Consider the following 72,089-nt stretch of genomic DNA (forward strand, 5'->3'; position numbering starts at 1 on the left):
CTGGGTGATACTGATAATCATCTTTCTCCCCAGTAGTCTGCAGATTACCATCCAGCACCATTAATACTAGTCAGTAGGGGTGAAGTTTCTAGTTGAGCTTGATCTCTTTGTGTCCTATGGCATAAGAAATGTTGTCTTCAGCAATAGGGCCTTGCTATCAGGTTGTGGAGAGACCCTGTGAGGTTTGGGGGTTTTTCAGTGGGATTACATTGGTCAATGAATCAACAAGATGTAACCCATTTCTAGTACTGAGGTTTTACTGGGTGGCATATGATGTCTAGTTAGGGCATTGTCTCCCCGTTATCTAATGACTCCATTTTGATGCATTTCATATAAGTATATATTTATATATACTTCTACAGTAGTAGTTTTCCAATGGCTTTTTAGTTGTCCTCCTCTATAGTCTCCCCTATACTCTTCTTCTTCTTCTTCTTTTAATCTCCTCCATACTTAATCCTCCTAGTCTCTCCTATGTCTCTCAATAATGACACATTCTATATTCCCTTCCTTGGGAGCTCCTCTCCTGCCTGCTGGTCCCTTACTAAGTACCTAGCCTTCATGGTTATTCAAATTGTGGCACACTGAAAGCTTAAAAGCTAACATCCACAGATAATAGAAAACATAAAATGTTTGTCTTTTTGGATCGTGGTTATCTCATTCAGGATGATTTTTAAAAACCGCCATTCATTTACCTGCAAATTTCATAGTTTCATTTTTTTTTAACAGCTGAATAACGTTCCATTGTGTAAATGAACCACATTTTCATTATCTGTTCATCACTTGGTAGACATCTAGGCTATTTTCAGTTTCTGGCTATTATGAAGAGAGCAGCAATTGACACGGTTGAGCAAGTGTCTTTGCAGTAAGATGTAGAGTCCTTTAGGTATACACCTAAGAGTGGTAGAGCTGGGACTTGAGGTGGATCCATGTCCAGCTTCTCGAAGAACCACTACCCTGATTTCCATAATGTATGACTTTGCACTCCCACCCTCAGTGGGAGAGTGTTCCCCTTACTTTGCATTTTTGTCGGTCTGTGCTGTCTTTTGTTTCATTGACGTTGGCCATTCTGACTGGAGTAAGATGAAATCTCAAAGTAGTCTTTTTTTTTTTTTTTTTTTTTAAGACAGGGTTTCTCTGTGCAACAGCCCTGGCTAGAACTCCCTCTGTAGACCAGGCTGGCCTTGAAATCACAGAGATCCTCTTGCCTCTGTCTCCCAAGTGCTGGGATCAAAGGCTTGTGCCACCACCGCCTGGCTCAAAGTAGTCTTAATTTGCACTATTCTGATGGCTAAAGATGTCCAACATTTCTTTAAGTGCTTCTCAGCAATTAGTGTTCCGTCTTTTCAGAGCTCTCTGCCTAGTTCTATATACTTTATTTTTAATTAATTTAATTTATTTTAATTTAATTAATTAAATTTATTTTTTATTCATTTTACACACTAACCACAGTTTTTCCTCACTCCTCTCCTCCTACTCCCCCCACTTTCTTCAACTCATCCCCATTCATTCCTCAGAACCATCCCACCCACTCCTCAGAAAGGGTAAGAAAGCCAGGCGGTGGTGGCCCATGCCTTTGATCCCAGCACTTGGGAGGCAGGGGCAGGTGGATCTCTGTGAGTTCGAGGCCAGCCTGGTCTACAGTGCGAGATCCAGGATAGGCACCAAAACTACACACAGAAACCCTGTCGGGGGGAGGGGGGGAGAAAGGGTAAGAAAACACAGATCGGGGTTGGGGATTTAGTTCATTTAGTTCAGTGGTAGAGCGCTTGCCTAGCAAGCACAAGGCCCTGGGTTTGGTCCTCAACTCTGGCAAAAAAAAAAAAAAAAAAGAAAGAAAGGGTAAGAAAGCACACATCAATACTAGACTGACAGCTGTGGAGCCTGCATGGGACTGAACTAGGCCCTCAGCATGTAGGAGACAGTTGAGAAGCTTGGTCTGTTTGAGGGGCCCCTGGCAGTGGGACCAGGGTCTAGCCTTGGTGCATGAGCTGGTTTTTGAAGCCCATTCTGTATGATGGAATGCCTTGTTCAGCCTTGATGCGGAGGATGGGGGCTTGGGTGGGAGGGCGCTTGGTCCTCTACACTGTTTTTTTAAAATTGGATTGTTCATTTTATTGATGTTCAGGGTTTTATCCTGATTTTCTTTTTTTAATTAATAAAAATTATTTATTTTATGTGTTTTTCACATCATGTATCTTGATCCCATGCATTCCCTGTCCCTTCACATCCGCCCTCCACCCCTGCACACCTCCTCCCAATAAAACAAAATTCAAGAGAAAAAAAATAAAGAAAATAAAATGAGAAAAATTTAAAAAAAAGGGAAGGAATTAAAAATCTCGTCATGGAAGCTGCAGTTTGACCCAGTAAGTCTCGCTGTAGACTCCTTGGTCCACACACCTGTACCTGCAAGTGCTCATTGCTAAGAGTCATTGGTCTGGTTTGAGGCCCCGGTTGGATGTGCAATTGGGAAAGAGCTTTTCCCACTCTGTAGGCTGCTTCTTTGACTGAATGACAGTGTCCTTTCCTGTACAGGAGCTCTTCAGCTTCATGAGGTTCCCTTTAATTGTTGGTCTCAGTGCCTGTGCTTTTGGGGTCCTGTTCAGAAAGTCCTTTTCTGTGCCAATGAGCTCAAGACTATTCCTTACTTTCTCCTTTGTCAGATTCAGTGTGTCTGTTCTTATGTGCTGAGGTCTTTGGTCCTTTTGGAGTTCAGTTTTGTGCAGGACAATAGATATGGATGTATTTCATTCTTCTACCTGAAGCCATCCAGTTTGACCAGCACCATTTGTTGAAGACGTTTTTTATCTAGCATGTATTTTTTGGCTTCTTTTAAAAAATTAGTGGGTTGGGGATTTAGCTCAGTGATAGAGTGCTTGCCTAGCAAGCGCAAGGCCCTGGGTTCGATCCTCAGCTCCACATTAAAAAAAAAAAAAAAGGTGTCCATAGGTGTGTGGATTTATGTCTAGGTCTTTAATTCAATCTTATTGATCAATATATCTGTTTTATGCTAACACCATGCTGTTTCTATTACTATAGCTCTGTAATACAACTTGAAATTTGGGATGGTGATGCCTCTAACAGTTGTTGTTTTTTTTTAAATTCTAGATTGTTTTAGCTATCCTGGGTTTTTGCCACACATGTATCTTTTTTCTTTTTAATTTGAAAATAGATTCTCCTCCCATACAAACATTCAAACCACAGTTTCCCCTCCCTCTACACCTCCTAGCTTCCCCCATCTCCCTTCTCCCTCAGATCCGCTCCTCCTCCTCCATCTTTCTTCCGAAAAGAGCAGGCCTCCAAGAGACAACAACCAAACATGCTGAAACAAGATACAACAAGACAAGGCAAAAGCCCCAGATCAAGGCTGGTCAAGGCTGGTCAACCCAGTAGGAGGAAAAGAGTCCCAAGAGCAGGTGAAAGAGTCAGAGACACATCTGCTCCCACTTTTAGGAACCCCACAAAACCACCAAGCTAACAGCCATAACATATACACAGAGGACCTGGTGCAGACCCATGCAGGCCCAGTGCTTACCACTTCAGTCTCTGGGAGCTCATGTGAGACCTGCTTAGTTGATTCAGTGGGCCATGTTCTCCTGGTGTCCTCCATCCCCTCTGACTTTTACAATCTTTTCTCCCTCTCTTCCATGGGGTTCCCCAAACTCCAAGGGAGAGGAACCCAATGGAGAGCTCTGATTTAGATTCTCTCTTCTCATATGTCTGGCTGTGGGTCTCCGTACCTGCTCTCATCTGCTGCAGTGTTGGGCATGGGCTCCCTCTCTTGGAGTATGGGCCTCAACTTAGACCAGACATTGGCTGGCCACTCCTACAAGTTCTGTGTCACCATTGTCCCAGCACATCTTGCAGGCAGGACAGACTGTAGGTCAAAGGTTTTGTGGTTCAGTTGGTGTCCAGGTTTCTCTTTTGGTAGCCTGCAGTGTGCCTTCCCACACCAAAGAGACTAGAATGTAGGGAAGAAGGCTCCATACAGGCACCAGCTTGAACCTAACGAATTCTCCACACGTGCCTGCCCCCAGGAGATTTCTATCAGGGTCTGGAACAGATGCTACAAGCAGCTAAGATGCTAATCTGGGGGATATCAAATGAGTGTAAGCACACTGAGTTCTTTAGTCCATTCTTGTTATTCTTTTAAGTCAATTCTATCTACACATCTTCTTTTCTGTTCTCACACTGTCTCTGTCCCTTCTCTCCTTATTCTACCTAGTTCTTTCCATCTTTGTTCTCATCTTTGTCCCCTCATTGTTATATCTTAGTTTTCCCCTTCCTTTCTCCCCCCAAGCCTGTGTGTGTGTGTGTGTGTGTGTGTGTGTGTGTGTGTGTGTGTGTGTGTATGTATATCTCCATTCATTAACAACTTGTAGTAAAAACTACAAAGTAAACTCTCAGGGACAAGTATTCTGATAGGAGTCACACTTGGCAAAGAAGACTTGGTCAGCTTAATTGGTGACTGACAACAGCTGTAGGTTGTGAAAAGTTCTGGCTATCTCTTAAAGGGATAGCTACAAGGGTTACAAGAGAATTAACCAATGAGAGATTTAAGGAAAAGACAAAGATTATGTGTACTATTTTATGTGATTAGTAATATCCAGACATGGTTAGTCAATTAACAGCCTTTTTCTGTAGATCACCTGAATCTCAGGACCTATTCACAATTAGTCTACTGAGCCTAAAATCTTGCATTAAAAATTATGTAGAAATAAATACAGAGTGTTAGGAGGTACCAGTGGAGGAAGCTTAGGGCAACATAGGTGCTATTGATCTTTGGAAGGACTAAGAGATACCAAGGCCAGACACCTGCACAATCACTTCTGGTTCACTATAATTCTTCTGAAGGGTTTTGATCCAACAAGGCCAGGCACCTGCAATTCTGCTCTGCAAAAGTTCTATGAGGACACTTTATCTGGCCAATTATACCTTGTCAGTGACTAAGGATGGAGAACAACACCTCTAAGTGTCTACAGTCCACATGGGACAATAGACCTAGTATGAAGCATATTTTAGTATATTTCTATTCATAAAAATTGTACAGTTAAATAAGCAACCATCTTCTAGACGATCCACAATTATATGTGCTTATAAGATTGAGATGTAATCGTGAGATTACATGTACATATAACATGGAAATGCACGGTAAATAGGGAAATACCATATCTGTTATTGCACAAGAAGTTTACAGCAAGAGACAGCCAGTTTATTCAAAAGGCAGTAATTCCATAATGCCTTGTGTGATGGTTTCCTCCAACAGAACCCTCGGTTCTGATAGGTTGACCTTCTGAACACTAGTTGTCACCTGCTGTATACTCTCTTGGTCTTTTGCTACCAGCAGCTCTCAGTATGATCCCTCTATGTTCATTGGGTTGTGTGGATGTTGTCCTCGGCTTCTGATGATTCTCCTGCATCCGCCTCCCATCTCATTGTGGGAGTGCTGGTACCACAGATGAGTGGCACAGCCTCCAACTTTTTATGTGGGTTCTGGAGCTTGAACTCAGGTCATCAGGCTTGTGAAGCAAGTGCTTTTACCTGTGGAGTCATTTCCTCAGCCCCGTGGGTTCTATCTGGGTGATAAGGTGGCCTCTCTGCCATATTCCATCATGCAGTCCCATTACTGGCAATACTAATTTGGACACCTGGCTAAGGGACCACGCCATGGGAAGATTGCTCACTGTAGACCTGTGACAGCAGCAATCTCAAATGTTCTTCCTACTGTGGCTTCCAACTGTGTAGCCTGTCCTCTGCACACAGTGGTCAGGAGAGAGTTCCAAATGTCATCTCATGCATTTGCTTAAAATCCCCAAAGGAATTTTTTCCAGTCTTGAAGAAAAATGCCCTTATGTCATCTGCAGGAAAATGGATGGAACTGGGGATAATCAGATTAAGCGAATTAAGTCTGTCTCAGAAAGACCAACATTATATGTTTCTCCCATTTGTGGTTTCTGGATTTTATAGTCACATAAAAGCATGCATTCCTATATAAAATGAAAGCAGAAAGGAAATTGTCCAGGGGAGGAAAGAAAAAAGGGAGGGGCTAGGAAAGAGAGTCGGAAGTTCAAGGGACTATCAGCTCAATGTACAGTATCTACCTGTGCAGAAACTGAAAGACAAAATAAATAAGTAAAAGAATGCGTTTATAGGTAAAAACAAAAAAAGAAAAAACAACCCCTTCTGCTGCCCCCACATCCTGCCCAGAACATCTTCTGGCTTCTGTGGCAAGATCTTCCCAGTCCTGAGGGACTTGGACGGCCCCTGCCTACTTTTGATTGGTGCAGCCAGCACTGACAGGACAGTTGTTTACTGATTGCTGGCCCCACCACAAAGGCTCAAAAGGCCCACGCAGGCCATGGCCTGGGTGGCTTTGCTGGTGGATGCCTGGTATATGGTAAGCACTCAGACAATGTTCACAAATGAACAAAGCCAACTAAATGCCATATTGAGCATTGCTTTAGAGTCTGAGATGAAACATTAGAGAACAAATGGTTTCTCTTCAGCAAGGAAGGGAGGGTGGGCACTGATCTTCTGAGAAGACCTGTCAGCCTACGGTGACCATGGAGCCATCTCAACCGCATGGCACAGATTCTTGCTTAAAATTTTTGGGTGGCAGCATTAGTGTCCTGGGACACTGAAGACCTATGGTAAGACTTTAGATTAGATACTTATTTTCTAAGCCTGTCTTGTCTTCTTTGTCAAATAAAGGGTGTGGGCTAGATAATCTTCCTTTGATTTCAATGTTGTCTGAGACCAAGGCCTACGAGCTCGTGAGCGTGTGTGTGTGTGTGTGTGTGTGTGTGTGTGTGTGTGTGTGTGTGTGTGCGTGTATGCAATGCATGAGTCAGATATCCGGGGTGAAACCTGAAAGGTCAGAGAAGCAAGAAAGCAGCCACAGCTGCTTCCTTCCTCTTCTGCTCCTCCAGTCCAAAAGGGCTGAGATCCTGTCTCCACCCTGCCGTATCAGTTCCTGTTCCTCTCTGTACAGACCGCCAGACCTCTATGGTTAACTAGTGGCTAGCTCCACCCTCTGACTCTAAGCAAGCTTTGTTTGTCAGAACACAAGCAAAATACCACCAACAGGAGGACATGGGGTGTCCTGTCTTCTCTATCTTACTCATTTGAGACAGGGTCTCTTACTGGAACTGGAGCTAGGCTATTGGCTAGAAAGCTCCAGAAATCCTCTTAGCTACCTCCACCCCACAGATCTAGGGTTAACAGGAGGCCATTCCTGGCTCTTTACATGGCTGTTAGGATCTGGACTCATGTCTTCTTTGCTTGTGCAGCAAGCTCTCTTAGCCACAGAACCACCTCTCCGTTTCTTCAAGGTCAACTCCTGGTGGGTAGGTGACATATCTATTAATCTTCTGAGTTGTCCTAAAGTCATATGTAAAATGGAGCTAATGATATCCAGCTCATGCAATCACAGTGAGCAGCAATGGGGATAGTGTCCTAACTCAGCCAATTGCACAACGCTCTTTTCCAGTACAAGAGGTTCACCGTGTTCAGTTCTTCCCAAACAAAGAAACTGAAAATGCTCGTGTCTTCAGAGCTTTCTGAAGCTTGCCCAGCAAGAAAAACCTCATATTTTTTATCTAGACTGCTTTCCCAAAAGTCCTGATGTTTTGAGTTCAAGAGTCATAAAAATCCAGATGGTAGAAGACCTGGCATTCAGTTGGAGGCCCCAGGGCCTGGCAGGACCCTGCAGAAATGAGGATGGATAATGCCATTTTTAATTGATGCTTCTGGTACTTTCCACATCTGCAGGCTTTCCTGACCCTGACACAGTTGCCCACTGGAGCAGAGGCAAGGCCTGGGCGTGCCACTCATTACCCTGACAAGCACATTGCATATGCTCTCCTGCTGCTTGCCAGCTGTGGAGTAGGGGTACATGAGGGGCCCACAGAAGGGACTTGATAAGGGTATAATGGGTTGGGGATTTAGCTCAGTGGTAGAGAGCTTGCCTAGCAAGCGCAAGGCCCTGGGTTCGATCCTCAGCTCAAAAAAAAAAAAAAAAAAACTGGAAAAAAGAGAAAGGATAAGGGTATATAGCATGGAGCTGGGTGGGTGGGGCAGGTGTAGGAGTTCTTGGAATGGGGGAATGAAGTGGAACCTTACTTTCCTTTTTTATTGGGATATAATTCACATATTAGAAAATCTCTCCTTTCAAAGTACATAATTCAATGGTTGTATGTATGAATATATATGTATATATTTATGTATAGTATAGGTACATGTGTGTGTGTGAGTGATTGTGTATGTGTATGGGTATGTATATTCGTGTGTGTGTGTGTGTGTGTGTGTGTGTGTGTGTGTGTGTGTGTGTGTAGGCCATGTGACAACCTGGGCATCTTTTCCTCCATTGGCCTAGAATGTACCATGTAGTGTAGGCTGGTTAGCCAGCAAGTCCCAGTGATCTACCTGTTTCTGTCTCCAGACCCCAGTGCTGGGATTGTAAGTGTAAGCCACTGGACCTAGGTTAACTTTATCCTTTTTTACTTTTATGGATTCTTTGTGGATTTCACATCATGCATTCTGATCCCACTTATCTCCCTGTCCCCTGGCATCTGACCGCTACCCTTGCAACCTTCACCCGACATCAAAACCAAATTTTAAAAGAAAAACTTACAACCAAGCAAAACAAAGGAACAAAACAAAACAAAAACAAAACCTGAACAGAAGAAGAAGGAGGAGGAAGAGAAGAAGAAGAATCTCGTGGAAAGCCTGTTGAGTCACAGTTTGCCCTTTAGTCCGTTCATATTTACTTGCAAATGTTCATTGCCATGAATCATTGGTCTAGTTCAAGGTCTCTGGTTTCGGCTACACCATTGATACTGGGCTCTTCCTGTGGCTCCTCCTGGATATCCTGTTGTTGTCCTGTGCCATGGAGATCCTGCTGTTTTGGATCTGTAGGTTCATCCCCTTCACATGCTCCAACAATTTGTAGATTCAGTGGATGTTGGGATGGGTCAACTCAAAGCCCTGGTTCTGAGCCTGGGTGGTAGCTGGGTCCCCCTCACTCACATCACCAGAGCCAGCTCTACTGTGTTGCCCAGGCAAAGTGCAGGACCCTCTCTCCTGATTGTTGAAGGGGGATATAAGGGGGCGGGCAGGGTCAGCTCTCCCACTTTCACACCCTCAGGGCTAGCTCACCTTCAACTTCGACAACAGGGTCAGCTCTAGTGTGCTGCCCAGGCAGGGTGCAGGGCCTGCTCTCCTGTGTGCTGTAGCTAGTGTGGGGCAGGGCTAATTATCTCACTCTTGTGACTCCAGGGCCAGCTCTCTCCCCTGCCATAGGCAGCAAGGGGCAGAGAGGAGGAGGGCATCTTCCCCTCACTCCTGCCACTGCATGACAGACAAGGGGGCCAGGGTCATCTCTGTTGATCTCATGCCCTCAGGGCTGGCTTACTTGTATCCCTGTCCACAGAGTCAGATCTTGTGTGCTTCTTAGGTGAGGTGCATGCCTGTGATGAGGGGTGGGGCCATCTTTTCCAGAGGGGCAGGACCAACCATCCCAGGACCAATGAAGGGTGAGGCTAGCTCAGCATAGCATGGTTCTAATGACTTCTGTGCTAACATGGCCCTGGTGGCCACATGGGCCACTCAGATCAGCATGACTCTAGTGGCAGCATGGCCCCCAGATACCAACATGGTCTCAGGTGGCTGACCAGACTCCAGGCATTTGTGGAGCCCTCAGTGGCAACTGGAGTCATGGACATCAACTTAGACTGTGGCCGCTGTAGGGTCCTCTGCAGCAGCCCTGGCCAGGAAGACCATGACCCTGGATAGCAGCAAAGGCTGCTCAGATCAGGATGTCCCTGGTGGCAGCATGGCTCTTGGATACCCTCATGGCCACAGGTTTTGGCCCAGACCCAGATCCTGGGCATCTATGTGGCCTTTGGTGGCAAGATAGGCTACCGACATCAATACAGACTCTGGCTGTGGTAGGACCACAGACCCAGACATGGTCTTAGGTAGGAGCCCTGGTCCAGATGTCACTATGGTCCTAGATGGCAGAGCAGGCCACCTGGATCAGCATGGCCCTTACAGTAACATGGCCTTCAGATACCAACATGGCACCCTAGGACCCCCCCCCCCCCCCCCCCCAGCATTGGCACAGTCTTCAGTGATCTCAGGAGCTGCAGACATCAACATGGACTGGGTTAACTTTTTACATTTACTTATTAATGAATTAGTAATTTGTGCATGTGTGTATATGTGTGGTGGTATGCATGTGCCCACAGTGTTATGTGGAAGTCAGAGGACAACTCAAGGAAATTGGTTTTCTTCTTTCACTATACAGGTTCCAGGGGTCAAACTTAATTTATTAGGCTTGGCTGCAAGTACTTTTACCTGCTAAACCATCTCCCTGGACCCATGACTGGCTTTTTACATGGGTTCTGGGGATTAGACTTAAGTCTTTTTTTTTTTTTTTTTTTTTTTTTTTTTTTTTTTTGCAAGACAAGAGCTTTATAGTCTGGGCTCTCTCTCCATCTTCCTTCTTTTGCTTTGGGCCTAGTTTCATGTCAAGGCAGTATACATTTTGTAAGGGTTTCCTTGCATTTGGCATCTGCTAAGGTAAGTTATCATTATGGCATTCCTGGTGATGAGGGTCCTGGGTGTTTGAGACTTTAATTTTAAAGTCAGGATGGGGCTGGTGAGGTAGTTAAGTAGGGAAAGGTGCTTGCCATGCAGACCCGATGACCTGAGTCTCACCTCTCCAATCTCAGTACAGGTGGAAGGAGAGAAATAGAGAGCTGACTCCATTAAGTTGTCCTCTGACCACACACAGACTGTGGCATGCACATCCACACAAGATCTCTCTTAGGGTGTGCATCACACACAAACACACACACACACACACACACACACACACACACACACACACACACACACACACACACATTTTAAAAAATGAAAGGTAGGCTACTTGATATGGAAACAAACTGAAACGCTTGACTACTTGATATTCTCACCTAGTCTTTGCCCTGGAATTTAGGCTAAGCCTACACTACTTAGCTCAGAAGGGAAGGATTCTGTGTCTATCCTTGGCATGGCTGGGGTCCGTCTTTGCAGTGGATTTCAGGATTTGCCTCCACTCTCCCAGTTCTGGAATTAGTTTTTCCCAGGTATCACTGGGAATAGGGGTAAGAGGCCTGTGGATTCATTGTATCCTCGTGGAGGGATCCTGTGAAGGTAACATTGTCATGTGTGACCTCCTGGACATGAGAAGTGAAGTTTGTGATAAGAATCAAAGAGGCCAATCAACAAATTTAGGTCTAGAAGCCAGGGGAAGAGAAATGAATGGTAGGATAGAGTAGAGAAGGCAGAGATGAATGGAGGGTAGGGAAGCCATCCTGGAAAGGCCTGATTCTAGACCCGAGTTAGCAAACACATCCATCTGCCCTGGAAATCTTGTGTGCCTCTTGGTGCTCCTCACAGGCCTGGGGCCATGCTCTCATTCATACTGTTCATGAATTTTGTGACTTTTTTGATTTACTCCTGGTGGTAATTCTGGGTTTAGTTTTGTCTTCAGTGCCCGAGATCTTCAATGACTATTTTCCTAGTGAGGAGCAGAGAGGGTCCAGGCTTGTTCCTTGAGCAAATAGGATTCATTCTTCCATCTTGCACTTAGAGCTCAGTATGAACGCATTATGATGGTAATCACAATCCTTGGGTGTATAGTATGCAGCCCTGCATACCTAGTCTCAGCTTGTACCCCACATCTGGGCCATGTTCTTATCCATACCTATTCCTGAGCCTGAGAGATTCCAGAGAATGAGGCCGACTAGATGAGCCTACTTCATCTCCATCACCAGAGAGCACTCTCAAGCAGTTGTATTCACAAGCTAGTGACATCTTCTTTATCCATGAAAAATAGCTTATTGTCTCTATTGTTAAGTCAGAAAATAAAATAATTAGAGGATCTTTCAGTGAGACAGCCTTTCCCACGATGAAAAGTGATACCAATAGGGTCAGATGTTAGACTTCAGTTCTCCCTGCAAGAAGGTGATTTCTGCATCATGAAAAACAAATGCCCATCTCTCTTCAATCTGTTCAGTACTGGAGATGAGGATAAAGGGAGAGGCTTTTTGCTGTCAGGATGAGGGATTTGATGAACTTTCTGTTGCTGGGTCTTTCTAAGGTTGTTTCCACCATAGCTGGCTAGAAAAGCCACTGCAGCTGGTGATCTAGGCAGGACAGAAGCTTGCTTGGTGGTGTGGGCCCATGGGAGAGGCGGTAGGCCTGGGTGGGTAGGGTGGGTGGTTTTGAGAAGGTGTGGGCAGAGGAGGTCTATTAGCATTGATTTGCTACCATTATGCACTAGGAGCACGTCAATCACTTCAAACACTGGTTTTCCTGGAAAGCCTGCAGGACATTTTTATAGATGAGGAGAAAGAGATCCAAACAGTTAAATACCTTGCCTAAAAAGACAGACCTGATGTTCGGACACATGGCTAGCTTGGGAATCCTATAGCTGGTACCCTTGTTTACATTCTGGCTGTGGGTTGTTTTGTGGCTAGAGACTGTCCAACAGGGAAGAACAAAGTTGGACTTGATATGGAAAGAGGACAGACATGTGAATTGCAACTGAGGGTGTAGAATCAACCATACTGGTGGGAATAGGGAAGAGTCATGGGGGTAAGTTCTGGCTCAGGATTAAATTCAGATTAAATTCTTTGGAGTCTCAGCCTACTACTGCTGTGATATTGTAAAGCAATGCTCTTTAGTGGACAAAGGCTGGACTTGGTGCCCAAGGACCAGCATGGGAGGCTTAGGACTGAGCTTTCTTTCCAGTGGAGAATGGGAAACTGAGGCAACAGCTTGTATGAATACACAACATAGAGAAAGCCTTACCAGAGGTGCAATTCATGCCTTTATGAGAGGCCAGGTCAAATTTTGGTTTTCCAAGTTTGTGGTCTATGACTTCATGACTGTCCAGACAATATCTAGCTGTAGTGATAACACAAGATAAGCTGAATATTGAAGTCAAGGCTTATTTTCTTTTTGCATCTTTGAAGTTCACAAATCTGACCTTTTATATGCTCTGCAGAGCCTGATCTTTGGTCATGATGATGCTCACCCTCTTTTCTGTGAGGTTCACAGTCACATGAGAATGTGAACTTGGATGCAAATAAGTGATTACAGGCCAATTAGTTAGTCTTCTTGTGGCTGTGGTCAGATATCTGATAAGAAGCAAGTTAAAGGAGAAAGGATTTCATTTGTTTCATGGTTTGAATGTCCAGTTGACCATGGCAAGGAAGGCATAGCTATTCGATTGTCTTTGGATGTGGCAGCAGGGCATGAAGCAGGGACTTGCTCACATCTCTGCAGATCAGGAAGCAGAGGCTAGAGGGCATCCAGGGCCACCTTATAAATCTTGTTCAGTAACTTACTTCCTCCAACAAGGTTCTGCTTCCTAAACATTCTACACCTTCCATAAACAGTGCCACCTATGATGATATTTTATTTGTACTGAAATGTGATTTTATTTGTATGTTAATAAATAAAGTTGCCTGGGGGTCAGAGCTAATAGCAAGCTATAGTAGAAGCCAGGTGGTGGTGGTGCACACCTTTAATCCTGATCACATGACAGGCAGATCACTGTATGTTCAAGGATACAGCCAGCATGGAGACACATGCCTTTAATCTCAATACCAACCATAGAGACCTAGAGGTCTGTATAGACAGGCAGTGATGAGGAGGTCATGTGGTTAGGTTTACAACCAATAAAAAGGCAGAACAGAAAGTCAATAAAAAGACAGACATACAGAAAGTGGGCCTCTTTCTGAGGGGAAGGACAGCAGCGGCAGAGAAGGGTAAGAAGGTGATTTTAGTCTCAGCTCTTAGCTACTGCTCTGACTTCTTGGGCTTTTAACTCTGCATTTGGCTCTGTGTTTCTTATTTAATAAGACTGTTACATCTACAGCCACCAGCTGAGGACTAAGTGTTCAAATATAGGCGTCTAAAGGGGACATTTCACATTCCCACTCTAATAGAGACTGAGCTGGCTGTGACACACACTAATTGTGTGACTTTAGGTAGCTCATTCTCTGGTTTTAAAATTGTTTTTTAGCCAGGCGTTGGTGGCACATGCCTTTAATCCCAGCACTTGGGAGGCAGAGGCAGGTGCCAGCCTGGTCTACAAAGCGAGTTCCAGGAAACGCTCAAAGCTACACAGAGAAACTCTGTCTCGAAAAAAAAAAACACTGTTTTTAGATTTATTGTATTTTGTGTGTCTGGATGTTTTGTCTGCATGTATATCTCTGTACTATGTGCATGTCTGGTGCCTGCAGAGACCAGAAGAGGGTGTCATATCCCTTGGAACTGGAGTTACAAATGGCTGTAAGCCAACATGTGAGTGCTGAGGACCAAACCTGTGTCCTATACGAGAGCAAAAACTGCTCTTAATCACCAGGCCATTTCTCCAGCCTCATTCTTTCATCTTAAAAAATAGTCCATACTGTAGATTCTACAGTCTTAATAGTTATACTGATTCTAATACGTAGATGGAAAAGCAAAGGAAATAAAGTAGTTAAAAACAGTATTGGAGAAATAAAAACGTGAAAACGTACTTGAAGAGGCCCTCAACTTGATTTTTGGACTTACCATAGAGCAACAGCAATCAAGGCAGTATTGTATTGAAGAAAGGGCAGATAAATGGTATAGAACAGAGTCAGAAGCAAAGCCTCACATGTGTGGTTGACTGGTCTCAACACAGGCGTGAAGGAGGCTCAGTGGAGCAAGGGTAGTCTTTTCAACAAATGATGTGGAACTTGTTGGATACCCGTACGAAAGAAAATGAACCGTGAGCCACACCTAGCCCTCTAAACAAAAACCAGGATCTAACATAAGGTTTAAAAGAATACAACTTCTAGAAAAAAACATAGCACAAAAATCTTTGTGACCTTGAGTTAGGCAAAGATTTCTTAAATAGGTCACGGAAAGCATCATCCATGAAAGAATAGCGAGGACATTAGAATAAAACTCTTTAGCTCTTCAAAGGACATTTTAATGGAAGTGAGAAGACAAGTGTTGGGGAGAACACATTGGCTAAACACATACCTAATAAAGGAGTCCTATCCTGTCATTAACTGTGCAAGTAGAGATCAGGAATAAAGGACTCTCACAGCTCAATAATAAGGGAGAAAATGACTCAATTTTAGAAAATAGACAAAAGATTTGAACAGACATTTCACAAAGAAAATATTAGGATAGAAAGTAGCACACGAAAGAATGCACATCACCTGTAGTTATTAGAGACAGGCAGATTAACGCCAGTCAGATGCTATAGCACGGCTGGCCACGCCCTTCCCCGTTCTGACGTATCGCCACCAGCTACGGTGAGGAGCGGCCCAGACACCACTACTGGGAATATGGAGAGTGACCTGGATACTACGGAAACTAGTTGGGTGGTTTGTCACAAAGATGAAAACATTTATTTTACAACCCACGAATCCTACACGTCGATATTTACCCAAGAGAAATGAAAACACACACCTACACCAAGACCTGTGGGGAAGTGCTTACAGTGGCTTTATTAGTAATCAACTCAAACTGGAAACACCCCAGATGTCTCTCCACTGGCAAACGCACAAACATATTGCGGTGAATTTATACATTTTAAAAGTCTGTTGTTCTGCGAACAGGAAGAAAGCTTTGATACGGTAGTCTGGGTGAATATAAGTGTGATACTAATGAAACAGCAGAGTCAAAGGCGTGATGTGTTCTTTTGCTTACATGTCTACAGAAAAGGTGAATCTATAGGAATGGAAAAACATCCATGGCTACAAGGTGTGTGTTCATTTTCTTGCACATATAGCCCCCTGAAAGGGCTTCCCTGACCTTCGTAATACCCACCCCTGACCACGTTCTGTATCTTGACTATCCAACTGTGTGCTTTTGCTGAAGTCTGTAAAACTGTACATTGACATCACAGTTCATAGAGGTCAAAAGCAGTCAGTCTCTGCCATTCCATGTGGTCTCCCCCATGTCTGTCACACCAGGCTGATGTAAATGGCAAGGCTCAAGTGCACTAAGGCAGATGAAAGCCCTTTGTAGTCTGCAAAGTAAGGAGGGCAACACACTGGTGGAGCTGTTCCTGGAAGGGACATCTCTGTTCAGCACAGTGAGAGAGCAGTACTGCTTTGGGCTCCAATTTCCCCTGAATGGAGCCGGCTCACGTGGACACACCTTCCAGTCCTTTCTCCTAAATGAGGTCCCTCTCTTGGCAGTGACTGGCCACATGAGTATATTCTGGGCAACAGCATTCTCTCCAGTCTCGAGGCTTCACATCTCAGTGTCCCTTTGTCAGCCGGCCACCTCACCTGCCAGCGGCATCCCATAGACATTTACTCTGAGCTGACAAGTCAAATGCCAATAATTCTCTGTCAGGCTGAAGCTGCTCTCACAGCAAACCACTGAATGGTCATTTCAAAGGGGGGCAAAGAATAGAGGCCATTCAAAAGCTCCTCTCGACAAGAGAGATTTAAGAACAGGGAAGGGTGTTATTGGCTGGGCCGTTACCAGGAGAACGTGCCACAGCAGCAGGCATCACATGGCTGTTGATAACTCCCTGATGTCCTCCCACTCTCCCATCTAGTGGGTGTCATTGTTCTTTTGCAGAGAGAGCCCCTGTCAAGAACTCTTTCTTTTTGTGAGGGTAGGTGGCTGTACAGAGTACACTTTTGTCTTCAGAAAAATGTGGCCCCTTTAAAGCCACTCTCTTCAACACTAATACCCAAAGAGGAAGAAAAAAAAAAGGAAAGAAAGAAAAATCCCCTTTTCTTACTCTTCTGTAGGCCCTTTGCTTTGAGCTCAGACTGGCTTATACCACACTCTCCAACTCCACCAAACTAGGCTGGTTTCTGGAGCGTTTCTGGCAGACACTTGATCTAAAGCAAATGGACATGCCATCTTTAAGAAGTCCTTCCTTTGCCAGGCGGTGGTGATGCACGCCTTTAATCCTAGCACTTGGGAGGCAGAGGCAGGCAGATCTCTGTGAGTTCGAGGCCAGCCTGGGCTACCAAGTGAGTCCCAGGAAAGGTGCAAAGCTACACAGAGAAACCCTGTCTCGAAAAACAACAACAACAAAAAAACCAAACCACCCCCCAAAAAAAACCAAAACAAAACAAAAACCCCAAAAAACAAACAAAAAAACAAAAAACAAAAAAACAAAAAACAAAAAACCTTCCAGAAAGGAAAGCCCTGGCTTGAGAGACTATTTTACTCAGCTTTAGGGAAATGGAGAAAGAGGCCTTTGGACACTACTTTTCTTTTCTACATTAATTAGCTTCCATTAATTTTCTACAGGGGACCCAGGGTGTGTGTGCATGTTCTATGTCTCTCATTCTACAAACTTGGAACTTTCTTGTGGTTTGGTTGTCTATATTCTCAGCATGCGGCACAAACATGTCACATAGCAGGAAAGGGAAGGAACCATGTGGCCTGAGGGGAGATGATTTATCTGAACAAACTTAGGTGTCCATAAGTGCTAGTTTACTGGATAGTTATTGCAAGAATAATGCTGCAGAACACCCCCTCCCCCATTAAAAATCTTCAGTTGCTATTATTATTGTTCATAGCATCTGGGGGTTGTCCGATCCTAATTGAGCTGGGATAGGCATGGTTAGGTGCTTTTTTTTTTTTTTTTTTTTTTCTCTCATTGTACATCTGTGAGTTAACTCAGATAGATCTGTTTTAGGAGCTAGTAGTTGAGGTGACTTTGCTCCACCAGTCTCCCACTATTTGCTGGTGGAGAATTTAGCCCAGACATGCTCTTCATTTGGCTATATCAGAGAAACACCCTTGGTCTCTTGAGGCCTGTCCTAGGAGCTGGTCCACTGTCATGTTCACATCATTCCACCTGTTAAAGCAAGCTACAAGACCAAACCCAAACTCCAGGGTGGAAAAATGTGGTGGCTTTGGCATCACACATATGGCACACAGCATGATGGAGATGTGAAGGTTGCTAATGCCATATACAGCATACTTAATCTCGACAATGCCCCTCGCTATTTGATGGAGATGATTTTAGTCTTCATTTCAATGATTCTAAGGTTGAAAGAAGTCAGAATCAGGTTTTGAAGCCTTCTCTCTTCCCCCACATATAATGCCCTCCTTCACTCTGCTCTGTGGTTTCTCCTAGTGCTCAACAAGTATAGGTTGTATAAATGCTAATGAATGAAAAGCAACACATCTAGTTGAAAGAAAAAAATCAGCTGAAGCTTAACAATTTACAAAGCTTAGACAGCTCTGGTTTGTCTAAGGCATTTGGTGGGTAGGTAGATGCTCTGGCTCTGTATCATGCCCACCTCACACTGAGTTGTGTTAGATCCCTGGTTATATCCAGCTCCTACTAGAGGCACACATACAACCCTCACCCAACACTGCAGGTCACGAAATCCACCTTCACTAGCCAAAATGACCCTCTGATTCTTGAAGACCCTAGTATAACAACTTAAAGACTACCTTGGATGGATTTCTTCATCAAAATTGACTATGTTAACACTAAGAAGCATGTCCCCATAGAGAAGCTCAAAACTTTGCAAATTACTTTACTGACCCAGGATGGTCATATAAATGGTCAGACTGTGTCTGGCTCAGTGTGTGTGAAGACAGATGGTGAGGTGTGAACTGGGAGGGTGGGGTGTTTCCTGGCACCCCCAGGATGTGCTCAATGTGTTGGATCTGTGGAAGAGACTTCAAAAAGAAGCTGAAAGCAAGGTCGGGGGTTCAGGAAGTGACATTCTCCCGGAATTAGTAAGCCGCTCTGTGAGGTGGACTGCAGGAGTCTGCTCTGGTAGACATAGGCTTTGAGTCCCTTCTGTCCGCACAGTTGTTTTGCTGCCTACACAGAGCCACAGAAGGCTCTGCTCAGCGTGGGATCCCACAGAGAAGTGGACTGAGACAAACAGTCCACATGGCAGTGCTTGGAGCTCAAATCTCAGACAGAAGCATCTTGATGTCAGGGACACAGAGACTTTGCATGGGTCCCCATTGTCTGGGGACTTCTAGAGTAGTCTGCTTCAGTCATTGCCATCACCTGAAAGAGTAACCTCTGACATAATGGTTATGTAGATCCCTGGGAGACCAGCATGTCCCAGGCCCATTCCTCCTGTCTCCCGTGAATTCCTGTGAACCTCTGAACCCCATGGAGCTGCTCAGTGTTGTGAAGTGTCCACCGGAGAAGACCGCTCGAACACAGGTTCAAACTAATAGAAAGTCTTTATTAGCCAGCTGGTGACCAGACTGGGTGTTCAGGACCCAAGTCCAGTCCTGAGCCTTTCTCAAGGTTAGGCTTTTAAGCATAAAAATCACATACTGGGCTGAAACAGAGTTAACTTCAGTTAGTAAGAATAGTTACCCAGAAGCAGAAGAAAATGCAAGGTTAGTACGTTAGGGACTTCCCCAGAACTATGGACTTTGAGGGGTTAGGGCTTTGCTTTGTTCTGACAGGTGTTGCTGCCTTCATGATGGGTTCCAAGGCCTGAATGGTATTCCCATCATGGTGTCAGTTGTGCCAAAGGTCTGGGGGTGCCTACTAAGGTTTGAGGGTTTGCTACATCAATCTTTCTCACTGGGGTCAGTGGCTGTGACTTCTTTCACAGGTGAGTTGAGATGCTTGCTTTTTGAGGAGAGATGAAATGTAGTTTGAGGACATTTTCCAAGCAACTTCTAAAATGCAGGTGGGGCCATTGAAACACCACTCATCTTTATACGTGTGATACGCACTGTAGCAATCACTCAGAGGATGAGGAGGAAGTACTCAATGACACTAAAGTCTTTGTCAGAGGTCATTGGTGACAAACATGAGTTCATTCCTTTTCTAGTGTACTGCTTCTTAGGAGCTGGCTAACGGAACTGAGGGAAGGAAAAGAGGAGGGAAGATGGGAAGAAATACCAATTTAGGAACACGGGCCAGGTATTCAATAGTCATCTTGAGTTACTCTTGGCATTGGACAGTCATCCCAGGTTACTCTTGCTGTATACCTTTGGAGCTTGGGGTGGGTTCTTTGAGTGAAGAAAGCCTTAGGTCATACAAATGGAGTTATCTAGCCATTTGGTAAATAGCTAAAATAGAGATCCAAATCCAAGCCTTTTTAAATGCCTACTGCGCTTCTGCAGAGAATACCTTTCCTCCTGGCCACCCCACCCAACAATACTGTTTCTCCTCCTAGTCCTTGAGCCAGCATGGCATGGCTGTGCTTCCTTGGAGGTCAAAGGTCTTGGTTTTCCCTCCATTCTCGATATGCTTGCAGCACTCAAATCCCCAGATCTACTGTGGAGTTAGGTTGGATTTTGAGTAGAGAGTCTACATGAGTATCTTTCCAGCCCAGGACACTGTTCCCTCAATGGCTTCCAGCCTCTGTTAGCAAAAATCAAAGTGACGTTCCCCAGCCCAGTTGCTGTAGCACAGTGACACAGCTCTGAACCCACAGAACACTCGACCTTGCAATGCTTCTCACCTGGGCAACATGGATCCCAACGTGCAGGTAGATGAACAACCAAACGAAAGGCCACATAAACCATTTGGTGACTATGATACTCATGCCATGCTTAGGTAAAGAAGGGTACAAGCCTGGGGTCAGGATTCTGGAAGCAAAGTTTCAAAGCTGGCCATTCATCCAACTCTTCCTCTCGGCAAGGCACAGCAAGAGGAAAAGATAATCTCACGAGAACTGCCTTTGCAAGCCTTCAACCTGGCTGCCCCCCTCCACATATCTCATATGAGAAATCTGTCCCTATTGTTCCCTTGCTCCAGTTTTTCCCAAACAAAAGTATCCAGATAACTGATTCCCGTCAACTGCTTGTGAGTGGCAGCGTGATTTCTACTGTTTCTGGTCCTCCCCCTTGGGGTACCACTGAAGCTAGCACCCCATGTTCCACTGTGTCAGTGTGGATGCAAACTCTCCTTCTTCTTCCTTCCACGCAGGGACATTAGTTCTCACTTCTTCTCACACATGGCCACTCTAACTTTTAGCCTCAGGATGAGATGTGCTGGGGCAAGGCTCCTGCTGTTGTATAAATAGCTGGGAGCCACTGAAGGCTTTCAAGGATGGGACTGACTAATAGTGAAAAGGAGAATTGAGGGAAACCATTTAAAACCCGTTTGACGTGTCCAGGAGACATGGAGGGAATGGGAACGAGGGAGTTGTGTTACAGAGTTCTTCTGGCTATCTGAAGGTGCTAGAAGGGAAACACTGTCCCTTCATCAAGGCTACCTTTTGATTTTAGCTCTTGTATTAAGCTACTGACTGCCTTGATAATCATCCACAGATGAGAGGTTTATCATTCTGGGCTGTGACATGGGCACTGTTTAGCCTTGCATAAAGTCTCACACAAGTTCCAGGAGAGGGAATTGAATTATCAATGGAAAATGAAAAAGAATTATCAATGAAAAGCAGTATCCCAGTGTTAGATCAAGAATGTGAGACAAGGAGGGGTGATGGAGAGTCTGCAAAGGAGTAAGTGGGAGGGAGGAGGGGCTATGGGCTTCCATGTACAAAGAATCCATCTGATCTCTGTCTGTTTTAGTTGGGAAGTAAGTTACTTTGTAGGAAAGAAAATGTCCTGCATGATAAAGAAGGTGAGAACTGAAGGCCTAAGTGAGCATCAAAAATCCCATTCCTCTACATTACAAAAAGGCAGAAGTTTGCTGACAGTGAGAGGGGGGAGGGCAGGGCAGAGAGAGGGAGAGGGTGAGAGAGAGAGAGAGAGAGAGAGAGAGAGAGAGAGAGAGAGAGAGAGAGAGAAGGGGGAGAGCAAGAAAGAAGGAGAACAGTCAGCATGAGGGTGGACTTCAGGGCTTTAAGGATGGGGACAATGTCACTTAGTTGGAGATGCTTGGCATTTCTGTGGCATGAAGGAATTTGCATTTCCATTTCTCACTACTTTCAGGAAATATTCCAGTGGAAAGATGCTGAAAAATAAACAGACAAACAAATGAACAAACAAACCCATATACTCAACCCAAGAGCCATAAATGCGGGGTCCTGTGCTCTGGGGACAGGTGTACTGCATGCCAGGCAGTGTCAGTGGTTATCTGTCATTTCCATGAACTTCAATCTGGGAGGGATCCTGATATTATAAACTTTACAGGAACATGCAGAAGTCTTGGTCGGGGGAAGATCCTTGGTTCCCACAGGCAGGCAGTGGTGTTCTTGTCAGTCATAGCTGGTCTGAGTGTGAGAAGACACCAGCAATTGGCTGTGTTATGTGTGTGTCTCAGTTTCGCTTTCCTTTTGGTCTTTGGCTTATCTGAATATGGTACTCTAATGTGGAGTGGCCAGTACTAAAATGGATCTCTGATCAGCTCAGGTCTGGCTTGGGAATCTCTGGATTCTCTGTCTGATCATGGGAGGCAGGTGTGTGTCAGGAGGTTGGGGCAGCAGGAAATGCTCAGCCAGTACTGTCTTCCTGCTGTAGTCAAGATGCTTCCTTCCTTCCTTCCTTCCTTCCTTCCTTCCTTCCTTCCTTCCTTCCTTCCTCCCTCCCTCCCTCCCTCCCTCCCTCCCTCCCTCTCTCTCCCTTTCTTCCTCCCTCCCTTCCTCTCTTTCTCTCTCCCTTCCTCCCTCCCTCTCTCTCCCTCCCTCCCTCCCTCCCTCTCTCTCTCTCTTTCCTTCCTTTCTTTCTTCCTTCTCTTTCTTTTTCTAAAAAAAAAAGTATCTTTTAACTTTTATTCTTCCCTCATACATTATATCTGGATCACAGTTTCTCTTCCATCTCCTCCTCCCAGTCCCTCGCCCCACCTCTCCTCTCCTCCAGATCAACTCCTCCCCTGTTTCCCTTAAAAAATGAAAAAAAGAGCCAGGCGGTGGTGGCGCACGCCTGTAATCCCAGCACTTGGGAGGCAGAGGCAGGTGGATCTCTGTGAGTTCAAGGCCAGCCTGGTCTACAAAGCAAGTTCCAGGACAGCCTCCAAAGCTACAGAGAAACCCTGTCTCGAAAAACCAAAAGAAAGGAAGAAAGAAAAAGAGAAAGGGAGGAAGAGAGAAAGAAAGGAAGGAAGAAAGCAAACAAGCAAGTAGGTCTCCCATGGATATCCACTGAACATGGCCTAACAAGATATGATAAGACTGGCACAAACCCTCATATCACATCTGGACATGGCAACCCATTAGGAGGAATAGGGTCCCAAGCACAGGTAGAGTCAGAGATGCCCCAACTCCCATTGTTGGGAATTCCATAAGAATACCAAGTCACACAACCATAAGTGCTGTGGACATCACTCTGTATAAATAAAATGCTGTTTGGCCAGTGGCCAGGCAGGAAGTATAGGCGGGACAAGAGAGAAGAGAATTCTGGGAGGTGGAAGGCTGGGTGGAGATGCTGCCAGCCACCGCCATGACAAGGAAGATGTAAGGTACAGGTAAGCCACGAGCCATGTGGCAACTTATAGACTAACAGAAATTATATCTTAATTTAAGATATAAGAACTAGGTAACAAGAAGCCTGCCACAGCCATACAGTTTGTAAACAATATAAGTCTCTATGTGCTTACTTGGTTGGGTCTGAGCGACTGTGGGACTGGTGGGTAAGAGAGATTTGTCCTGACTGTGGGCCAGGCAGGAAAACTCTAGCTACACATAAGGGATATGCAGTGGACCTATCTCAGACCTATACAAGGTCTGTGTTTGTCGCCAGTTTCTGTGAACATCTATGAACCCTGCTTAATTGATTCTGTGGCCCATATTCTTGTAGTGTCTTCAACCCCTTTGGCTCCTACAATCCTTCCTCTTCTGTGGGGTTTCCCTGGCTCCACCTGTTGTTGGGCTGTGGGTCTCTGCATCCGATCCTATTGATTGCTGGGTGATGCCCCTCTGATGACAGTTGGGCTGGGCACCAATCTACCAGTATAGCAGAGTATTATTAAGAATCATTTCATTGACGTTTTTCTGGCTCTCCAGGCATGGCCTTTCTTAATTTTTTTTTTTCCTTTTTGGTTTTTTGAGACAGGATTTTTCTGTGTAGCTCTGGCTGTCATGGACCTCATTTTGTAGACCAGGCTGGCCTTGAACTCAGAGATCTGTCTGCCTCTGCTTCCCAAGTACTAGGATTAAAGACATGTGCTACCACATCCGGCCAAGTGTGGCCTTTCTTAAGAGCAGTGGTTCTCAACTTTCCTAATGCTGCAAACCTTTAACACAGCTCCTCAGGTTATGGTGATTCCCACTTATAAAATTATTTTTGCTGCTACTCCATAACTGTAGTTTTGTCACTGTTATGAATTATAATGTTTTATGAATTGTAATCTGTGTTTTCTAATGGTCTTATGTGACCTATGGGAAAGGGTTGTTGGACCCCCAATGGGGTTGCTATCCACAATGTTGAGAAGCGTTGCTTGAGTCTTCCTAAGAACTCCTCTCTAGAGTGCATGAGCTGTATCCTAAGAACCCTAGATAGCAGCGTCATGCCCCCCTACCATCCTCCCTGACTCAAAGACAGGGTTTCTCTGTGTAGCCCTGGCTGTCCTGGAACTCACTCTGTAGACCAGGCAGGCCTCAAACTCAGAGATCTGCCTGCCTCTGCCTCCCGAGTGCTGGGATTAAAGGTGTGTGTTTCTCAAACTTTAACAGGTACTGGAGTTGCCTGAATGGCTTGTTAAAACTACATGCTGAGCCCCCTCCTCAGAGGTCTGGGAATGGAGCCTGAAAATTTTATTATTAATTAATTAATTTATTTTACATACCAACCACAGTTTCCCCTCCCTCCTTTCCTCTTGTTCCCTCCCCCAATCCCCCCCCCCCCCCCCCCCCTCAAGCAAGAGCTGCTGCTGCTACTGCTCTGGTTTGGGCATCACACTCCAAGGACCACATTTCTTGACCAGGACTGTCTAATGTGCCTAGTAATCACCTAGAGATTTCACTAAAATGTAGGTTCTGAGTGAGTAGGTCTGAGATGGAGCCTGAAAGCTTACCCTTTGGCTAGCTCCCAAGATGTTGTTCCTAAGCATCACCCTTGGAGTAGTGTTACCCTCAATGTGCTGCCTTGAATCTCTGACTGGCAGACACTCAAGTGTTTTTACCCCTTAGGACTAAGTACTTCCACTCCAGCTGCTGTTCTCAACGGTTTTTGCAAAGGCCTGGTTATCTGTGAGCTCAATTCCCTCTTCAATGCAACCCACCCCATCCCTGCTAGAAGCCAAGTGCCCAATCAGCTGTGGGAACACCTGTTCATCCCCACAGCGGTGCAGTGGGGACAGTTAAGCCTCATCAGGCTCAGGCTCTTTCTGGCTATTGGACATTCCGCTCTCTCGCTCCCAGGGGCCTGCTCTGCCCGCTCCATGCTGGCAGAGGCTGCCCAAATGCCAGCTGTCCCTTGCCCTTGAAACCAGCCCGGGTCAGCCACTCTGCTGGCTTCCCTGCTGTCCCCAGCCACTCCAGAATGACTCCATACTGCAAAAATGAGCCTGTGACAACCTGGGCTTGCAGCTGCTCTGGTGAAGGGCAGAAAGAACTCAGGCTCTGAATAAGGAAGAATTGAAATGACTGGAACATGGGAGACAGAACAAGAAAGAGGTGTCAATCTGTTCTTGCAAGAGGTCTATTAATTGCTGAAATCATATAGAAAGGAGGCAATCAACCTAACATTTAGCATAAGTGAATGGGGGCGTTGTGTGGGGTGGGACAGTGGAAAGGGGAGTGAGTGGACTTCTGGAGGCATTCATTATATACACTCTTTTCCCATATATACCCTGTAGTGTTGTCTCATTCATAAGAAAGTGTGGATGGCCCACCTTTGAGGTGACTGAGAGATTATTGGAGAAGGCTAGCCAAACTCTCAGGTTGTGGAATTAACCCTGGCTTCATCTCCCAGCTTCTTTTGACCACAGGCCAACTGTATTAGACACATCACCATATTACTTAGCTTGTCCAAGTTGCTTCCTCACCAATGATGGTTAAATGACATAAAAATAAAATAATCTTAAACACCTGAGGGTGCATAGTGGGCACACGGGAAGCAGAGGCCTATATCACCTCATCATTAAAAATGTTAAGCTCCTGCTCCTTTTTCCAAGCTCTGTTTAGTTCAATTAGACACGAATGATAAAAATGTACTGTTTTCCCCCTTAGAAGCTATTACTTTAACTCTGTGCTGCCCATACTTGCCTCCTAGGTAATCTTTGCTTGCTCAACTCAGTCTCTGAAGAGCGTGTTTTAAAATCTTGTAATAAGAAGGCAACAACAACCAAAGCAGCAGGTCGCCATCATTGGCGAGGTTTTAGGGAATTACTTAATACTAAATACCTGGAAAACTGAAGCGTAACTGACTGGATGGCTCCCATGGGCCCTGCGAATTGAAGGGATGTCTAAGAACAGTAGAGGTAAGATGGGATGAACACACTTTGCATCTTCTCTTGCTCTAAAAATTGTTGTCATGAGCAGATGCACAGAGTGGGTGGTCATTAAATCATTCTTGATTGAAAGAAAAGTGTCCTGGGAGCTTACCTATCCTCTCCTGGAGGACCAGAATACATCCTGGCTGCGACAGGCACATTTATCTAGAGGTGGTGTTTGGTTTGTTTCGTTGCTGTTTGGAGCTGCTGGGAAGCAGGGAGTTTGGGTGTAAGCAGCAGAAGTTGAGTGCGGTGGAGTTCACGGAGGAGTTCAGTGCGAGGACTTTGGGAGCTGTGGCTGGAGTTAGCGGAGAACAGACTTCACTGAGGACCACACCACTGCAGGGATGGATTAGTTCTGTTGAGTCAGAAGATGTACTTCTGCCTTATGACCTGAGCCTGGCATCTCCACCGCAATCTTCTTGGGACCAGCTTTCAAATGCTGTATGATACATCCCTTGGCAGCCCCAGTATCAGCAGCTCAAATAATTGCCATGCTGGGGACTAACCCATGGTTTATCTCCATGCCAAACCATTACTTTAGCCTACTACTTTCCTTAAAAGATGGACCGGTTATAAGGACAGTCACATGACCCCACATTCAGCACTCACCTCAGAGGATGGCATGGAATACCCATTGTCTGTTTGTCCTTGTGTTATTGTTTAGTCACGTTGTGCCTACTATGGTTGGGATTAAACAGTCTGTGTGCTAACGTCTTGGTGCCTGGGGTGGCACAGTTGCCAGTGTTGCAGACATTTTGTAGGCAAGGCTAGAAGGAGGTCCTTAGGGTCATGCCTTTGCAGGGGATTGAAGGACACCCGTCTCCTCCTCTTTGCACCTGTGGTCAAAGGTTTGTTCTACTGTGTGCTCTCACCATGACCAGCTGCCTTGCAAGATGCCCAAAGCAGCAAGGCTGCTTGAGACCACAACTGGATCCTTCAGAATAACTCATTTTCTATTTATAAGTTAACCACCGCAGGTGTTTTGGTACAGTGATGTAAAGTTGACTAATACAGTGCACAGTATCTTTAAATTTAAAAATAAATGCTTAGCTCCCCATGCATCGATAATCCACAGAACACAAGCAGCAGATGGCATTGGCCAAACAGCCCTGCACCACAGAGTTATTTCCATGTTGTGCTATTCTTATTTAAGAATACAACTAGAGGACTATGCCCCTGTCAACCCCAAGCTTTATTTCTGAGTTGTGTTATGAAATGGCCATAAGAACACACTCATGGAGAGATTGTCATGTTAAGCTTTAATAAAGGTAGGCATGGCCTGGTATAGTGGCATATGAGTTTAATCCTAGCACTTGAGAGGCAGAGGCAGGCAGATCTCTGTGTGTTCAAGTCCATCCTGGTCTACACAGACAGTTTTAGGCAAGTCAGAACTACACAGTGAGACCTTGTCTAAAAAAAAAGGCAGTCATGGAGTAAACACCTGAAATCTCACACTTTGAAGCAGAGTTTAAGTTAGGGATTTAGCTCAGTGGTAGAGCGCTTGCCTGGCAAGCGCAAGGCTCTGGGTTCAATCCTCAGCTTAAAAAAAAAAGTGACTTTTGAGGTAGGTTCTTACTATGTAACCCAGGTTGGTCTCAAACTCTGGATGTCCCTACCTCTGCCTGTGTGGGATTATAGGCTTGGACCTCATGTTCAACTAATAATGATTGGGATCTTTCAAGTAGGAGTGGAAGGAAACTGTGAACATACATGTGTACTACATATATATGCATGCACATGTAAACACATGATTAGGTTCCCAGCAGAGTACTTCATCTAGACACACTCATTCATGTTACCCGTGACTAACGGAGGTAGTCACCTGTCTGCTCTGCACAGTTTGTCTGTTGCTCTCCTTCCCAGCTCCCATTCCCTTCTAGTTATCCAGCCTGTCTGCCTTCTAATCTATATGACATAGTCCAGAGATAAGTCCAGTGGTTCTTGTCTCCAGGGAGTCCCAACGGAGGAAGAAAAACAGACAGGTAAATGGATAAATTCCACTTGGCTGCCACAATCTGGATTTGCCTGTGTTGGGACGCTGCAGGCTGCTGGCTTCAGGGTTCACGCCCACAGTGCTTGCTGCAGGGGCTCCAGGGTTTTTCTCATCCCCACCACTCCATTTCTTTCCTTTGCAATCTCCTGTCTTGCTTGCACAGCCCTGGTGCCAACTGGCTGGGTTCAGTTCAGTGTCATGAAATTGCTGTGGTTGGCACACAGAGTCTGTTCAGCCCCTCAGAAGCCTGTCTGGTGCCAGCTCTTTCCTAGGAAGGGCCAATCTGCCAGGGACAAGGCCATGTGTCCCATGTCCTTTCTCTACTTGCAAGTGTTCTTTGTCCGAGGACTCCAGAAGGCTGGTTCTCACCCAGCTTCTCTGGAAAACTCTGTCTTCCCTATGGGGCTGGGCATTTTTTCTGGTCATTAAGCACTCATTGGTGCCTTTCAGCTGATCTGAGAGCCACCTGGGAAGCCCTGTGGGGCAGCTTGGTCGCCATGCAGTATAAAAGGGCAAGCTTTACTGTGCCCACCTCCTTCCATCTGCCCTTGGAGAAAGGCCAACCCAGGGAAATGGAGGAGGGACTTTTGATTTAACTTTTTATTTTTAAAAAAATTTTTTTAAATTTATTTTCGAACCTCCAAAGAAGTGGGATTAGGCTGAAGGGGGTGGTATACATCTTACACCTCTGCAAAAGCAGGGGTAAGTGTGGAAAACTCTGCTTTATTCCTGTCATCCTAACACTCAAAAGCCTCTGCTTTCTACACCCTGGGAAGCAATGTAGAGCCTTGCTCTCAACAGCCCCTGCCCTGCAGTGGAAGTAGGCCACCTATCTAGCCAAATCTCACCCGCCCCTCCGTGGTCTAGCCCTTCTTCCTCCTGTTTTAGCCACACTGGGCAGCTCTCTATTTCCCAAGAGTGCCCTGAATTCCTATTGCGAGCTCTTCTGATTTTATTTAATTTTTAAACCTTGGTTTTGACATAGCTTCTATTGAGAGAAGTCTTTTGTTATTTTCAGTTTGGGAGACTTTACTTTTCCCTCTTAGAGTTTCTCTCTCTCTCTCTCTCTCTCTCTCTCTCTCTCTCTCTCTCTCTCTCTCATATCATTGTATTCAGTGACTCTTGCATACTTTTCTCCATCTTGATCCCTACTTGGTCACTGGTCATTCAACGTGGAAAAATATGGCAAGTAGACAGAACTCACTCTTCATCACTTCACACATCCAATTCTGCTGGAAGTATCAGCTCCATGGTTGGGTGCCTGTCATTGTCTTTAGGGGCCACTACAATGGATGTCACACAGGGCACCGTACTGTGGTGTACCAGGTTCAAAGCTATTGTCCTCACAAAGCTTTGTGTTTATTTCATTCGTTTAGAAACTTTCTCCATCAGAAGTAGCTCCCTAGCAGGCATTCAATAAAAGCTTAACAAACACCAAGTGAATGAAGGGCCAAGTGTGTTCTGTGTGAGGGTGGGGATGGGAGATTACCAAGCAACCTCAGTTGGGAAGATGTTCCATGACCCTTGGTTCACACAAATATCCTACCAAGGGAGGGTAAGAGGCCTCCCTCTCTTTCTGCCCTCTCTTTATGAGCCTATACATCAACAAGGGTGATTTTGTTTCTAAGGTAACAGAAGCATATCTCCCTGGATTCATGTGCCTTTGTCCTGTAATGAGACAGACAGCTCAAGCTGTGATTTGGGCATCACTTTGCAAGAGCTAGCTCTTCATTCTTAAAATATGTTTTTATCTTTATATTGTTCCCAAGGTCTACCATGTTCATCTTGTTTTGAAGCAGACACAAGCTGTTTCCAATTAGGAAGAACACAGCCTTGTCCCCTCCTGTCTTCTGATTGGGTCTCATGTCCACCTAAATCGTTACATTCATGGCCCTAGGCTGCAAGTCAGAATCAAGTTAAAGAGTGCCTGAAAAATCTGCTTAGACAGAAAAATCAATGGGAGAGTTGGGAAAAAAAGCGAGACTGACTCCAAACTACAAATTACCAAACTCGGGAGAGAGCACACATGGCTTCCTCCTTTAAAGACTTCGAAGGTGGAAATTTGCAGTGTTAATTCAATAGTTGAGAGAAATGGCAATACTGATTATGTGGGAAATTTCTCCCTGAGCAATGGCTGGGAGGACGCACTCCGACAGGTACAGTGATCACGTGGGTGGTATGCTGTCTTTGTCTTCTTTCTCAGTCTCCTCCTTTACTTCCTCTCCCGCTGCTATCCCTCCATTGTGGGATCCAGGGCTCAAACTCAGGTCATCAGGCTTTCACAACAAGCACTTTTACCCACAGAGCCATCCCAACAGTCCAGATATCTTTCATCTTGTCGTTAACAAAACATACAATAGATAGTTATGCACTACAGCCCTCCACTGTTCTGGAGCTTACCAGAACCTGGTACTTCTACTGAATTTTGTGTTTTCTAGTCATTTTATTAATGTTAGTACCAGAGGTGTGCTGAATAATCAGCAAGACACAGATATAAACAATGTCAAATGTGTAATCCCTGGTCAAGGTAAAGAAAGTGTATGGAGCAATCAAAGATCAATGGTGGGTCATATGAGTTGACTAAAGGAAGTCTGTGATTTTGATCAGGAAGGGGGATTCATGTAGCCAGGATGTTGTAGGTGGAGCAAGCAAATGTCTTATGCGTGTGAGAAACAGAATGACAGAGGTCAAGGCAACCATGGCAACTCTTATAAAAGAAAGCACTTAATTGGGGTTGGCTTACAGTTTCAGAGGTTAGTCCAAAGTCAGCATGGTAGGGAAGCATGGCAGCATGCAGGTAGACACGGTGCTGGAGAGGTAGTTGACAGTTCTACAGTCTGATCTGCAGGCAGCAGAAAGAGGGATGGCCTGGCTTGAGCATTTGTAACCTCAAAGCCTGTCTCCAATGATACACTTCCTTCAACAAGGCCATACCTATTCTAATAAGGGCATACCTGGTCATAGCGCCATTTCCTGGCAACCAAGCATTCAAATCAATGAATCTATGGGGGGCATTCCTATTCAAACCACCACAGTAGATGAGGGGAAATGATGTAAATACTTGGTGAGGAAGAAAGTTCTAGCCATCATCTTATTGTGTGTGCTGCTCCCCTTTTCTGTGTTTAGCATTGTTCCTACCCTTCCTTTGTTCTCGCTGCCCCTTCCTTCTCCTGTGCCTCTTGCAGGCTGCCTAACATCACAGGCATGCTCATTAACAAAACTGTGGTTAAGAAACAGACAGAATCAGCTAATAGGTTTTCTGCCCCCTTCACCCTTAATAAATTTCTCCACCGACACAGTTAATCAGATGAAGCCAAACTGAAAAAGTTTAACAACAGGTATATTGAACAAAACTCCTGGTTGGGTTCTCTGTTCCAGGAGATCAAGGCCAGAGAAGTCCTGCGCTGAGCCACGGCAGGAAAGTTGTGTTTCCACTGTCCACCCCCCTTCCCCCACCCCCCCCCAAGACAGAGTTTCTCTGTGCAGCCCTGGCTATTCTGGAACTCACTCTGTAGACCAGGCTGGCCTCCCACTCACAGAAATCTGCCTGCCTCTGTCTCCACCGCTGGGCAGGAAAGTCTTATAGACTGTAGGAGAGAGGTGATGATGTTTCTGACACAAGCTGGGTTTGTGTCTGAGTATGGTCAAATGCTGAGTGCTTAGGCGGCTGGCAACTTCAGGGCAGGAAGCTGTAGCAGCCACCAAGGATGCAGAACTGGGCTTTTTAGTGCCTTTCTGAGTTCAGAGAGTCTCTGAGTGGACAGGGAGAGAGAGAGAGAGAGAGAGAGAGAGAGAGAGAGACCCCCTGTTGCCCCCTGTACTTCCATTGCTTGGTTGGTAAGGGGCTCCTATAGTAAGGAATGAGTAGCTGCCATGTCCACCAAAAACTTTACAGGTTGGTCCCCTATGATGAAGGCTATCATATCTATCATATGCTACTGGGAACCTAGTCTGAAGGAGCCTCAACCTTGCTAATCCTCCATAGCTAGGATTGTCTTGGGTTGGGTGGGGGTGGCATGGACATTTGTTTTCCCAGTGACCCATTTCTTTGCAGTAGGTGCACTGGTCCTTTTTGTAAAGGTCTCCTCTTTTTATCGTGGTGTGCAAGGGCAGAATTGAGAGTGTCTGGGGATGGTGGTGTAGCCACACCTCATCTTCTTTATCAGATTTTCTTTGTTGTCTCTGCCGTCAAACACTTTCTGGGCTATCTCTAATAGTTCTGACCTGTTCTTTTGTGCAAACTCATCCATCTTTTGTATCTTTCTATGCTATGTCAGTGGCTGACTGAGTAACGAAGACCAGGTTAATCACCTTGAGATTTGCCAGGTCCTCTGGGTGTATAGGAGTACATAACTGATAGGTGTCCAGGAGGCGCTCTAGGAAAGCTGAAGGTGACTCATCTGGGCCCTGTTTCACATCTGTTACCCTAGATAGGTTAGTGGGCTTCCAGGCTGCCTGTTTCATCCCTTCTAGCAGAACCTGGTGGTACTCACTGGTGACCTCCCACTTCTCTCTGTGTTGCTGTCCCATTGGGCTCTCCTTCTTGGCAGACCATGGCCAATCTCCTCTGCCCTCTGGTCACTAGCCATTCCAGCTATTCTCGGGAGTGCTTCAGTTGCCTTCCTGAGAATCCTTTCCCTTTCTTCAGCAGTAAAGAGGTTATGGACAATCTGCTGACAGTCATCCCATGTGGGGAGATGATTGAAAAAGACAGAATCAATTAGAGAAATTAAAGAACCAGGGCTGGTACTGAAAGAGGGTTCTGGTTCTTCCAGTTGTAGAGATCTGTGGTTGAGAAAGGGACATACAAGTAACGATTGTCAGGAAACAGCCGTAGGGAAACAGGGACTGAAGGAGGTAACACCCCGAACCAGAAGTCTGGAGGGCTGTATGGGGACTCCCTGGAGGGTGTGGGGAGGGGAAAAGATGGGGGGAGGTAGGGAAGAGCTGGGGGGGGGGGGTAGGTGGAGGTAGGGAAGAACTAGATGGTGGTGTAGGGGTAATGCAGATGGGAGGGGGCAGAGTGAGGTCTTGGTGGTGGGAACTGGGGAGGCAAAGGTGAGGTGAGGAGGGGAGAAGAGGATAAAGATGGTCATATGGGGGAGAAGGGGTTCTTCCTCCTGTGAGTCCTGCAGAACAGTCTCCAAATGGGGTTCATTGGTTTCTGCTACAGGCCCTCGATAGGTCTGTCTGCTGACAAGCAGGGTTTAGCCACCTTGCCCATTGCAGGCCATACAGAGCTTCACCCAGGATACAGGTTGGAAATTGCTTCAGCCCAAGACAGGATGTATCCAATCTGATCTGGGTGGCCAGGCTTACTGACAGTGACATTACCCACTGCCCAGGCTGTCTGGGAATCAAAAGTACCCTTGGAGGGTCAGTTAACCTTGAATGTAGGCCGTTCAGTTTCACAGAATGTTTGGACGTGATGCTTGGTGATAGGATAATCATAATCCTCCTTAGCTACAGGGGGATAAAGTTATCAAAATTCTTTAGAACACAGACTAGAGGGCTGTTAGGCTTGCTAGTCTTATTACCAACATTATCTGTCAGTTCAGTCACCCCAAGTCCAAAATCAACCAATTAACACAGAAAGGACAAAGGACAGAAAGAGGACAGAAGCCCATGACAAGACAAACGGACATAAAACCAGACTAAGAACCTCAGGTGGGCGATGCAACGTCTCGCTTTTTGCCCTGGACAGGAGAACAGTGGGGGCCCACTGAACCCCCTCCACATCCCAGATAGGGATCCCACAAAACTGAACTAGACTATGACTCACCAGGAGGCCTCCAAAGATGCTTGCTGCTTTTCTCAGTATGAAAGTTCACCCTGATAGTTCGTCAACTGAAGGCAGCCCTGGAGCCTTGGAAGGTCTCCAGGCGCGTGCCTCCTGAGGCAATTCCCCCGGCCTCTTGAGTTCTGGAGCTAATGTCTCGGTTTAGAATTTGGGTGGGTGGTCTGAATCTCTCTGGGACTTCTAGGGCCATTATTAACCCCAATGGAGAGAATAAGACCACTACCACAATTTCAGCCAAATTTGAAGCAAGCTTGATTTTTATTGGGGTGCACCCAAGAACTGTCCAGCCCAGCGACTGCCTCCTAAGTCTGGTTAAAGAGAGCAGCTTGGAATACACTTCTTGGATGCCCCCCACCCCAGTTTGTTTTTCCAGACAGGGTTTCTCTGTGTAGCTTTGGAGCCTGTTCTGGAACTCGCTCTGTAGCCCAGGCTGGACTTGAACTCACAGAGATCCACCTGCTTCTGCCTCCCGAGTGCTGGGATTATAGGCATGTGCCACCACATCCTGGCCTTGGATCCCTTTTAAAGAGTAAAATCACAAGCAGTTTTACAGAAGGGAGACAATGGGCAATAAGGAAATACAAAAGCCTTAAAAAAATGATGTGGTCACCTACCATGTGATCAGGGAGGGTCAGAATATTCTCAAAAACAAATCAAAGTCCTGGGTTGAGGAAGGTCAGGTTCTGGGAAACAGAGAGCATCTCAGCTCTCACAGTAAATAGAAACTTATTCTTAAAAAATGAGGCATAGGGTTGGGGATTTAGCTCAGTGGTAGAGCGCTTGCCTAGCAAGCGCAAGGCCCTGGGTTCAATCAGCTCAAAAAAAAAAAAAAAAGTAGCATAATGGCTCCTGCCTTTAAAATGGAGTCAGGCAGTTCCTCATCATGAGGCCAGGAGGCGGTTCAGGTTGAGAGGGTTGGGGTTGTGGTGGTTTCAGGGACAGGAGCTCAGGAGCTTGCAGAGGGGGCAACAGGCCAGTTCCATCTCCAGTGCGAGGGGTAGGGGTGCTCAGGCGCAGGCGCAGGCTCAGGCTCAGGCTCAGCTTTAGGCTCAGGCAAGGGCATGGCTAGGGCTGGCGCAGGCTATGGCCAATGACTGCTGCTTCCTGTTTCTTCTCCTTCAGTCCTAACTCAAGGCCTCCACCTAGTTCTCCTGGAGCCGCTGGCTCTTCCAGGGGAGGTCTCAGAGCGGCCACAGAACCCAGGGGTGGTCCAGGGGCCGAGCCATTGATGGCAGCATCATGCGTACATGGTCCAGGCAGAGAGGGTCCAACCAGGGCCTGGGGTCGGGGGCCACCTGCTGCAGAAGAGAGAACAGATTCTGCTCTCTCTTGTAGCACGTGGGAGACGAAGGCTGGATGCTGGATAGGGGCCCTCTGAAGGGCCATAGCTGCTTGCCTCAGGAGCATGGCTATCTAGGTGACTGTGATCAGTAGGGCCAAAGCCATCTGGACCCAGAAAAGAAGTGCGTCCCACCATGGGGGGAACTCCTGTGACTGCCGCAGCTGCCTGGGCTTCCAGGGCCTGTTGGACCTGCTGGTACATGTTGGTGGCGGTAACTGGGCAGATCACCAGAGCTGCTGGGACCTGTGTGGCCTCTACCATGGGCAGAGCAGGCACAGCAGTTGGGATTCCGGTCACTCCTCACTCCCAACACTTCCTGCTTAAACAGGGTCATCTCCACCTCCATGTCTTTCAAGCATTTCTTGCTGGTCTTGCCCGGAAGGCTGACACCAGGCATCAGGACCACCGGTGCTCCCACCACGGGAGTCCCAGAGCCACCTCCTCCCCAGCCATGACTGATGATGCCCGCCTTTGCCGCTGTGAGTTCTCGAGCCCTTGGCTCTTCCCTAAACTTCAGCTTGACCTCCCTTACTCATGAAGACAATATTTCTAAGTGGTTTTATTTTCATTTATTTATTTATTTATTTATTTGTTTATTTATTTATTTATTTATTTATTTAATTTTTTTTAACAAAGGTATAAAATGGAGAGCAAAGCCTTACAAGTAATTTGGTTTCAAGCCTGGGCACATGTAACTAAATAAATGCTGTCTGAATAAACTCTTAGATTGTACCTTAATGTGGTCCACACTGACCTCCCAATGGCCATTTGGGACCACAGGTGTCCTAGTTTACTTTCTGTGGCTGTGATAAAATACTGACCAAAAGCAGCCTGGGGAGGAAAGGGGTTTGCTGGGCTTGCAGGTTGCACACAGTCTATCACTGAAAGATGCTGCAGCAGGCCAGGAAGGAGTGGCGGGGGACAGGACACCTCTCCACCGCTGGGCAGGAAAGTCTTATAGACTGTAGGAGAGGTGATGATGTTTCTGACACAAGCTGGGTTTGTGTCCGAGTATGGTCAAATGCTGAGTGCTTAGGCGGCTGGCGACTTCAGGGCAGGAAGCTGCAGCAGCCACCAAGGATGCAGAACTGGGCTTTTTAGTGCCTTTCTGAGTTCAGAGGTCTCTTGAGTGGACAGGGAGAGAGAGAGAGAAGAGAGAGAGAGAGAGAGACACCCCCTGTTGCCCCCGTACTTCCATTGCTTGGTTGGTAAGGGCTCCTATAGTAAGGATGAGTAGCTGCCATGTCCACCAAAAACTTTACAGGTTGGTCCCCTATGATGAAGGCTATCATATCTATCATATGCTACTGGAACCTAGTCTGAAGGAGCCTCAACCTTGCTAATCCTCCATAGCTAGGATTGTCTTGGGTTGGGTGGGGTGGCATGGACATTTGTTTTCCCAGTGACCCATTTCTTTGCAGTAGGTGCACTGGTCCTTTTTGTAAAGGTCTCCTCTTTTTATCATGGTGTGCATGGGCAGAATTGAGAGTGTCTGGGATGGTGGTGTAGCCACACCTCATCTTCTTTATCAGATTTTCTTTGTTGTCCTCTGCGTCAAACACTTTCTGGGCTATCTCTAATAGTTCTGACCTGTTCTTTTGTGCACACTCATCCATCTTTTGTATCTTTCTATGCTATGTCAGTGGCTGACTGAGTAACGAAGACCAGGTTAATCACCTTGAGATTAACCTTGGTGTATAGGAGTACATAACTGATAGGTGTCCAGGAGGCGCTCTAGGAAAGCTGAAGGTGACTCATCTGGGCCCTGTTTCACATCTGTTACCCTAGATAGGTTAGTGGGCTTCCAGGCTGCCTGTTTCACCCTTCTAGCAGAACCTGGTGGTACTCACTGGTGACCTCCCACTTCTCTCGTGTTTGCTGTCCCATTGGGCTCTCCTTCTTGGCAGACCATGGCCAATCTCCTCTGCCCTCTGGTCACCAGCCATTCCAGCTATTCTCGGGAGTGCTTCAGTTGCCTCCTGAGAATCCTTTCCCTTTCTTCAGCAGTAAGAGGTTATGGACAATCTTCTGACAGTCATCCCATGTGGGGAGATGATTGAAAAAGACAGAATCAATTAGAGAAATTAAAGAACCAGGGCTGGTACTGAAAGAGGGTTCTGGTTCTTCCAGTTGTAGAGATCTGTGGTTGAGAAAGGGACATACAAGTAACAATTGTCAGGAAACAGCCGTAGGGAAACAGGGACTGAAAGAGGTAACACCCCGAACCAGAAGTCTGGAGGGCCATATGGGACTCCCTGGAGGGTGTGGGGAGGGGAAAAGATGGGGTGAGGTAGGGAAGAGCTGGGGGGGGAGGTAGTGGAGGTAGGGAAGAACTAGATGGTGGTGTAGGGGATATGCAGATGGGAGGGGCAGAGTGAGGTCTTGGTGGTGGGAACTGGGGAGGCAAAGGTGAGGTGAGGAGGGAGAAGAGGATAAAGATGGTTATATGGGGAGAAGGGGTTCTTCCTCCTGTGAGTCCTGCAGAACGGTCTCCAAATGGGGTTCATTGGTTTCTGCTACAGGCCCTCGATAGGTCTGTCTGCTGACAAGCAGGGTTTAGCCACCTTGCCCATTGCAGGCCATACAGAGCTTCACCCAGGATACAGGTTGGAAATTGCTTCAGCCCAAGACAGGATGTATCCAATCTGATCTGGGTGGCCAGGCTTACTGACAGTGACATTACCCACTGCCCAGGCTGTCTGGGAATCAAAAGTACCCTTGGAGGGTCAGTTAACCTTGAATGTAGGCCGTTCAGTTTCACAGAATGTTTGGACGTGATGCTTGGTGATAGGATAATCATAATCCTCCTTAGCTACAGGGGGATAAAGTATCAAAATTCTTTGAACACCAGACTAGAGGGCTGTTTAGGCTTGCTAGCTTACTTATTTCTCTGTGTAGCTTTTTGCCTTTCCTGGAACTCACTTGGTAGCCCAGGCTGGCCTTGAACTCACAGAGATCCGCCTGCCTCTGCTTCCCGAGTACTGGGATTAAAGGCATGTGCCACCACCGCCTGGCTATCTAGGTGGCTTTTGGTGGCAACATGGGCCATGGACATCAATACAGATCCTGGCTGTGGTAGGATCATAGACTCAGACATGGTCCTAGGAAGCAGCTCTGGCCCAGATGTCACTATGGACCTAGGTGGCAGCACAGACCATCTGGACCACCAACAGCCCACATTTTTAATGGTCACATCTGGCTCTTTTTTTCTTTTTGAGCCAGTTGTAGCTCTGGCTGTCCTGGAACTTGCTTTGTAGACCAGGCTGGCCTCAAAACCACAGAGATCCACCTGCCTTTGCCTCCTGAGTGCTGTGATTAAAGGTGTGTGCCACCACTGTCTGGCAGCTTTATTTCTTGTAAATTAAACATGACCCTGGAACAGCTTGTTGAATTGGTCCTGTTTCCTTTCTCATTGTCCCTTTATTCAAGCTAAAGTTTTTCAGGCTGTACCCAACTGCTTCCAGATATACAGTAATCAAATGCCTGGTGTCTAGTTAGGCATGGATTGCAGCAAAGACTATCTTCTGGGTTACAACAGTTCAGTGGCTCTGTGGATTAAGCTATATATCTTCTCTATCCTAACGTGCTCTCTTTGTCAAATGGAAAGGTTGTTGGTCTGTTCCTAAAAGTAGTTCCTGTCAGGCCATTGGTTTTATGTTTCTGTGCAAGTAGACGGTAAGGACTACTAGTGAACATGATTGCACTGTAAGAAAATATTTTTCTTTTTCTTTTTGTTATTGACAGTGACATGGCATTGAAGTCCCAGAATGAGGAAAGGTGTCAGAAACCATGCATTAGAACATATTCTAAAAGAAAGAGAACTGATGGTGTTCAATGGCATTTGACCTAATTGTTTCATGTATTTTGCCATTTGTTTTGTGTTCAAAACCATCATACACACACACATGCATGCATGCATGTACTCACATATGCATGTATGTCCAGTGCCTCTAAGGAAGAAGCAAGCATAGTTGCATAACTCACTAGAGTGCTCAGTGCTGGTGAGTGAGAATTCCAGTGCTTGAACCCAAGATGCCTGGCATTCAAGGCCCTCTGGAGAAGCCGTTGGACCCCAGGGGAGCCATGTGTTTGCCTTGTGTAGAGGTGTGAGCTGCCTTTGGCTTGGATGATGGGATGCCAAAGAAAGTTCTTGTGAAAGCAACAAGGCATGACTAAAGAACCACAGACCCTTTGGCCTGCCAAACATGCCTGTGTGAGAAAATGAGCTCTTGAGGAGATAATAAAGTCAGCCTTTCTGGGAAGTGAGCAGGCAGCTGGTGGGAAACGTTCCCGTGCAGACTGGGCACAAGCTTCAGTGTCCCTCATAGCCTGTTCAGTGTATGAGACAACAGTCCTGTGCTCAGGTGAAATATGTCTTCCTTCAGTCCAGGGCCTCAGGAGTAATTATGACCACCCGTGGAGGTTCTTGGGCTATTTTCCTGTAAGTATTTATATGAAGCAGGTGCTTTTTGCTCATGAACACTCTCTCAAAAGGATATTAAAATGGAAATCAGGTCTTTCTGGTTGAAACTCTAAAACAATAATGGGCAGCAACTCACACTCTGCATAGAAAAAAGAGGGTAGAAAACTGGTCTGGGAACTGTAAGCCTTTAGCTGCTTCAGGGACGGGGAGAGGATCTTGAAGCTGGAAAGACGGAGAATGGGAAGCTGGACAATTTCTTTGAGCAGGGCTTTGTTGAGACTCTGGCTCTTGATGGATCAGGAGCATGGGTGTTTCCTGATCCTAAGGCTTATGGTGAGAGGGGCATGCATGGGAATACACAAAGCTCTCAGCATGTACCCAGTGATTCTTGAAGGTCACTGTAGACCTAAGTAGGTGAAAAGACTTGGGAAGAAAAAAAAATGTCAAGAAATGAGATGCTCAGGTGCCAAGAAAATTCCTGTAAGTGACCAGTCAGAAGATCTATTTGTCCACATCAAGGGCACTGAGGCATGCTCAAGCAGATCCTTCTGATAATAACTCATGTGCATATGGAGTTGGGAAAGGGCCAGGTCATTCTAAGTACTCATTCTGTCCTTATCATGAGGCTATGAAGTTGATACTATTATCATCTTCTTTTTATAGATAAGGAAACAGGTCAAGTAATTTGCTCAAGGTCCTGCAAGTATAAAGTTGCAGAGTTGGGATTTGAATCAAGGTACTGTAGCTCTATTATTCAAGTCTTTCATCAACATCTGCTGCTGAGCCTTCTCCTAGCAAAAAAGCTGTGGGGCGGTTCTGTGGAGGAAAATGTTCAGCGTCCTGCTAGAACTCTGAAAGAAGCTGAGATTCTGAGCAATGGCATCTCTGCTTAGAGTTCTCCCCTTAGAACCCTTTGTTCATCATGAGGAGGTGCTGAGTCTCTGGCTCACCCTTTATGTAGCCACACTTCCACATCCTTTCTGTAAGTTCTTCCAGAGATCTGTGCTGAGATGCTGCCGTCTCTACTCTTGTCAACACTGGGGTCTAGAGACCTTGGCGCAAGTCCCAGAGGCTCCTTCAGAGTCCTCCAACCTTATCAAGTAGAGGAGATTCTGTAAATCCAGCTCTGGGAAGAGCCCTGGACATCTCCAAACTTCCTAGAGGAGAGCTACTGGCTCAAAGGTGAAGTATTCATTGACAGAGTTTGCTGGTGAGGCCTGGAGCATACCTCCACACCTTTTAAATACCAGACCTTCATCGTCTTCCTCTGAGCCCTACAGGTTCTCAGTTGGGAGACAGCTTTAGAGGGGGATAACCTGGGAGGCTCTGATTATCCTTGCTGAGCCTGAGCTCTCTACCAGGGAGACAGAGTCCTCAAATACAGATACAAGTCTTCTGCCCACACCCACTGTGCAACATATTCTTGTTAGAGATCCTTTGGCAAAGGAGGTCCTTTGAGAAAATATTCTTCAATGAGACACAAAACTTAAAAAAAGTATATTTCTGCATATATGTAAGATATATGTGTAAAGCTAGATGTAGTGGTACATGTCTTTAATCTCAGTACTTGGAGGCAGAGCCAGGTAGAGCTTTGTGAGTTTGAGGCCAGCATGGTCTACATAGGGGTGTTTAGGAATACAGAGCTACACAGTGAGACCCTGTCTCAAAAAGCAGCATCCAAAAAATGTGTATAAATACATGTGTATATATAAGTTGTAAACAAATATTTGTACTTATGTATGCTTATTTATATCTCTTTTTGTATATATTTATCTCTCTATCTCTATCATTTCTATATATACTTGCATCTTAGGGTTTCTTTTGCTTTGAAGAGACACCATGGCCACAGCAACTATTTCAAAGGAAAACATTTTTTTTTGTTTGATTTTTGTTTTTTTGAGGCAAGATTTCTCCGTGTAACAGATCTGGCTGTCCTGGAACTCGATTTGTGGACCAGGCTGCATTTAATTGGGTTGGGCTTACAATTTCAGAGGTTTAGTCTATTATTGTCATGGTAAGAAGTGTGGCAGCATGCAGGCAGACATGGTGCTGGAGAAGGAGATGAGAGTTCTACATCTTGATGTGCAGACAGCAGAAGGAGACTATAGCTTGAGCATATGAGACCTCAAAGCCTGTATCCACAGTGATATACTTCCTCCAACAAAGTCACACCTACTCAAACAAGGCCACATCTCTTAATATGCCACTCCCTGTGGACCAAGCCTTCAAACACAGGACTCTGTGGGGGAGCATACCTATTTAATCCACCACAGTCTATCATCTACCTGTCTGGTTATCTGCTTGACTTTGACTTTGCATAAACAGCAGTAGAGAATTTCAAGTCCCAAGGATGCCTTGAAGTTAGTCCTACATCTCATTTAACCATGAGAGGCAGCATAGTCTCTCCTCCTGGGGGGTTCAGGAGAATAGTTTGGGTGGTTGGAGCCCCTAGTCCTCAAGACTTTTCACCTTTGTAATTCTGCAACCAGTTTCCCCTTCTTTCCAGCTCACAAGGCATCCTTAGTACAGCCATTGTAACAACAACAACAACAACAACAACAACAACAACAACCAGAGGAGGGCATGATTTGGGTCTCAGTTGGCTGTAGTGGAGTTGAAGGGAGAACAGATCACAGCCCAGTCCATTAAGCAGTAGGCAAACAGGAGGAAGGTCATGGCCATTGTATAGTCCAGCCCCATTAGACTGAAGCCCAGTTGTGTGTCTTTCCTCTCCTTGGTCTGTCACTTAACCTCAGAATCTTGACTTCATCATCTGTAAAAGGAAGACAGGTACAGGGGTGTGGCAGTTTTGCTGTGAGAAGGAAACAGGACTCAAGGGTAAGCTGGCCTCTCAGTCTCTCCATCAGTCTTGATTACACAAACCCTTAGCTGCCTGTCTCATGGATAAAGCCTGGATCTTGTTACCACTGGAAAGAGCACCTCATTAGGAACCTTAATTCAAGCTCTCCAATCCTTCCTCCAACCTGGTTTGTTCGGGGCTACTACTGGCTTGATTATCCGCCAGATAAGGGCCTCCTGCTCATCTAGGCTCTGTCCTGGAGGAGCAAAACCAAGTAGATGTCCTTCTCCTGTCCCTAATATCATTCTCTATAAAGGAATGAGAAAAAAAGGTCTCCAGAAATTAAATTCAGGCACAGGAAGCTGGCTCAGTAGGCAAAATGCCTGCTGTGTAAGTGCGAGGACTTGAGTTTGATTCCCCAAACCCATCTGAAAAAGTTGAGCATGACTTCAGAAACAGGGCCCAGAGGTCCCTGAGCTGTAACTGGTCTGAATGACCCTTTTCAGGGGACAAGCTTTCATGGTTCCAGAAGACACTATGCAAGCTTCCAAAGGAGGAAGGCAACCGACAGTCCCGCCCAGTTATGACGTCTATGAACCACATCAGCAACTGGCACAGCATGATAGTCCTGTAGTTGGAGTAGTGGCATGCATACCTACCGGTGGTAACCAATGTCTTTCTAAGTGGATTTATGACTCACTCAAAAAGAGGGAAACCATGCCTGCTATTGGAAATCTAGTTAACTAACCAGTGCCAGTGAAATCATGGTTATTGGATGGGAATCTACTACTACTAATTTACTAAGCCAGTACAATTCCTAACAACAATCTGTAAATACTTGTTCTTATACTCACAGGTAAGTTTAATTTTCACTTCTCATCAAGGAAATGTCTTTTTGCAACAGACAGACAACTAGAAAAAACCATAACTGATCAAAATGCAGAGTTTTAGAGCCCAGTCCCATTGGATACTTCTATAAAACCCACCCACAACTAAGACTCAGAAAACACTGAATGAAAGATGGGGGAGAAAGATTGTAAGAGGCAGAAGAAAGCTACATCCATAAAGTATCACCATCATGGCCTCTAAAACCTGATCTGGAGCAAGGAAGACTCCAATGAGCATGCCAGACTTCATGGGGAAAGCCCATGAAGCCTCAGCCTTACACAAAGACCTACAGGCAACTGAGTAATTGGGGAGTGGGAGAGGTGGTCTTCCCCAGGGAAGAGTACACCAGTTGGTGTCCAGTGCTAAATGGTCAGCCCTGAAAACACACAGACAGGTAGCATTATACGGGCTCAACCTGTTATATTTGGAAATATACATGTATATACAAATACATGCATAATAAAAATTAATGAAAAAAGGCCATAAATTTGAAGGAGAAATGGGAGGATTATATGGGAAGGTTTGGAGGGAGGAAAGGGAAGGGAGAATATTGTAATTAAAATACATTTTCAAAATCAAACAAACAAACACAAGAGAAAAACAAATACATGTAAGGAAAAAATAAGCTGAAATCTCAGCTTTGGGTAGGCAGAGGCAGGCAGACCTCTGGCGTCTGATGACCAGCCAGCCAAGCCAAATGGGTCAGCTCCAGGTAAATGTGAGACTCTGTCTCAGAAAATGAGATGGAGAGCTGAGTGGTGTCTGCCTTTAATCCTAGCACTTGGGAGGCAGAGGCAGGTGGATCTCTATGAGTTTGAGGTCAGCCTGGTCTACAAAGCAAGTTCCAGGACAGCTAGGACTGTTACACAGAGAAACCCTGTCTTGAAAAACCAAACCAAACCAAACCAAACCAAACCAAACCAAACCAAACCAAAACAAACCAAAACAAAACAAAACAAAACAAAAAAAAAAAGAAAAGAAAAGAAAAGCGATGGATACTTGAGATTGATCTTTGCACACATGCACACAGACATGCATGTGCACATACACATGCTTCCATCAACATATTTGTGTATACCCACACATATGCACACAAATCAAAAACTTAAATCTGACCCTGTTCTTCATCTTTTTGAGGCCTTTCAAGGGTTTACTACTTGTTATCCAACTAACCAAACAACTAACCCATAAGTGCAAATGAGCACCTACTACTGGGTTATGTCAGTAGAGGAGACAAGGACAGAGTCCCCTCTCAGCTCCTCCTTGTGCCTTGATGGGAAATCATTACCTCTTGTACCTGTCACCTCTTTCTTTACTACCACTTGCCTCAGTCTCTACTGTTATCCAGTCTTGATATCATCATAAAAATCTTGGTTATCTTGGTTGGAAACACTGTATGGGCAGGAGCTACTTCAGTGGTTTTTTTTGTTTTTTGTTTTTTGTTTTTTTGTTTTTTTAACAATGAAGCTTCATCTCTCACATGCACTTCAGAGATGTTGAGAACCTTCATGGGCTCACACAGCTGGCATGCAATCACTCCCTGCAGCCAGGAGTCAAGCGGCCTCTTTGGTCTGCATGTTTTTGCCATGTTTTCCTGCCTGGTTGTCTATAAGGACACTCCTACTCCTTACGGTAACAAACCTTGTCATGTAACAGAATTTCTTTGCAGAAAATGCTAGAAAATTTTACCTTGCTGGCTAAAATTTACCTTTTGTTTTTTGTTTTTTTTTTTTTATGTGTCTGGTTCTTATAAGTGCCCTTGTCCCAGGATTCTGGTTTTTTGGAATTTTTCCTATTTCCTCTCACCAACGGTCCTGAGTCCCAACAGTGACATGGGTGAGACCTTAGAGATATGTAAGATAGGAGAGTTCCATGTACACACTCAAGTTTAATGATAAGCAGAATCAAGATCCTGGAAGTCTGCTGAAATATTCACTTGTTATTCCTTGTTATTAGCTTTTAAAAAATTTATTTATGTATGTTTTGTCTGCATGTACACCTGCATACCAGAAGGGGGCATCAGACCACATTACAGATGGTTGTGAGCCACCATGTGAGTGCTGGGAATTGAACTCAGGACTTCTGGATGATCTGCCAATGCTCTTAACCACTGAGCCATCTGTCTAGCCCCACCTCACTGTTATCTGACTGTCCTTGAGGCCAATGTGCTTTTCCAGCAGAAGATGAAACAGGCTGACATTGGTGTCTTAAGCAGTTTCCTAGAGATCGATGTTAAAGGACTCAGAGGTTATATTTTAGTCTCAGAAGGAGCATCCTGATCAACTAAGGAGTTCTGCCATGACTTAGATAACTTCATGTAAATGTGGTCCACACATTTTTGTGTTGTAACAGAATACTGGATACAGGTTATTTTAGAATGAATAGACAACTTGGCAAGGGCCTTCTTTCTGCAGGGCATGGTGTAGGCCATCATATGAAAGAAGACAAAAGACAGCAAGACAGGGTGATGCCACCCTTCTGTAAGAGCACCAGATCCATTCACAAGGCCTCCACCCTTAATCACCTCTTAAAATCCCATTTCTTTTTCTTTTTCTTTTTCGTTTTCTTTTTTTGAGCTGAGGATCGAACCCAGGGCCTTGTGCTTGCCAGGCAAGCACTCTACCACTGAGCTAAATCCCCAACCCTAAAATCCCATTTCTTAAGTGTTCCAAAGCATTTGAATTTCTATTATGAATTTGGAAGGGGGCAAACATTCAAACCACAACAGGAAGTGCCTGGGATATAGTTGAATCTCAGAAAAGGTGAAAATTCTGAACTTCTCATAGGGGAACACATTCATTTCCATAGAACACCTCTGCTCTTATAGTAGGTGGGGCCTCTGTGGTGATTCTTGGAACACAGAGATTGGATAACTACAATCAGGTGTTGTCAAATGGATTTTGAAATGTAAGGAGGTGAGACTTCGGGGCCAGCATTCCTGAGTTTGAAGTATCTGTCTGTCATGTGGCACTTGTGTGACCTTTAACATGTTATAGAAGCATTGCAGATTTCAATTTCTGTGTCTGTGAGGTGGATATAGTTGAGCTATTTATCAAACACGTGAGTGTACTAAATGAGGTCATGTATGCAAAGGTGCAAAGCGTAACTCCTGGCACATAGAAACACCGTTTCATAGATGTTAACCACTAACTATGCCATCTCTGACATTCATAGCACAGCTCCTGGCCCACAGGCCCACAGGCCCACGGGCCCACAAAACTTCCTCCCTTTGGTCCCCTGGCAGTAGGATCAGGATCCATCCCTGGTGCGTGAGCTGGCTTTTTGGAGCCCACTACCTTGATGCAGCAGGAGGGCTAGGACCTGCCTCTACTGAATGTACCAGGCTCTGTTGAGGTCTCAGGGAGGCCTTACCATATGAGAGGAGGGAATGGGGGGGCTGACTGGGGGGGATAAGGCTAGGAGCGCAGGAGGAGGGAATAGAAGGGGATCTGTGGTTGGTATGTAAAATGAATAAAATAATTTCTTAATTAAAAAAAAGAAAAGAAAAAATTCCTCCCTTCAGTTTTCCTTTCTTCTTGCTTCCAGAACTCAGGTGTACATGAGGAAAAGGAATCTTCTCTTTACTCCCCTGGATCAGCTATGCGGCTAACGCTATGTGCCGTGGAGGTGTCCCTAAGACCTGCAGGTGTCCTGACAGCTAGGGCAAGGGAAAGACCTGGTTCATATCACAATCTGCTCCTTCCAGGGGCGAGGTGATCAACACACGCCTCCCTGCAACAGCGAGGATGTTAAGAAGCTGCATCTTTTCCCCGGACATCTTTAGACTCATTGCAGATGGCCCCCAGAAACCCCCTGTTGGGCCCCTGGGCTGTGTTGGCAACTGCTGCCCCTGTCCTGCCTCCTTGCCTCCTGATTTTGTGGAGCAGTTGCTGCCGTCCCAGGACTGTGCTTTGACAACATTATTGGCAGGATGGAAGGTCTCAGCGAGGTACATGAGGTCAAGGAAGATGACCACTTTTCTGCATACAAAACGTAGATGAAATATCTGGGGGACCGGAAATGTTAGAGATGCACTGAATGAGAGACGGGCCAACCTGCCCATCGCGAGGTGGTTCAGTGTTTTGTTTTATCGCGATGACTGTGATTTGGAATGAAGTTTAAGTTTGAGAAATAACAATGCTTAGTGGTTAAAACCACTAGTGGATATTTTCTTTCCTTTTCACTGCAGACCAATAATTAAGCACCTCTTGTTGTCGGTAAACATCAGAGAATTAAGAAGATGATTGGGAAATGAGTATCATAGCAAAGCCTCTTGACCTGCAGACCATAGTCCCATATAGAGTTGCATAATAGTATCTGGCAATAGTAAGAGGTTACTGACTGCGCAGTGATAAAAAACGAATTAACAAATCAAATGAATAATGGGTGTGAGGTGTTTCTGGAGGTGCCTGCCCATGTTGTGCTGTGAAGCATCACCACAGCCTTGGTTCTGAACACAAAGGTGTGCACTTTGCCCTGTCCATGCCGTCACACCACACAGTGCCAACAAGCACTGCCTGAAACATCTTGGCTCAGATTTGAAGCTACTGAGTGATGTGATTGCAATGTTTTTCGCTGTATACACAGGATCTCCTGATCTCATAGAAGCATAACAGCTTAATTACAGAAAACCAGACATAGTATTTTCCTAGCATTCTTCAGCATGTAAGTATCACATTAGTAAACTTTTGGACCATATTGTGATGGGGAGGCAAGAACATCCATCTCATTAGTATGCAAATTTGCTTTCTTGTGTAGTAAGTAGTAAAATTATGTGTATACTAGTGAATTGTTCTAAAACAAATTTCTTTACAATTTATTATCAGAAAATGTTTGACTTATATTTCTTGAATATGTATATGCCTGTGGGCACATAAAAATTTCTCAAGTGAAATGGGTTTCTGAGTGGGAAGTGTTTAAGAATCCCTGTTATAAGGTCTACCCAGAGAACTGATGGGGGCTGATGGGGGCTGTGTTGACATTACTGCCTGGGCATATTTTTCTGGACAGTAAGGGCAGAGCTCTTGCTTCTGGCTTGGAAGATGCAGTTTTTGTTGCTAATCTATTGCAGCTATTATTTCCTGTGGAGATCACAATGAACTTTATCTGCTCTCCTAGGTCCCATGAGGGCTAACCACATCGTAGATGGGAAAGTGTTGAGTTACTGTCTTAGGTAGGGTTACTATTGCTGTGATGAAGCACCATGACCAAAAGCAAGTTGGAGAGGAAAGGGCTTATTTGTCTTATGTTTCCACATCATTGTTTATCATCAAAGAAAGTCAAGGAAGGAACTCAAACAGCATAAGAACCTGAAGGCAAGAGCCAATGAAGAGGTCATAGAAGAGTACTACTTACTGGCTTGTGCCTCATGACTTGCTCAGCCTATTTTCCTATAGAACCAAGAACCACTAACCCAGAGGTAATGACACCACCCACATTGGACTGGTCCTTTCTGCATCAATTACTAATTAAGAAAATGTCCTACAGGCTTGCCTACAGCCTGATCTTATGGGAGGCATTTTCTTAATTGAGGTTCCTTCCTCTCAGATGACTCTTCCACCTTTTGTAGCGGAACTATAGAGAGTTCCTACAGGAAAACTAGTGTTTTTCTGAGGTAAATCCATTTGCTGAACATGTAACTCCTGGCAACACTGACTGACTGACTTCTGTCTCCAGAGTTTTGCCTTTAGTAATATTTTGTAAGTTGAGTCACAAAGTACATGTTTTTTTGCCTTCTTTTACTTAGAATAATGCTTTTGAGATCCACCCACATGGTTTTGTATCATTAATTTGTTCTTTTATGTTAACTGATATCCTGTTGTGCAGTGTTGTGTGAGGATCTATATTCTACCCATCTCCCAAACTCTAATGTTGAAGCACCAACTCCTAATGTGATAGGAACTGAAGATGGGGATTGTGGGAGATTATTAGTTAGGGCTGGGAAGAGACCTCTCATTAGAACCTGACTAAGATGGCACTCCACCCTGGGATGTCCAGTCTCCAGATGCGTGAGAAACTGCTTTTATGTGGTTTAAGTCACCCAGTCTATGCCAGCTCAAGGTGACTAGGAAATATGGATGGGATTTACAAAAAGAAGCAAGTAGAGGATATTAAAAATGATTTTCTATATTAATTCCTACATACTGAATATTTTATTATAAATGAGTAGTTCAAAAGATAACCACAACATTAAAATATGGTAAGACTTAAACTTTCAAGTGCTGTCTTTACATCTTTGAGCTCCACATAGTTGCTCTACTCTTAATGAGCATGCTTGTCTCACACAGCAGCTTTCTGTCTGACGCCCTCTCCTATCAGGGGGAGCAATTGCACCCTCTCTTGTTCTAACCTAATGATTTTGCCTCCATTCCAACCCGAAGGTTTATTTAAACCAGTTGCACCCTCCCCTGGAAACATTGGCTATCTTCTCTTCTTACTACTGTCGCTGGTGGTTCGTGCTGTTTCTGAGTCCATGTGGCATGCTCTTGGCAGTCTCCTCTCCCTGGGCCTTGAGTCCATGGAACTGATGAATCACTGCCTACTTCACTGACCTGGTGTTGGGTGTTGTGTGTTCAGTGACCTGGTAGAGTTTAGAGACGGTACTCTGTCCATCATCATCAAGGTTTATAGGAAATGACCAGATCAACTGCTCAGCAGATTCTGTGATTTGGTGATTTTAATGTTTAATCTTCATTGCCATCTTTCTCCACTCCATAGTGTTACGTTGTGCATCGCTTCATCTGTGAATAACCTTACACGGTTTATTTTGTGTTTTCTTGAATATATGACCCATTCAGTGATAAGTTTTTAATCATATTTTATCCTTGTCTTTCCCAGAAAGACACACTAATCTTAGACCAGGATGAGTCAGAGAGTGGGAAGACATTTATTGAGGGCAAAAACAATGTCCTTCATAGTAGAAGGAGCATCATAGGTGGAGATAAATTGGTTCGTTCTCTACTTAGTACCAAGATATGCTTCTAAACTGGATTTGCTTTTTCTAGTCTAGGTACCCTTACAGCAAATCGTGGTCCTTGTGAATCCAGAGCATATATGTGAAGAAGAGTGTATCTGTGAAGGGATGGACAAGGAGCAGAGAACTCTACTCTTCTTGGAGTTATCACTATTTTCTAGGCCCCCTCACTCCTAACTCTAGTCTGTATTAGTCAGGGTTTCCCTGAAAACAGAGTAAGTAGGAGAGGGGAAGGGAGAAGGGGAGAAGGGGAGAAGGAGAGGGGGTTGGGAGAAAGAGGGAGAGAAAGAGAAATCTTATTCAGATATTTGAAAGAGCTGATGTTGTGGTTCAAATCCAAAGGGCATAGGCTATAAGAATTCTTTCCAGCTCAAGGAGGGTCAGGTCTTCTGTACAGGTCTTCAACTGGCTGGATGATGCCCACCCACATTCTGGAAATCAGTCTACTTTACTCAAAACATACCCTCTATCCAAAGAACCACCTTCCCAGAAACATCCTGAATAATGTCTAGCCACATATTCAGGCGCTATGACTCAGTCAGTTGATGAGTAAATTTAACCATCACATTCCCCTTCCTTCCTTCCTTCCTTCCTTCCTTCCTTCCTTCCTTCCTTCCTGCCTTCCTGCCTTCCTGCCTTCCTGCCTTCCTGCCTTCCTGCCTTCCTGCCTTCCTGCCTTCCTGCCTTCCTGCCTTCCTGCCTTCCTGCCTCCCTCCCTCCCTCCCTCCCTCCCTCCCTCCCTCCCTCCCTCCCTCCCTCCCTCCTACTTTCCTTCCTGCTTTCCTTTTTTCTCCCTCTCTTCCTCCCTCCCATTCTCCCTCCCTCCCTTTCTTCCCTTTTCCCTTCCTTTCTCCCTCCTTCCCTTCCTTTTTTTCTTTTTCCCTCCCTCCCTTCCTCCCTCCCTTCCCTAACTTTATTTTGTCAGGTATTTACTCAGCAACTAGAAAAGTAACTAATACACAGCAGTGGTGGTTGAAGGAGAAATGTCCCCTCATGGCTCAGGTGTTTGGACACCTGACCTCCAGGTGGTGGTGATGTCCCCTCATGGCTCAGGTGTTTGAACACTTTTTCCTCAGGTGGTGGTGATGTCCCCTCATGGCTCAGGTGTTTGGACACCTGCTCTCCATGTGGTGGTGATGTCCCCTTGTGACTCGGGTGTTTGAACATCTGCTCTTCAGGTAGGGGTGATGTCCCCCTGTGGCTCAGGTGTTTGAGCACTTACTCTTCAGGTGGTGGTGATGTCCCCTTGTGGCTCAGGTGTTTGAACACTCACCCTTCAGGTGGTGGTGATGTCCCCCTGTGGCTACCACCTTCACTGGCCCTGTGCATGCTGCCATGGTCTCTGTGAGTTCATATGTCCATCAGTCATGCTGTGTCTGGAAGGCTCTATTTCCTTGATATTTTCCATCCCCTCTGACTCTTATAATCTTTTTGTCTCCCTTCTGCATAGCTCCCTGAGCCCTAGTATGTGTGTGGGGGAGAGGGGAAGGGGTTGATGAAGACATCCCATTAAGGACTGAATGTTCCAAGGTCTCTCACTTTCTGAGTGTAGTCCAGTTGTGAGTCTTTGTATTAATTCTCATCTACTACAAGCTTCTCTGATAATGGCTGAGTGACACTGATCTATGGGTAAAGAAGAATGTTGCTGGGAGTCATTTTATTGTTGTGTTTCTTTAGCAGAACAACAGTATTTAGTTTTCCCCTAGGCCCTTGGTGTATCTAGTCTCAGGTTCTTGGCCACTTGGGCAGTGTCAGGCATGGGTTCCATCTTGTAGAGTCGGCTTTAGAGCCAATTAGAGAGTGGTTGGTTACTCCCACACATTTGTGCCACTATTACACCAAATGTATCATGCTATTACATCACCATTGTAGATCATAGGGTTTGTAGCTGGGCTGATGGTTATCTTTCTTCTCTGGTAGCATGCAGAATACCTGCCAGTACTATCAGCATTTGTCAGTAGGGGGGAAGATTCTAACTAACAACTCTACTTCTCTGTGTTTTATAATTTAATAAAGATTGTCTTCAACAGTAGGGTGTATCAGGCTTTTTTTTTTTTTTTTTTTTTTTTGGGCCACCAACCATGATGTGGAGACTTCTTTCCTATTAGGTATGAATGCTTGACCTAGCTTAGGCTTGTTTCTGGCTAGCTCTTTTAACTTAAATTAACCCGTTTCTCTTTATCTACTTTCGCTTTGGGGCTTTTCACCTTTTTCTCTGTATGTCTTACTTTCACTGCCTCTTGTGTCTGGCAGTTATAAAGTGTCCTGCTTCCTGTATTTCATTATAGTAATGAAAAGCTGATTAATGTGTACTGTAATGAGGAAAACAGAGAAATCACAATTCAAAACAATTTGTCTGGCTGGTTGGCTGTCTACTTGCCTGGCTTCTGGCACTGGGCATCTCTCTCATTTTCTCCTCTTCCTTCTTCTCTCCTTCCTCTCCTGAGCCTAGATTTCTCTTCCTATTTATTCTCTCTGCCTTTCAATCCCTCTTGTCCCTCTCCTGCCTAGCTATTGCCATTTACCTCCTTATTAGACCAATCATGTGCCTTAACAGGCAAGGTGAAACAAATGCAATACATCTAATGCAGCATAAACAAATGTAACACACCTTTACACAGTTAAACTAATTTCCAAAACAATAGGGCCTCACCATCAGTTGGTTGAGAGCAACCAATAGACTTGGCTGTAGTCTGAGTTGTTTGGGAGTTTCCATGGGGCCCCTTTGATGGCCAAATTGTTTTGAATTGTGATTTCTCTGTTTTCTTTATTACAGTACACATTAATCAGCTTTTCATTACTATAATGAAATACAGGAAGCAGGACACTTTATGAAGAACATAGAGATTATTTAATTCAAAGTTTTGAATACTGGAAGTTCAACCAGTGTGTTGCAATGTTATTGCTTTTTTTTTTTTTTTTTATCTTAAATGCCCCTCAAAGGTCCATGGCACAGTTAAGAGGTGGGGCCTAGTAGGAAGAATTTCAGTTATTAGAGGTATGCCCTTGAAGGGAATATTGGGAATCTGGTCTGTTTCTCTTTATTTCCCAGTTGTTCCAAGGTAGTTTACTTCATTGCCATTGACTCCCACAGATGTATTGCCTTGCCACATTCCCCAAAGCACCAGGGGAATTAACCATAGCTTGAGCCTCAAAAATTATGAGCAAAATAAACCTTTGCTCCTTTTAAGTTGACTGTCTTAGGGATTTTATTATAGTACCATAAAGTTGACAAACATGCAGGTTCTAACAAAGGCCTATGTAGGCTACATCACATTGTGATGGAAGCATGTGAATTCCTGTGTGCTCTCTCTCTCTCTCTCTTATCCTCACCTGGATTTAATCATGGAAGAACCACTCCAATGACGAATCTAATAACTTCCCAGCCTCCAAAGACCATGACCAGATTAAATTTCCACCCTCTTATTACTGTTAACGTAAGTCTTTGAGGACCAAACTCTTGCATGAGTTGGAGAGACAAATTCTATCTAAACCATAGTACAGTTCATCCTCTAGATTCATTACATGGCTCAAGCCCATCCATTATGGAACACCACAAATTTAGCCTTGTGAAGCCATCTCAGGTATCCTGAGAAGCCACTGCTTCCTCATTCTACTTCTCCCTTACTACAACCATTTTTAACCCAGCAACAATAGTTACACATAGTGTATAGAATGCTTTGTATTATACATAGATAGCATATATGTTGTGCCACTCTTCTGATAAACCCCTTCAATGCTTCCCATTGCATTTATAATACAATTTGATTAATTTATCAAACCTTGCATGATATGGTCCTGATCTTCTTTTCCTTGATGCCTTTGTTATCTACCCTCTCACCACAAATTTCCAGACTGGGAGCATAACACCCTAACTTGGTCTCAGCTCCAATTTTCTCATGATCTCCTCTTTCCTGGAGGGCTCATTCACTGATTCTTCAAATGGTTGGCCCCTTGTCATATGACAAGTTTCAGCTTAATTGTTACCTCTACGGTCATCTTTCCAAAGTGAGCTCTATGTCTTGTGGCCCTGCTCTTTCCAACCTTCTACATCACATCTACCATAACACCAAATTTTGTAATTCTTTATATACTTATTATTTTGGGGACAAATCCTCCATTATGTTAGCTGTAGGACAGCAGGACTCTGTCTTCCTTGGGTCCCTAACATTTGTCATAGTGCCTGATGCAGAGTAGGTGGGTCCTCACTGACCTGGGTTTGATCTGAAGATACTGTTTGGAGATTTCAATCTAAACAAGTAATGAGGATGCTGGGGTATTTTGTAGGAAGGATCTTGGGCCTTGGTGATGGCTAGTCATGACTATTAACTTGATTGATGGGTAAAATGCACAAAAGATTGTAAAGCACACCTCTGAGTGAGTCTGTGAGGACATTTCCAGAGATGATCAGATCATAAGGCTCTGTCAAGATGGGCATGTATTCTTAGAGAAACCATTTTCTCCTTCTGGGCTTCATCGTCCTACAGAGCTGAGAAAATTACAAGGAGGAAATGAGCTATTAACGTGGGGGACAGCCTGCACTTTTCAATCTTATAAGTTTCCTATGATAAACTATGGGAGGAGGTCATATTAAGTACACTGAGGCTACAAATGTCTTTAGGATGTCACACTGAGGAGACAGCATATCTCTCAAAGAAGTCACTTGGCCTCCCCACTGTGTGTGCCAATGACTTTCTATTCCTCTGGAGTAAATTACCAGGATGACCTTTGTGATCTCCCTGGACTGGAAGGAGCCACAAAGATTACAGCTGGCTATATCATCCCAGGTTTGAGATCTAAATGCTCATCTCCATTAAATATTCCTTTTTAGTCACCCCTAGCCACAAAGCATATAAAACAGATGGAAAATTTCAGTGACAAAGCACAGGAAAAATTCAGAAGAACATCAACGAATATTATAGCTTACAGAAATTATAGATGCTTCTTCAGGAACCTCTTTCTTTCATTCAATAAAAAATTTCATTATAAAAATGTTGCAAATAAAAGAAAAAAAATCACACAGCAAAAGTAACGAGATCAAAGACTATGCAAGTCAGTGAACTTCCATACAGTTATACCTGCCATTCTGAATTAAGGCTGTGACACTTCACATTGGATTTTATACTTTTCACTACTGAATATATTTTTGCACACTTATCTACCACCAAAAATGAGAAATCAATGACAGAGTTAGAACTAGAAAAACAATTCCCTTTTACCTCTTACATAACTTGTGCCTATCACCTGCATTCAGTCCTTCTCGTCTCCAAATATTTAGTCATTTTGCTCTATTTTCTACATGTTGTATTGTACATACATGTACATTTGTTTACATACATTATTGCCTAGATTCTGTATATGAGAGAACATATATGTTTTGCTTTCTGATGGTGTGTGGCCTCACTTGATATTATATATTCTAAATCCATATATAGTCTCTTGCAAGTTTTGTGATTACATTTTTCTTTAAAGGTGAATAGTATTCATACCAAAGTTTTCTTATCCATTCATCTGTTGATGGACAACTAGGTTGGTCCCAATTCTTGCTACAGTGAATAAAGCTGAAATAAATATATGAATTCAAATATCTTTATGGCAGATTCCAGAGTTGTCTGGGTATAGATATGTCCAGAAGTCACACAGTAGTTCTAGTTTTAACTTTTTGAGAAAATTCCAAACTAATTTCCAGAATGGCTGCATTAATTTGGACCCTTACCAACAGTGAATAAGGGTTCCTGTCTCTCCACATTGTTTCCACATTTGTTGTCAAATTTATTGATGCTAGCCATTCTGCGTAGGGTGTGTTGGTATCTCAAAGTAGCTCTAATTTGCATTTCTCTGATGGCTAGGGATATTGAATACTTTAAAAAATAGTAATGGTTACTGGCCATTTGTGTTCTTTTTCAAAAAATGTCTATTCAGTTTTTCAAAAACGTCTGTTGATTGACTATTTTTCCCTTTGGTATTTAATTTTGGCAATTCTTTGTAAATTCTGGATATCAGCCTCTAATCGGAAGTGTACCTCATAAAGATTTCCCCAACTCTGTAGGCTCTATGCTCTGCTAATTGTTTCCTTTGCTGTGCAGAACTTTTTATTTTCATATAGTCTCTTTTTAGGTTTATTTCCTGTGATGTTGCTGTTTTATTCAAAATGATTTTGCTTACCCCAATATCTCGAGGGGTATCCCCTAGGTTTTCTTGTAGAAGCTTCAGTGTTTCAGGTTTTAAATCAAGGTCTTTGGTCCCTTTTGAGTTGATACTTGTATAAAGTGAAGTATGGTAATCTAACTTCATTCTTCTGCAGGTAGAACTTCAGCTTGGCCAGCACTACTTGCTGAACAGGGGCGTCTTTTTATCCAATGCATGTTTTTACCTCCTTAGTCAAAAATTAACTGTGCATACTCTGTTGTTTTATTTCTGGATCCTCATTCTATTCCATTGATCTTCCTGTCTATTTTCATGTCAGTACCAGGCTGTCTTTATCACTATAGCTCTACAACCATAGTGGTTCTCAGTCTTCCTGTGACCCTTTAATACAGTTCCTAATGTTGTGGTGACCCCAACCATAAAATTACTTTTATTGCTACTTCATAACTGTCATGTTGCTGCTGTTATGAATTGTTATGTAAATATCTGTGTTTTCTGATGGTCTAGGTGACCCCTGTAAAAGGTAGTTCAAACCAAGGGGTCATGACCCACAGGTTGAGAACCACTGCTCTATACTATAATTTGAGATTGGGGACTATAATGCTTCCAACAGTTTTAATTCCTTAGGATAGCTTTGGATATTCATAATCTTTTGTAGTTCCATATGAATTTTTGTATTTTTCCCTAAACCTGTGAAATATGATACCAGAATTTTGTTAGGTACTTTATTAAATTTGTAAAATAAATATTGGTAGTATAGCCATTTTCACATTATTAATTATGCAAATCCTGCAGCATGGGATGTCTTTCCATTGCTCAATATCTTCTGTGATTTCTTTTTTCAATATCTTTAAGTTTTTATTATAGAAGTATTTCATTTCTTTCATTGGATATAGTTCTCAAATACTTAAAAATTTCGAGTTATTTTGAAAGGGATATTTTCTCTATGTTCTTTCTCTGAGAGTAGTCTTTTGATATAAATAATAATTTTTAATATTGATTTTTGTATCCTGCAACTTTACAGTATATTTTTTCAGGTCCAATAATTTTCTAGTAGAATCAATAAGATCTTTTTAGTATAGAATCATACCATCTGCAAATAGGGATAGTTTAGCTTTCCCCTTCCAATTGTTATCGCTTTTATGTCTTTTCTTATCTCCAATATTTGGCACAGAGAAGTTTACAATTGTTGTGTCTTATTAGTGAATCTTTTTCTTTTATTAATATTTATTGTCCTCTTTTAATTCTTCTGATTAGTTTTGGGTTGAAATTTACTTTGTCTGGTATAAGGATAGCTCCACCTGCTTTTTATGTTTTCTGCTTGGTAGCTTGTTTTCAATCCTTTGATATTATGTTTTAGTATCTTTGCTGATGAAGTTGTGTTTCTTGGAGCCAGCATATAGTTGGTTTTTGTTTTTAAGCCAGTCCATTGGTCTCTACGCTTTTAGTGATGAGTTGAGGGAGGCCATTTGCCTTTTAGGTTATTATAGAAAGGGGTTTGCTGTTTCCTGTATATTTGTTAGGTGATGTTCTATTTTACTGGACTGCTGACATTTCTTTTTCTTCTCCTGAGTTAATTTTGAGGGTTGGCTGAGTTGCTGTATTGGATGTGCTGTTACTTTCCCATGTTCACTTGGTTTTTCTGTCATTTAGCTATCTTTCCGCTTCCTCCCTTTAACAACTACCACTGAGAACTCTCTTCAGTGCTGGGTTGGTTGGCTGTCATGCATTGCCTTAACTTGTGTTTATCTTGAAATCCCTTCTTTCTCTGTCAGTTTTGAAAGATAGCTTTGCAGAGTATAGCATTCTTCGTTCATGGTATTTCCTGAGCTTGAAATATTTCATTTCATGCTGTTCTGGATTTTGTAGTTGCAGATGAAAAGTCTGTGGTAATTCTGATATGTCTGTGTTTATATATAAATTGATGTTTTTCTCATGCTGCTTTTAGGATTATATTTTTACTTTGTATTTTTAACATCCTGACTATAATGTGCCATGGAGAGTTTCTTTTCTTGTCAAGTCTATTTGAAGTTTATTTACCTCTTGTAGTCGGTTGCCTAACTCTGGTAAGTTGGGTGATTTTCTGCTATAATTTCACTAAATAGTCTGTCTAGTCCATTCAGTTTTACCTCTGTTCCTTCTTCTACTCCATTAATTCTCAGATTTTGTTTCTTAAATGATTCCCAGACTTCTTGTAAATATAATTTATACTCCTTAATTTCCCCCTTTACATGTGCCTGTTTGTATTGTTGTCCTGATTTTGTCTTCCATCCCTGAAATGCTTTTTTTTGGCATGGGCTTGTCTGTTAATAATGGTGTCTGTTCTGGTTTTTATTTGATTGACTATTTGTTTCATTTCAAATATTTCTGTTTGATTGGTTTTCAACATTTCAGTAACCTTGCTAAATTTTCCCTCCATATTTTAAACTTTTGGCTCTAGTTTGCTAACTGTTACATTAACTTTGGAGACTGTCTTGTCAAGGTGTCAGATAGACTTCCATAATTCATACACTGGATCTGTTTGTTTGACTCTTCTGTGTGCTCATTAATTCTCTTCAATAGCAAGACTCTCAATTCATTGTCAGAGATCTCAGGTGTGTCTGTAATTTTTGATTGCCTTCTAGGGGAGTTGACTGGTTAGTGATGATGGATCATGGGTGGTGGTTATGTCCTATTCTTTTGTGTTGCTTTTTCATATTTTATGCACCCATTGAAACACATTTGTTTTAATTCTCTTTGCTTCTGAGCCTACTTATTGAAATTCTGTCTTTGTGAATCTTCCTAGCAGAGCATCTGCATGAACTTCAGCTATGAGGACTGGTGAAACGTGGTGCTGACTATCAGATGAGTTAGGGCAGTGATTCTGTCTTGGCTATGAGGCATCAGGAGTAAGGGTAGGGTACACACTAAGCACCCAGGTGACCAGATAGAGCCAAAACCTTGGTCACCCTTGGAAGTCTATGAATCCCAGTGAAGTCTATCTACTCTCTGGGAATGATGGCAAGAGCCACAGGCCCCAAGAAATCTGTGGAACCATGGTAGTATAGACTCCATGTCCTGTAGTGACCTCTGTAACCTCAAAAATCAGAGCTCCATACCTGGAACCATCTCAAAGATAATGGAATCAGAGCTCCAATTGCTCTGGGGACTCTGGGCACACTGTAGCCAAAGCATGGGCCCTGCATTGACCTCCTAGGGTACTCTCTGGTCCTGTGGATGCTGGAGACCTGGTTGCCCAGTGCTCACTGGTCCTGTAGAAATGGAAGGCCAGAGAACTAGTTCTTTCTGGTCTTAGTTATCTACCTGCTTTCCTAGGGCTCTCTGGTCCTGCAGAAGTCTGGTGCTTTGGTCCCCCAGAAGCCGGAAGCCAGATGGATGGAGCTGTCTTGTCCTGTAGAGTTTAGACCTCAGTATCTAATGCTTTCTGGTCCTGCAGAAGCCCAGAAACTTCTAAGAGAGAATTGGAATCAAGGAGAAGAAGACTTGCAATGTGAAGTGTTTTTAAACTAGAACTTAATTTTAGATATTCTTACTGATAGAAAATTACATGTCCACACGGTTGGGCTTGCCCAGCGGACCACCTAACTATTTCCAGTTCAAAATAGCCATCTCCAGGTCAGACATCTCGCAGGACCGGGACTCTGTGGCTTTATGTGGTTGCTTAAAGCGTGCACGCAGCCATGTAATCTATGTGCATGCGTGGAGTGGAGTACCCACACGAGTTCCTGTACGCATGCTCGGCCCAACCTTTATAAAGCTGGTGCCATCTTGCATGAGCCCCCTTTATCTCCTCACCCACATGTGTTTCACACAGGCCTGTCACCTCTTTCTTCTTTAATAAAAACTCTTCTGTGGTCTTGTCGTGTTCGGGATGTGTTCCTCGAGAGGTAAGAGTGCCATAATAACTAACACTTCTGCTGGAGCTTAGGTTACGGAAAGGCATTGACGCCATCTAGTCATTTGAAAGCTGAACTTTCCATTTTTTTGAGGTTCTATTTAGAATAAGAAGAGATTGGAGAGTATGTGGGGGGTATACACTCACCCAAAAGCAAGCAAAGCAGAACAACACTGGATTCAAATGTCAGCTATAAAATGTTTTCTAGGGAATATTGATGTAGGGTTAAAGATGAGGCTGCAACTATTTTATAAAAGAGCATATTCTTGAGGTGGGCATGGTGACACACATCTTTAATCTCAGCATTGGGAAAGCAGGGATAGATGGAGTTCTATAAATTGAGAGGCCAGCCTGATCTACACAGTGAATTCCAGGCCACTTAGAGTTATATGGTGAGACTCTGTCTCAAAAAACACCCAACAACTGATTTTCATTTTTGTTTTTGTTGAGACAGAGAGAGGGAGAAAGAAAGGGAGAGGGAGAGGAGGAGGAAGAGGGGGAGAAGGAGGGAGGGAGGGAAGGAGGGAGAGAGAGAGAGAGAGAGAGAGAGAGAGAGAGAGAGAGAGAGAGAAAGTGAGAAAGTACACAGAATTGGGTGGATAGGGAGGAAAATATGATGAAAATATATTGTATGAAAGTGTTTTAAAACCACCACCACCAACAAACAAAACCAAGCAATGACCACTATTACCAACAAAAAAGTATATTTCTTTGGATCTGCAGTCTCTTCACTGGAGCAATCATCATCCCTTAGATTACGTCTATGTGTCTACTTGGATTATTCACAATTCCCTCTAAGCCCCTCATGATGGTCTGGTGATGCCTCCTCTTCTGGTTTCTTGGACTTTACAAGTCCTATTTGAGGTCTAAGTAAACAGAGCTGTAGTTCAAGCTGAGCCCAGTCACAAAAGTTTGTTTTCCCATTTCATTCTAAGAGTGCTTGAAAGCTTCCCTGAGCAGAGTACCAATGCAGTTATCCAGCGGGCTGGTGGCAGCTGCTCCCCTAGCCAGAGCCTATGTGCCCACAGGCTGACTTTGAGCTGATGGGAGGGGTGAGCCATGCCTTGGTCTGTTATAGTGAGAGGTAGAAAGGGATTGGAGGAAGGAATTGAGAACTTTTACATACAATCTAAGGGACTCCCAGGTCCTCAGGCCAGTCCCCTGCCCTGGATGCTCACTGTGCTGGATCTCATGTCCTCTCCTACCTCAGCCATGGGTGGCTGGGGGAAGCGGTAACAGGGCCTGTTGTATTTCAGTGGTATCAACTGGATCAGGAGCAAAGCAAGCTATTGTCCTGCTTCCTCTTCTTTTCTCCCCTCCTCCCCATCTGTCTGTCTGTCTATCTGTTTCTCTCTCACACACAGACAGACAGAGATAGAGAGACAGAGACAGACAGACAGATGGATACATCCACACCTCGCCTCCCTCCACAGAGAGAGAAAGAGAGGGACATAGAGGGGGGGGGGGAGGTGGTATTGAGATGCTAACGTCAGCCCAGGAAGAGTGAACCCAAAATGAATCCTGTAGGCTGAACTGGGCTCCTTGAAAACTTGGGGGAGTGAAAAGACAGGAAGCTTTTTGAACCTGGTCATTGTAAGGGAAGGTTTCACACTGCGGGTTTCCAAAGGTGGCTGTGCATACAGTTCTTTAGGATTAAGGTCTTTCACACTTACTACTGGACTTTTACTTTTTTTCATGGGTTTGCTCTTTCCCCCTTTCCCCATAAATTTAGAATAATCTAAGACTTTCCCAGTCTCTAAGTGGTTGGGTCATTCTCAAGGTATGTCAGTTTGACCAGATGAGAGCCCACATTAGTGCAGAGGTTAAACACCTATAGGGACCTAAAGCTGGGGTTGAGGAAATCGGGTGAAGTCTAAGAGCCAGGGGGATAAGAAGAACTGGGAACAGAATTGCCCATGCCTTTTTTCCCTGCCCCCCACCCCGCCCCATCCCACCCCCGAATGATTCCAGGCCACCCCACCACAGATGTTTTCCTTTGCTGATTTTAGATCTGCTAAAGCCTAACAGTACATTTGGCTGTTCAGTAGACGTTAGAGTTGGAAGGAGATACATGGCTTGCTTTGCATGTTGCCAAGGTCCATCCTTGACTACTGCTGCTCAAAGTGAACTATTCAGAACTTGGGTAACTACCCTGTTAGCATCAGAGAAGATGCAGCACTGTTGGTGAATGGCAGCTGAGGGGATGCTGTCATTTCCATTTGCCTATTTGTCCTTGGGAAGAAGGGTGGAGGAGCACAGCCCTGAGAAGAAAGGCCTCTTAGAGTTGTCTAAAAATCTGGGTCCCATTGATGGAAGGACCAGAGTGACTATCTGGGTTCTCAGGGCTAAAACCAGGGAAGTTCCAGGAAAAGTAGGACACGTTGGTCACTGTAAGAGACGCCTATGGCTTAGAGACCCTCCTGACTATGAGTCATGCCACATAGCCAAGTGGGAGGCCTTGCCTTCAGGAGCATAGGGGACAATGCTGCAGAGCTTGGTGGGTAGTTTTGCAGAGGAATTCATCTGTATCTCATCATCCAAACGATTCTATTTGCTCAAAGAACTGATTCTCTCAGTGTGGCAGGGCTCATCTGTTGGCCTCCTTTGCGATTCCCCCCTCTGGTAGCATCGTTTCTATTGATGAGACCTATTGCTTGGGAACTTCTAAACAAGCGTCCTCTAGTTTTTCTTTAATTGAATAGGCTGTTGCCTGTTGTGTCTTCCTTTTCTCAGAGCCCGCTTATTTATGTCTTGCTCTGCATCGACCTCCAGGCTTTTACTGAGAGGAATATCATCCATTCCAGAAGATCTTTTTAATTAATTTTCATTCCCTTCCCAGAGGAAAAGAGAATGCAGAGAAAAAAATAACCAGGGGAGGGAGAAACAAGAGAGAAAGGCAAGAGGAGGCTGTCAGAGAGAGAGAGGGAGAGGAAGAGGGAGAGGGAGAAGGAGAGGGAGAGGGAGAGGGAGAGGGAGAGGGGAGGGAGAGGGAGAGAGAGGGAGAGAGAATGGCAGTGGGGGATGTGGGGGAAGCAGATGCGTGGGGAAGGAGTAGACGGTTGAGAAACATAACCCATATCTCACGGCAGTTTTGGAGTCCTTTCTTTGCCCTAGGTTTTTTTCTTTCTTTCTTCTTCAGCTCTGACACACTTCCCCTCTTATTTTCCTTCCATTTGCCAGTTGTATTTTGGTTCCAGTCAAAAGAAACAGACAGCTGGTGTAGCCCCCATTGCTTCCATTGCACCAGGGTGTTTATGTTCACACCTTTCCATCGGATGAGTGGGGTGGGTGTTAGGGAACATATTGAGGTGTTCTCCTCTGAGCCTTAGTGGGAGGGGTGGCAGACCCGGGTGGGAATGGCCTTCTCCAAGTTCAAGGTCAAACAGATCCAGGTAGGTGAAATGTTGAAAGAGTGTGTTCATGTGTGTGTGTGGGGGGGGCGGGGAGATTGGGGGCAATTCAGATGAGTTCATTTCTGGGATTACACCGGATGGCTGCCTTGAAAGGAGGCTGGACCATTATCGTTTAAAAGGTTGCTATGACCCATTATGGATAATGATTTGTTTTGAAATTTCATGCATTTCCTTGGTAGACTAAGACCTGCCCTTCCCCTCACACTAATTCCCTGGATAGCTCGAGACCCTTAGAGTTGTGTTTGCAGGCTTGGCTGGACACTGGAAACATTAAAATACTGATACTGGCTCGGCCCCCACATATTTCACTTATTTTGTTTGGGGATGGGGATTTTTCCCTAGATTTTGTTCTTTGACAGTTTCACTTATGCATGTAATATATTCTGGTTACTCTCTCACTCACCCTCTCAGGCCTCCCTCTCATTCTTAGCACCTCCCCTCAATCTCTACAAGTCCCTTTCCTGGATTCACAACTTCTCATTTTGTTTTGTGATCCATACTGGGCTGGAACTAACCACTGGGGCTTGGAAGAGTCACTGGTGGGAATGGGATGGAAAGCAATGATCTCCTTACCCCCAAATCCATCAGTGCTAAATAGTTCATCAGTGAGGTGCACAGCCCCTGGATTTTTAATACCTCCCCAGGGTGACGAGAATGCAGCCACGATTGTTAACTATTGTTTAAAGCCATTAAATATGGTGAATGATCAAGCATTCAGCATCATCTGATAACTGACTGGACACATGAACCTCAGCTTCCACCAGACTCCAGGATGAGCCAGGAAAGGGTAAGAGGTAGTAGCTGTAGTCTCAGAACCTGTGTCCCCAGGCTCATCAGGCAGGTAAGGCTGCCTATCAACTTTGAGCTTTTTAGATGAGTCACGGTTCATAAACTAGTGACCTGGACACAAACCTATGTTCTTCTATTTATTAGTTGTGAGGTAATTAAGTATGTCAGTATGGTGCCTCAGTTTCCTTTTCTGTAGAATAAAGACAATAGAAACTTCTTATCTCATGGGATGCCTATGAAGAAGAACTGTGATATACTTATGCTAGTGCCTGGAGCATGGCAAGGAGCTTGTCGTGTTAGCTGCCATTGTGGCTGTGAAGCTGTGCTGCTCTTCCCTTTAAGACAAGGATTTTCATTGAACTTGCATTTCTTTAGTGGTTATATGGTGGGTATTTGAGAAGGACGACCAACTTTAGCTAGGTCATAGTAATATATATTTTTTGACTTTCTGATAAAATCAAGCCCCTGAGAATTTCCACCATGCATTATCTGAGACAGGAAGTTACTAGAAATGCAACCTTTTAACCCACTTCCTTCCTGTTAGTTTTAGAGATCTATTCTGGGAACTGAGTGCTAGGGACATCAGAGACAAATCATCTCCTTTGAGTACTGCAGGTTGTGGCCCTTTAGTGAATTCATCCCCCCTCCACCCCCAACTCACACACCCAGGGTCAGCTAGACTGCTTCTGGGAAGCTGGAGAGACACTCCTACTATATGGAAACAGGCCTAGAGCCAGCCTCGGAGTTTCTTGGCCCAATAAAGAAATGCAATCCTCAGCAGTGCTTGGCCTCAATGACTCACTGCTCTAAAGAATATAATTCATACATCCAAATGAGAGGCTCATATATTTGCTAGACACAGTAGCAATCAGTAGAGTAGTGCTGACAGCCTATCCAGAGTGTTAGTGGAAAGTATGACTTCAATTTCAGCCAATCAGCTCATTTCTAGGATAGCAAGCCCACCCATTGGTTTCCTGTTACTTGTAACTCCGGGGGACATGGGTCAGGGACACAGATAAAACACAGTGTTTGTGAGAAGTGGGGAGGGGGGCTATATTTAACAGAAAGAGTTCTGTAGCTGCATGAGTTGAGGGCCACTGCACGTTACATCCTTCTCCTGGAGACTGGCCATTCAACGATCACATTCAATCCTAGACTGGCCATGCAATGGAGAAGATTCTGTAGCTTGACTTTCTTAAAGATAGTGTCTATGGAACATCCAACTGAACTAATGTGTTGGGGAACAAATATTGGGAGCAGCTCAGAGAATTCTGAATTTGGAAGCAAATGTGCCTCTGTTGTTTATATTGCTCAATCTGCTACCCGATCACTTAGCTTGACTCCAGGTCCTAAGGGCAGCTACTAAGTGCATCTTCTTCTATACTATTCTTCTTGAACCCCTCAGGATTTTGTCAAGAGATAAAGCCCAATTGACCTTTGAACCTAGGCAGGCCTTTGCTCTTAATCAATAGGACACAGTGGGATTTGGTACCATGTGACTTCCAAGGACAGATCCTAAAAGAGGACGGCAGTTTCCATCTTGTTAGGTGGAATTGTGCTTAGAACTTGGGATGTCATGAACGAAATCCTACCCTCCCTCTGCAATTAGCTGACATGCTGTGGGTAACTCAAGTGACATAGAGGTCCCATGTCACCAGGAGCCTAAGTCTTTGAATTTGATCAGTTCATGCAATTTCACAAATATATATAGATGGGATCAAGGCACCCTTGAACTTTGAGGAAGTTCCAGACTGTGTCTTTTCTAAATTCCATTCTCACAGAACCATCAGCTCATTAGAATAGCTGTTATAGGTGGCTAAGTGTTGGGATCGCTTCTTGGGCTACAATAGTAGGCAGAGCAGAGTGGATAATCAGGAGGCTGTTTCAGTGGTTCAGAGAGGAAAAAAAAAAGACAGCCTCAATTTATGATTGTTAATTTCTATATACATCTGTACTAAAACAACAACAACAACATGTTTATGTGGTGGTATTGTGTTCTCCAAAATATTGTGTACCCTAATAAACTTATCTGGGGTCAGGGACAGAACAGCCACAATATTAAACATGAGGATAGGCCATGGTAGCACACACCTTTAATCCTAGCATTTCCAGAGGCAGAAATCCCTCTGGATCTCTGTGAGTTCAAGGCCACCTTGGAAACAGTCAGGCATGGTGATACACACCTTTAATCCCAAGAAGTGATGGCAGAAAGTAGAAAGGTATATAAGGCATGAGGACCAGGAACTAGAAGCATTTGGCTGGTTAAGTTTTTAGGCTTCGGAACAGCACAGTTCAGCTGAGATTCATTCAGATGAGGACTCAGAAGCTTCTAGTCAGAGGAAACAGGATCAGCTGAGGAACTGCCGAGGTGAGGAAGCTGTGGCTTGTTCTGCCTCTCTGATCTTCCAGCATTCACCCCAATAACTGGCCTCAGATGTGATTTTATTAATAAGAACTTTTAAGATTCCTGCTACATGTTTATTATTCACATCATGCAACAAGAGAGCCATGGGATGCCATGGGGGTGTCTAAAATAGTTAAGGGATGGGTGGTTTTTTTGTTTGTTTGTTTGTTTTGTTTTTTGTTTTTGTTTTTAAGGCTGTCTTGAAAGATGCTGAAGTGATGAGTTGTCTCTTTGTTGTTTAGTCTGTAAGATTAATTTGTCTGGTTTTCCAGGAGGCTTAAGGGCTTGAATGAATTAGTACAAAAGGATCATTTTTGTTTTTTTCCTTTAGAGAGTCTTTGGTGAATGGTGGGTTATCCTAGCACAGAGTATCTGTTTGTGAGCAGAGTACATATTGCAAATGGTGGATTTTGTTTCAACTCTAAATTCTTCTCCACAGCTTTGCTGCCAGCTGTTAATTTTAAGGATGAGATTATGACTATGCTTAAAAAAAACCACATCTTATTTTTAAGACATGTAAACAGAAATAGTGACACTGTAGAGCAGTGATTCTAAAACATTTTGTTATATTTTTAAATTATATATTTAATGAAAATAAAATTGTTTTATACAATATATTCTGATTATAGTTTCCCTTCCCCCAACTCCTCCCAGATCCTTTCTACCTCCCTACCCACCAAATTACATGTCCTTTCTTTCTTTCTCCCTTTGAAAACAAAAAGGCAACAAAAATAAGTAATGAGAATTTAGAGAGTAAACAAAGGAAAAGTACAAGAAACACACACACACACACACACACACACACACAGCATAAGAACACAAAATCAGAACCATAACATACAAGCAAAAGTCCAGTAAGACAAAAGAAAAAAATTCCCAAACAAAGCAATATGAGACAAAAGAAAGTCTACAGAAATACTGTTGAGTTTGTTTTGTGTTGGTCAGCAACTGCTGGACATGGGCTCTTGCCCTTACATGTGGCTTGGGTACCCAGTGAGACTCCACTGAAGAAAACTAATTTTTCCCGGATCAGTTGGGGATAGCATTTTGGTAAGGGATGGGAGCTTGTATACACTTCTTAAGGCTGGGCCTCCCTGCCTGCCACAGTCTCTGTGAGTTCATATGTGTAACCCTCCTGCTGGATCCTTGGTGTCATCCTTGGCTCTTACAACCTTTCTATTGCCTCTTCTTCCATATAGCTCCCTGGGCCCCAAGTAGAGTTCTTGAGTTACCTATGTACTTAAAAAGTATTTGAGTCCATAGAGTAGTGTGTGTGTGTGTGTGTGTGTGTGTGTGTGTGTGTGTGTGTGTGTGTGTGTAGGCATGGGTGTCTTCCTTAATTACTGTTCATCTTATTTTTTAAGGCAGAATCTCTCATTGAAGCTGGAGCTTGCTGATTCAGGCAGACTGGTTGGTCAGCAAGTCCCAGGGATCCTCCTGTCTCTACCGCCTCAGGGCTAAGACTATAGTAGTATACCAACACAGGGGCTTTTGTGTGGATGCTGGGGGTTTGAACTCATGCCCTCATGCTTACATAGCAGATGCTTTACCAAGTGAGTGATTTTCCCAGTCAGCTCCATAGATCACTTTTCTATGTGAGTTATAGCTATTTATCATAGAAAATTAAGATTTAAATACATATTTATTAATGTTGATTTATAATGTTTATTAATTCATGATGAATGATGTGTTTTAAGAGAGAACTGTATTTTCAAAGTAGCTAGTGAGAAGATATTATTGTTACATTTTTTTGCAAATCACTCTCATTTCTAGTATAAGGAAGTTGATTGTCCATTATGCTAATCATATAATGAAAAAATAGAGGATGGTTGTTTCTCCTACCTGATTCTCAGTTTAATCTATTATAGTCCAGGGGTTTGAATAGAATATTTGAAAAAAGATTGCTTCCCCAAAATGTGCTGATTTTAATGAGATGTCCCCTTCATTATTCAAAACTTGATGTGCAGTTGGTGGCACATTTTTGGGGTGATTAGGGAGCCTTTAGGAGGGGGAAGCTGGCTGAAGGAATTACATCACTGGGTGTGGGCTGTGAGTATTTACAGTTTTGCTCTAGTTCCAGTTCATTTTGTGTGCTCTGTGTTTGTGCTTGGAGATGTGATCTCTCAGCTTCCTGTGCTGGCTGCCTGTGACATACCTTCCTTGACCTTATGGACTGTAGTCCTCTGGAACAGAAAGCCAGAATAAACCCTTCCTCCCTGAAGTGCCCAAGGTCATGATATTTCATCACAGCAACTGAAAGGAAACTAACACATCAAATAAATAGATAGTTGGTGAAGGCATAATTCTTTTCTGATACCACATCAAGAAATTGGCAAACTTATGATATTAATGAATGTTTTCTGCTTTGTCAGATTTCAGTCCGTTTTAGTTTGTGCCGTATTGTTAATATCTTACTTACATGTATTAATTCTTTAGGCTAGGAAGGAAATTAATTGGTTTCATCATGCCACCTTCACATATGTGTCATTTATACTTTGTTGCTTTAAATGGGTCCTTTATCCATACATGGTTTTGTATTACCAGTCACTGGTCATTGTAAATATCAGCTTATGGAGGTCTTCCAATGCTACCATATTTCACTATATGATTTTTTTTTCAAAAAAATCACACTTGCTTCTATCACCACAGATTGCATTGGGAAGGTTTTTAAGTATTGAAGGGCTGTCAAACCCATGGTGGCAGATACAATTTTCCTCAAATAGTGAGTTTTTCTTTTTAAGGTTGAACTAGGTCATTGGCAACAAATGCTGTCAGCTGTTTGCCTTGAAACAACAGCCTTCCTTAAGTCATTTCTGAGAAAAATGTGTGCTAAACACCTGAGCCTGAAGTTTGTCTGTCAGTCACATTTTCAGATAAAAAGTATTCCATGAAAAAGGCTAACTTAGCTCATTGCTCACAGGTCTGCATAATATTTGGGGCAGATATACTTAGGTGTGCAATGGAAAAGCACTTTATGGACATTTCCAACTTGTCACCTACTGTATACAAAGGATGTGCATGTAAGAGCTTAGATTTACTAAAAAGGAATGACTATTAAATTATTACTGGTTTCTCAAGGACACTTTTAGTGTGACTGGTGCTTATTTCAATGCACTAGTAGGTAGGGAAGGCTGTAATGATGCTGTTTTTGTCCTGAGTGAAACTGAGGCCGCCCTTTACCATTGTTTTTGTTTTTGTACTGTTAGTACAAATGTAGTACAGCAAAAAGCACAAGTAATGTCACAGTGTTGTAATGAAACGTCGCTCTGACATAACAAGTTTCCTGAAAGTGTCTTGGCAATCCCATAATCTGTAATATTTACTTCAAAATTACACAAGAAAGAGAAAGGTGGGGGTTGGGCTTGGGATCAGATGCCGTAAGAATGGTGGTGAGCTGATAACTGTTGGAAGTTGGGTCATGGGTCCACAGGGGTTTGATGCACTGTTTGGTGTACATTGATGTGAATTTGAACTTTCATAAGCCTAGAACAGAAAGGACAGAGCTCCCAAACTGGAGCTTCAGTACTGGAGTGGTACCATTGATGGGTGGGGAAGACGGAAGGACAGGGAAGGTTTGGCTAGGGAGGACTCTGTTTTGCAGATTCTAGTGGAGCACTCACATTGGCTAAATGGTGGAGCACAGAATCGTCAGTGCTCACTGGGTATTTCAAAGGATAGATTTGGCTGTTAGGGTGAGAGCGTGTCTGTCAATAGGTGAGCCAAGTTAAGAAGCCTTCCTTAGTGTGCTGGGCTTGTGGATTGGATCTTGGTCAATTGCCTCCAGCCCTGACAGGCTTCACAGGCCTTTCTGTGTTCTTGGTGCTTGGCACTGTCCCCTTGGGATTAAATCTTTTATCCTCTGTTGCTCTGGTTATCTCCTGGGATTAAGGACATTAGAAAGGCCCAGGAGAAGAGGCAGCCTTTGGTTTCTTTGGGAAGCTTTGGGCAGATCTTATCTCTACTCCATCTGTTATGATGAGAGCTAAGGGGAAGGGCAGGGATCTCAAGAAGGTGCAAATCCACAGAGACTCTTTAAGCCTCTTTGTGGCTGATGTTTGTAGACTCCACCCACTATGTTCAGTGCACATATTACCAGGGAATGTTTATAGAATTCCGACATGTTCAAGGCTAACCTGGTGGTAGAGAACTGACCCTCTGGGATTCAGTCAACTAAGACTCAAGTCCTTTTCCTTACTGGCTGTGTACACTTGGTCCCATGGCTAAACTCTTCTGAGTTGTAATTTCTCCCTGCCCGAAACAGAATAAAACCCATCTTCCTCATTGTTTGGAGAGAAGGTCTGTGAGGTGTTCATTCAAGGGCTTGTACAGTTAGTGCTCTGTGGATGTTGGCTTGCTATCCCCTTTCCCCAGTCCTTCCTCCTCTTCCTTGGTGTTAAGTATTAGGATTGAATGAAGAGGAGTAATGATTCACTCACATGAGCAGATGGCTTTGTAAGTGGCCATCTTTATTGGCCTTGCACCTTCCTTATCATCTTTTCAGGCAAGGCTTTCTCCACTTGGTGCTAAATGACTCACCAAAGAAGCCAACCAGTCCCATCTGGAGCCAAGTGAGATCCTTCTGTTGGGAACATTTGGGAGCCTCTTGTGGTCTGGAGAGCAGCAATGCTTTGCAGGGACAGGATGAATGAGGCAAAGCAGTGCCTGCTGCTGTGCACTTGCTTAGTGGTGCAGAGCTGACATGCTTATTAACTCCCTGAAAGGCTTGGCTCCTTCATCATTGTGGGGAGTTGCCTCATGCTCATTACTTGCTCTTTTGCTCTGAGTCATTATCTTTTAATCATTAACCTTAGACATGTGTTCTAAGGGTTGCTAGGCGTCTGCCCCATTGTAGAGGACAATACTACTGGTAGAGGATGCACC

At 44.3% G+C, this 72,089-nt stretch overlaps 1 pseudogene; it reads right to left on the reverse strand.

The window, feature by feature from the left end:
• Positions 1 to 34,989: 34,989 nt before the first annotated feature.
• LOC118571122 lies at positions 34,990 to 37,092 on the reverse strand (annotated as a pseudogene).
• Between the last annotated feature and the right edge of the window lie 34,997 nt (positions 37,093 to 72,089).

This window comes from Onychomys torridus, chromosome 1, assembly GCF_903995425.1.
Source record: "Onychomys torridus chromosome 1, mOncTor1.1, whole genome shotgun sequence".
In the NCBI taxonomy this organism is placed as follows: domain Eukaryota; kingdom Metazoa; phylum Chordata; class Mammalia; order Rodentia; family Cricetidae; genus Onychomys; species Onychomys torridus.